General features: G+C 48.1%; 2 protein-coding genes across 2 annotated transcripts in view; both read left to right on the forward strand.

Moving 5' to 3' along the window:
• The window catches only part of OVOL1 (ovo like transcriptional repressor 1), a 9,826-nt gene extending 5,320 nt beyond the window's left edge, over positions 1-4,506 (forward strand). Inside the window, exons 2-4 of the mRNA XM_056853612.1 lie at positions 1,093-1,283; positions 2,488-2,674; positions 4,205-4,506. Of these exons, the coding sequence (XP_056709590.1) occupies positions 1,093-1,283; positions 2,488-2,674; positions 4,205-4,506 (680 nt within the window). The remainder of the gene's footprint in view (positions 1-1,092; positions 1,284-2,487; positions 2,675-4,204) is intronic.
• A 21,016-nt stretch (positions 4,507-25,522) lies between these two features.
• Positions 25,523-48,891, forward strand: LOC130480142 (solute carrier family 22 member 6-A-like). Its single transcript, XM_056852577.1, has 10 exons — positions 25,523-25,948; positions 32,024-32,127; positions 34,540-34,694; positions 36,538-36,706; positions 38,084-38,207; positions 41,979-42,094; positions 43,149-43,363; positions 45,794-45,902; positions 47,794-47,997; positions 48,804-48,891. Exons 1-10 carry the CDS (start codon positions 25,547-25,549, stop codon positions 48,889-48,891), a joined length of 1,686 nt encoding a protein of 561 aa, XP_056708555.1. The 5' UTR covers positions 25,523-25,546.
• Positions 48,892-51,592: the final 2,701 nt, after the last annotated feature.

Raw genomic sequence — 51,592 nt, forward strand, 5'->3', positions numbered from 1 at the left:
AAGTCCGAGCATCGGGGGGGGGGTACATAGGGAGGGGAGCTTCTCAATGATTCTATCCAGAGTCCCAGTCATGAGGACTAGCTTCTTAGTCAAAAGGATGGTAACTTTCTTGGGTACCACACCATCCTTAGAGGCTATTCTGCAGCTTAAGCTCAGCTCAAATCAAGCTTCATTTAGGCTTGCAGAGTTCTTTTGAAGGCTATTTTTTATTATTTAAGAGCTATAGCCCTGACTAGACTGATCTTGCCAGAGCTTGCTGGCTAAGCAGGGTCAGCCCTGGCCAGTATTTGGTTGGGAGACCACTAAGGAATACCATGGCCACTTCGCAGAGGCAGGCAATTTCAAACCACCTCTGCTCATCTCTTGCACCGAAACCCCTGTGGGGTCACCCTAAATCAGCTGCGACTTGTCACACGAACACATGAAGCTGCCTTATACTGAGTCAGACCCTTGATCCATCAAAGTCAGTATTGTCTACTCAGACCGGCAGCGGCTCTCCAGGGTCTCAGGCAGAGGTATTTCACATCACCTACTTGCCTAGTCCCTTTCACTGGAGATGCCGGGGATTGAACCTGGGACCTTCTGCATGCCAAGCATATGCTCTACCACTGAGCCACAGCCCCTCCCACAAATTCAGCGCACAAATTCTCCCAAGAGCGATTCCAAGTGGGTTATTGGGGAGGGTGGGTGGGAAGGCTGAAACCAAGTCACCACACAATACACGAAAGGACAGGAATCACTTATAAATGCCCAACAGTGATTCCATGATCAAGTAGCCAGCTTCACGTAATAAATATAATCCGGAAGATGGTTGTGTGGTGAAGTCTGTGGTGGTGACGAGGCTGTTAACAATTCCCCCAGCCGTTCAGCTTAACAGGTTTTTAAGATTGCTTTCTCTTATTCCAGACTAATTAGCCTGGGGTTACTACCAATCCCCACATGAGAACAGTTTAGAACTGTCAATCAAGACATTAAATTCCTTAACCACCTCTTTTGTTCACACATGCAGCGCATTGTTTTTAGGGAAGGGGTGACATCCCCCCCACCCCAATTTTTAGCAATATGTTGATATTTCCTGTCTTTCCCCTTTAGTCTCGCTGGGCGGGTATGCCCTGTGGAAAGATCTGGAGCCTTCCGTTGCGGAACCCCCTTCGTACTCAATGCCCCTGGACATGACAATACGAGACTCCAGCTACCTGGCAACGCAGCCCCATTGTATGGCCCAGGTCCCCAATGGAATACCCCAGGATGGAGAACCTGGATTCTTGCGCCCCAAGATCAAGGTAAGAACTGACACCATGAGGGGAGAAGTTCCATACTTCAATGTAGAACTTTGCACGAAGGAGATCCCAGAGTTCAACCTCGCGCTCCTCCAGTGTCCAAGGTGGGAAAGCTCCCCACATGAGGCTATGGAGAGCTGTTACTACAAATTGACAGTTCCAAGCTAGGGAACTGAATGGTCCGACTTGGTATCAGATTGCTTGATATGATATGGGAAGAGATGGTGATGATGGGTAATGTGGGAACCTTTATGGGCCTGCAGGACAGGAGCTGTGATGGGTTAACAATGATGGTGTGCATCATGCCACAGCATGCAGACAGTTCACGAAGTTTTCCTGCATTCCTCTCTGTTCTTGGTTCATTGATGGGGAAGGGACTGTGGGAGAGCATCTGCTTGGCATACAGAAGGTCCCAGGTCCATCTCTAGTTAAGGGGACTAGGCAAGTAGGTGATGTGAAAGACCTCTGCCTGAAACCCTGAAGAGCCGGTGCCAGTCTGAGTAGACAATGCTGACTTTGATGGACCAAAGGAATGAATCAGTATAAGGCAGGTTCATGTGTTCCTGCAGCCCTCTCCATCCCTGGAAAGACCACTCCCAGGGACAGGGGATACATACAGACTACGAGCCATATGGGTTGGGGAGGCTGGAGTAAGGAAGGACAAGGGGGTGAAATTGTCCCTTCCTTCCTCTTGAACACATGAAGTTGCCTTTTATGAATCACATCACTGGTCCATCTAAGTCAGCATTGTCAGACTGGCAGTGGCTCTCCAGGGTCTCAGGTGGAGGTCTTTCACAACATCACCTACTTGCCTAACCCCTTTAACTGGAGATGCCGGGGACTGAATGTGGGACCTTCCACATGGCAAGCAGATGCTCTACCACTGAGCCACAGCTCCCTCCTCTTCCTCAAGAACAGCGCTGCTGAGGAGTCTCTTTCATCCCGTTATCCTTCCCCACTCCAGTCCCCTGACCCATATGGCTTTTCTTCCATATGGATGCCATGATCCCAAGAATCATATTTCTGCAGGTTGGGAGGTATTACAGGAACAGAGAGGAATGCAGAGAAATTGCCTGTGGTTTTCACGGCACAGGACGTTTGTTCCACACCAGGGTCTTTATAAAGCAATGCGGACTTTGTCAAAAGCACCCAGCATGAGATATAAGGTATCTTCCTTTCTGACAGCAAGCCCTACCTTCTTTTGCAGGTGACCCAGGGCGAAGGGCCGGGTGAGCAGTTCTGTTGCCCCATTTGCCAGAAAGGATTCTCCTACCAGCGGATGTTGAACCGCCACCTGAAGTGCCACAGCCAGGTGAAGCGGCACCTCTGCCCCTATTGCAATAAAGGCTTCAATGACACCTTTGACCTCAAGCGCCACGTCCGGACGCATACGGGTGAGCTTCTCGGGAGTTTGTGGGTGCTGAGGAGGAGAGGAGGCGTGCCTCTCTGTAACTTTAGAACTTGGAGGAGGGTTGATTGGCAGCAGGCAGGCTCTGGACGGAGGATAAGAAGTACTTCCAGTTGACTTGTAGGACTCGCCACCACACGATGTGGAGATAGCTTTTAATAGATCAGACTAATTCAAGGAGAAGAGGCTTATCCGTGGCTTGTGGTTCTGTTAGCTGCCTGCTGACACACAGCTGATACCTCCTGGGCTCTTGTGAAACAAGAAACAAGTTAGCACCAGGAAACACATCAGTAGATGCCATGAGCACCACTTTTGGGATCACTGGATTGGACTGATAGGGAAGATTCGGGTTCAGTCTAGGGTTGCCAGCACTGCCTTGGCAAACGCTGGGAGATTTTGAGGGCAGTGCCTGGGGAGGGTGGATTCTGGGATTATGTGATGTCCCTTTAGGGCTGCTGAGCCCCTTGGTGGGGATCACCTGGCCTGAGCTTCTGTTGCCTGCTACCACACAAAGCCGCAGTGTGTGTGTGTGTGTGTGTGTGGGGGTAATTTTTTAAAAACTCACTGGTGGTGTGAGCATGATGATGTCACTTCTGGGGAAAACCTGAAGCAAGGGCAGTAAGTCTAGGAATCAATTAAAAACTCCATGGATTTCCCTGGAAGTGATGTCATCGAGCTTCTGACACCGCACCCCCACCATGTCCTGCCCCCAGCCCTCCTGCTTGTTGCCAGGCTCTTCCTGGCAACCCTATGTCACATCCAGGTGACCTCTAGGAATTTCCCCTAATCTCTGTAGTAAAGACCATAAGGATATGAGGAAATTCCTGGAGTATCAATACCGAGGACATTTTCCTGCAATTTTTTTCTCCTGTTCATCAGTTTCTCAAAAGTGGGGGATTGGGGCCAAGGGTAGGGTTTTACCTGTTGCAGGAAGGAAAACGACAAGCCTGTTTAAGTCCTTGGTCATGTACTGTAGCTGACGGAGTGACTTTTAGCCACTCACTCTCCAGCTTTGTTTTGAGGATCAAATGGAGAACTATCTAGGGCTGCCAAGCTCCCGGTTTCAGACAGGGGATCCCCCACTCCAAGTTCCCAATCCCCATTGCCACGTGGAGTCATCGTGGGGGAGAAACAAAAATAAATTAAAAAAAATTAATCACCTGTATTGTCCTTGTGATGACGTCCCTTCCAGGGAATACCCAGAAGCAACAATGCTCTAGGAATCACCTGAAACTCTATGGTAAAACCAATGCTACCATAGAGTTTCTGGCGATTCCTAGAACTACCACCATCGCTTCTGGGTATTCCCCAGAACTGGCACCATCACTGGAGGCACTGTCTGCCACCTTCCTGCCAGTTGGCCTGGCAACCCTATGCCATTCTGAGTTATCTGGAAGAAAAGAGGGATAAAAATGTGAATGGGTGTATAGATAGGAAGAGCTCTGTAACTATCTGCAGGAGCATACTTCTCCCCTTCAGACTGAAGCTAATCCCCTCTCCACCTTTCTTGGTGCAGGTGTGCGTCCCTACAAGTGTGAACTCTGTGACAAGGCCTTCACTCAACGCTGTTCCCTTGAGTCCCACCTGAAGAAGATCCATGGGGTGCAGCAAAGTTATGCCTACAAGGAGCGCCGCGCCAAGCTGTACGTGTGCGAGGATTGCGGATCGACTGCTGACAGCCAGGAGGGTCACATGCGCCATTTGCAGGAGCGCCATCCAGATAGTCCGCTGCTGCGCAAGGCTTCGCGCAAATCGTCTACCCTGCTCCACGGCACCACCCCGCCACCCTCTCTGCTGCAGGGCGACTCTTGCCTTTGACACTGCCCCTGAGTGGAGCATAGAAGGGGTCTGCCCTCCCCGGCAGTCTACTGGCATCTCCGAGCAAAGTCAACCCTTCTTTTCGCTCAGGGATTCTCAGACTTTTATCCAAGCAGAGGAGAGACAATATTTTTGAGATTGTATGTGGAGATATGGAAGACAAAGATACCACTGTTGATCCAGCTCTGAGGACAAGCTGAACCAAAACAGAGCCAAGTACTAGTGGTGAACTTTTAAAGTTAGATGCAGAAATTGGAGGTGACCAAGGGTAGGCGAGTAGGTTTGAGTGAGAAGCTGGGAGGTGTATTTCGTCTCGCCCCTGCTTTATTTCTTCTCCAGTTATTCTCACAGGGAGTGAACAAGACCTCAGTCCCTAGTTTAGGGCTGTTGTTGTTACAAGTGACATTACAAAGGCCCCCTTTCCATACTGGTTCTTAATGGGTATTTTAAAAAAAACAACAACAGTGGATATAGCTAATGTAGCAGGTGGCACAGGAGGGAGCCGTTTCTAATTTGAATGAAGGTCTTTTAGAAAAGTGGCTATTTAATTTTAGATGATCTGGTGGGGGCGTATTATCGTGTTTCTGTGAACAGGTAGTTTTCTAGCTCCCCAGCTGTGTATTTTGGATTTTTTAATTCATTTTGCTTTTGCCATACCCATCATGGGAGGAAACTCTTCTGCTTTTATATATGATTCACTACTGTGGCCTTGTTGCCTTCCAGTCAGTTTGGTGGGCAATATGTATCAGTTGGGACTAAACGGTTTAGCCACTTGCAATACAGAGGCGCAATGGAGTAAGCCATCCCAGTGCGAGGTTGTCTGTTACATCTCTGCACAGTTTGCTGCTCTTGGCTTGCCTTGCCCTGTGAGAAGACATGGCCAGAATGATGGCGCATGCAGAAGCTCAAGGAAGGGCCTTGATCTGAGGGATGATGAATTTTGTGCCTTACAAATGAACTTTTTAATTGTATGATGTGTCCCCCCCTTCCCATTTTAATGGAGAAAAATCATGTGCCTTAGTGAGAACCAGGGTGGTGTAGTGGGTAGAGTGCTGGATCAGAACCAGATTAGACAGACATTCATTTGAATCTGTACTCAGACATGGACTTCACTGGTGACCTTGGGCCAACCACTCTCTCTCAGCCTGACCTACCTCACAGGTAGGCTTCCTGGAAGAGAACCCCCCAGCCCCAATTTCCCACCCTTGAGAAATTGAGCAGTGCGAGAGAAAAAATGGCCTCCATAGTGACACTCTAGGAATTGCCTCTGTTCTCTATGGTCTTTACAATACGGATTGGGGAAATTCCTAGAGTCTTGATCTGAAGTGACATTACACCCTCCCCAAACTCTACCCTTTTACAGGGCTGAATCCCTTACCTCCCAGCATTTGTTTAGGCAGTGTTGGGAACCTTACTGACAGAACTTTTATGAGGATTCAGAGGTGAAGCTTGGGAAAAGGGTGGGACGAAAAGGGTTAGATAGACAGCCACCAGCATTTTGGGCACCCAGATGAGTAGCGTTGGTCAGTGGTATAACTCTGGCAGCCACAGATGTAAACTCTCTGGCTGTGGGTGCGGCCTCTCTCTTGTCAGGAAAAAAATATGGCTGTCAGTGGAGAGTGCAAGAATATTAATGTGAGAATATGAATGGTACGAGTTGGGATGTTGTTGCTGTGCGGGCGTAGTGACACAGAAACCAATTTTTGAATCTCTGGGACACAGGCCTAAGTCGACTATAAAGGTATGAATCTTGTTTACATATTGTTCTTCCGTCTTGGACTTTTCTGTGGAACAAGCCAAGCCTGTGAACTTTGATGTTATTATATTATTATTATTATTATTATTCATAACCAGTTATTTTTTTTCTGTTATTAAAATAAAGGAACTGATTACTTAATTGGTGTGAGTGGCTGTGGTTTTTGGATTCCAACAATGCCTTCTTGGAGTGGAGTAATGCTTGGCCATAATACTACTCTGTAGCCCTTATTCTGTAGCGCATTAGCTTAATGTGTGGAGGGTTGTCAACCCTCCACACGTGGGGTTGTCAACCTCCCGGTGGCACCTGGAACTCTCCTGCTATTACAATGGATCTCCAGACAACCAAAATCATTTCCCCTAGAGAAAAGGATGCTTTGGAGAGTGGGCTGTATGGCATGACACCCTGCTGAGTTCCCTTCCCAAACCCTCCCCTCCCCAGGTGCTACCCCCAAAATCTCCAGGTGTTGCCAACCTCCAGGCAGTGGCTGGAAATCTTCTGCTATTGATCTCCAGGTGACGGGGATCAATTCACCTGGAGATAGGGTTGCTAACCTCTAGGTAGTATTTGGAGATCTCCTGCTATTACAACTGATCTCCAGCCAATAGAAATCAGTTCACTTGGAGAAAATGGCCACTTTGGCAATTGAAATCTATGGCATTGAAGTCCCTCCCCGAACCTCGCCCTCCTCAGGCTCTGCCCCAAAAACCTCCTGCCAAGAGGGACCTGACAACCCTACCTGGAGAAAATAGCCGCTTTGGAATGTGGACTCTATGGCATTATACCCCAGTGAAGTCCTTCCCCTCCCCAAACCCCGCCCTCCACAGGCTCCACCCCCAAAATCTCCTGGTATTTCCCAACCTGGAGCTGGCAACCCTGCTGGCAACACTAGGTACACAACAAGCAGGAATGGCTAGCTGCCAGCCTGCATCAAGCTCCCAACGCTGGCTCTGGAGCTCGCCAAAACTTCAGCTGAGGTACATCACGAATGATTTGAATAGTTCTCTCCGTTTACTCATGACAAAGTCTGATTTTTATCTGAACAAACATTAGCATCAACAACTATATCAGTGAGGTATCATATCCAAGAGTCTTTCGTGGCACTTTGGAGAGCAAGCCACAAGTCAAACCAGAATTGGAACTCCTCTAGGCTCTAGCATACTAGTATAACTGGAAAACACAAAGTGGCCTCCTAACCATCACATCCTTCCTTTCCTTCTGCAAAACAGATCCTCCAACTTTCTTTAATCTAACATCCATCTAGGAAGCAAAGCTTTACTATGTAATCAGTTTCCGCAACCTCAAAATAGTCTTCAGAGGGTGATCCCAAAAGCATAAATGTATTTGTGTCACATTATGACAGACAATTACTCAGTGCCCCAATACTTAATTTGTGAAAATACTTAACAGCTATTTGCAAAGTCACACATCAAGGATTGAATTCACTGTAAGTGATGATACCAAACAAATATATGCAGAGTAGGGTTGCCGGATCCCTCTTCGCCACCAGCGGGCGTTTTTTTGGGCGGAGCCTGAGGGTGGGGTTTGGGAAGGGGAGGGACTTCAATGCCATGGAGTCCTATTGCCAAGGCGGCCATTTGCTCCAGGTGAACTGATCTATCAGCTGGAGGGCAGTTGTAACAGCAGATCTCCAGCTAGTACCTGGAGGTTGGCAACCATAATGCAGAGTCACATCCAAACTACAAAGAAGCATCCTGGTTCATATCCTTGGGTCGATAAATGTTACGTGTTATGTGTGTGTTGGTATTGGGGCACTGAGTAATTGTCTGTCATATTGTGACACAAATATATTTTTGTATTTCACTTTTCATAAATTCTATACACATTTTTTTGCAAAATTTATTTTCTTTGAGTTCTTGTTGACCTCTGGTACTGTGTATCTTTGTTTTTCTGACATTCTGAGGTCTTCCTTTCCCTGTTTTCTGTTTGAACCTAAAAGAATAACTCATCGTAAAATAGTCTTCTGAAGCTTCTTTGGCTCGTCTGCTATGAGTATCTGAGGATCTCCATCCTAGTTGAAGGAAGTTTGAAGTAGTTGAGAGAATGAAGCAGTCAGGTCTTCAGAAGCACAAGATGAACTTTTGTGAGGAAAGTCCCAAGTATTCTGTGATGTCCTCAGCGGGGTGTGACCATAATCTCCTGTACTTTTCGTCACCTTATAAGACTGACCTTGAACATGCAAGTGGTGCATACATTTATTTTATAAGCTCCTGCTGTCAATATTCTCTGGATAACTTCAGACTGATCTTGACTATGGATGTTAACAGAATTCTTGTTGTATGAAAGCCCTCGCATGTCCATTGGATCATTGTAGGGTTGCCAGGTCCTCCCCTGACCACTGGTGGAGGATGGGGGGAAAGGGTTGCCAGCTTCAGGTTGGGGAACTCCTGCAGATTTGGGGCTGGAGCCTAAGGAGGACAGGACCTCAATGGAGTACAATGTCATAGAGTCCACCCTCCAAAACATTTGTTTTCTCCAGGTCTGATCACTGTAGTCTGGAGATGAGTTGTAATCCCAGGGGATCCTCAGGACCTCACCTGGAGGCTGGCATCCCTAGATCATTGGCTCTCCTTACTTGTGCAGTTGAGCTGTGAAAAGGTGTTAAAACCTCTTATGAAAATTATTCACTCTGCATGGGGGGTCTTTCTAAGCTATTAGCCCTCTGCTTTAAAAGCCTTCATTGAATAATAATAGGGTTGCCAGCTGGGAGCATTTGGGAGTCTGTCTAAGGAAAATTACATCAAGGCTTTAGAGACACTCTAGGAATTCTTCCTATCTCTATTCAAATCAGGAATAATATAATGTGGCATGAATATGGGATAAGTGTTTGGGTTGGACATTGGAGAATGGGCCTGTAAGGCATGTATCTAAGGAATCCCTCTCTCCCCTTGCTCCTACTTCTTAGCACCTTGATGAAATGGAAACTTAAATACTGAGCAGGGAAACTGAAAACCATATAATTCCAGACATCATAACACTGCCAGGAAAACAACCAGATCTGGCCTAGTCAGTTTGGATATGCTAATCGGAGGAAGTTTCATTAGTTACCCTTCTGAGGTTAATAAACAGGTCATGTTCATGTCAGATTTTGATTAATTACATTTCAAAGGCACACCCATAGTGAACACCCCAACACAGGGGAAGCTAGAAGAGTAATCAATGAGAAGAAAAGGTGTGGCGGACAGGAAGTGATGGAAATCTACATGGAATTCCAGCCATGTATGGTGTAGTGGTTCAGAGTGGTGGACTCTAATCTGGAGAACCAGGTTCAATTCCCCACTTCTCTACATGAAGCCTGCTTGGGTGACCTTGGGCCAGTCACAGTTCTCTCTGAACTCTCTCAGCTAGGGATGCCAGTCTCCAGGTGGGACTTAGGGATTCCCCCAGAATTATACCTCATCTCCAGACTACAGGGACCAGTTCCCCTAGAGAAAACGAGTGCTTTGGAGGGTGAACTCTATGGCATTGTACCCAACTGAGGTCCCTGTCCTCCCCAGACTCCATCCCCAAATCTCCAGGAGTTTCCCAACCTGGATCTGGCAACCCTACCCCCCATCCCCCGCTGGTGGCCAGGGCAACCCTACATTTAGCTCACATGGAGGCAGACAATAGCAAACCACCTCCGAACATCTCTTGCCTTGAAAGCCATATGGGGTCACCATATGTATGCTGTGACGATGATACTTTCCACCACACGCAACGGCAAACCGTGATCATCTGTAGGAAAGTTACTGCTTGATCCAGCATCACTGGTTGATAAAGGAGACAGGAGTATTGTACACAGCACACTCTTTCTATGGATAAGAGTCAGACCTTTTCTCAGAGCAGCTGCTTGGTCTTTAACACTTTATGGTAGAGTTGCAAACCACCAGGTACTAGCTGGAGATCTCCTGCTATTACAACTGATCTCCAGCCAATAGAGATCAGTTCACCTGGAGAAAATGGCCGCTTCGGCAATTGGACTCTATGTCATGGAAGTCCATCCCCTCTCCAAACCCCACCCTCCTCAGGCTCCGCCCCAAAAACCTCCCATTGGTGGCAAAGAGGGATCTAGCAACCCTACTTTATGGGGCATCACAATCCTGATTACTCAGAGGAGCAAGTTTGTATTCATGACTGTCACTTTCTAGTAAGATGTTAAAGAAAGCTGTATAGAAAGTCATTAGCTGAAAAATTGTCAGGAGTGCAATGGAAAAGACTCCACCGGTCATTCTGAACAGTTGCAATTGCATGGATTTGCATCTATAGCTTCTTGAAATTGTTGTAATATGGTCTTGGGAACAGCGTGGGAGGGAGGAAAGGTGTGAACAAGTGGATGTCGTCTCAGCATGGCTGCAAATGAAATACTTTGTACAGTTGGTGGACACCTCATCTCTGAAAGGATACAACAGATCTGGAAAAGATGCCGAAAAAGACAACCCAAGTGATCAAGAGGGTCAGAGCCCCTCTGGGATTTTCAGTTTAGGGGGAAAGGATGTTGGATGGGGATGAGGTTTATAATATTATGTTGGGGAGAAAGTGGTTGGAGAGGACTTTTTCTCTCCTAAAATATTAAAATTCTGGGTCAGACAGTGTAGTTGACAGGCAATGGTGCCAGGTCAGATGTACACACACAAAGGATGAACACAGTGATAGCCTTTAGCTTTGAAAGCCAGTGGCGTGTAATTGTGAGCCAGCGTGGTGTAGTGGCTAAGAGCGGTGGTTTGGAGGGGTGGACTCTAATCTGGAGAACCGGGTTTGAATCCCCACTCCTCCACATGAGCGGCAGACACTAATCTGGTGAACTGGGTTGGTTTCCCCACTCCTACACATGAAGCCAGCTGGGTGACCTTGGGCTAGTCACAGCTCTCTTAGAGCTCTCTCAGCCCCACCTACCAAATAGGATGTCTGTTGTGGGATGAGGAAGGAAAAGGGATTGTAAACCGGTTTGATTCTTCCTTAAATGGTAGAAAAAGTCGGCAAATAAAAACCAACTCTTCTTCTTCTTGTTCCAGTGGAGGATCCAGGTCTAGGAGACCTGGATTCAAATTCCTACTTTGTCTTGAAGCTTGCTGGATGACCTGGGGCCTGACACACTCCTCAGCCTAACCCACCTCATAGGGTTGTTGCAAGGATACAATGGGACTGGAAGAACCAGGTTCGCTGCTCTGAGCTACTTTGAGGAATTTTCATGTAATTGTGCCATGTGTGGAGATCATCACAGATACAACTACAATTACTCATCTCTCTTTTACAACTAAAAGTGAGATAGAATAACATGAGCAGGCTTGTTGACATCCACTGCAATGATCTTTGCTTTTTTTCACCAACTGTAGCCCGCCACGATCGGCTCACACTCTAAGGATGGAATAGCATAAATTTCAAACATATTGGCATGAATAGAAATAGGCAACAAATAGAAGAACCAGATGAGCAAGAGGGGTTGGCAAGAATTTGGAACACTTTGTAGACGGGGAACGTCAGAGAAGAATGAATAAAACTCAACCTTTTTGTAGGAGCTAGAACTATTATATAAATTGTTGGAAGCATTCGTCAAAATGTGCATAGGGAGATCTTCTTAATCTGAAGAGAGGACTTAATTGTCTCATTACAAGCAAGGACTTTAAATTAATCCTGTCATTACAACACAGTATGCCCTGTGAGATTGTTTACATTTCCACTTGTACGTGCCTAGATGTCATTTCACAATTGTTACTGATCACAGATAATTGTTAGTTGCTGGTTCTTCATTCCAAACATCAGTCTGCCATTTCAATGCTAAATGTTGCAATTGGTAAATTGATTATTGTCATATATTGCCCTGCCAAATAGAGATGCCAGCCTCTAAGTGGGACCCTGGGCATCCCCTGGAATTACAGCTCATTTCCAGACTACAGAGATCACTTCCCCTGAAGAAAATGGACGTTTTTGAAGATGGACTCTATGGCATTGTACCCCACTGAAGTCTCTGTCCTCCCCAGGTTCCATCGCCAAATCGCCAGGAGTTTTCCCAACCTGGACCTGGCCACACTACCACTCCTACCCATCCCACCAGTGGCCAGGGGGGAATCTGGCAACCCTACTGCCCAAACCAGTCCTGCAGATTATATACTATTTATGTAAGAACATAAGAACTCCCTGCTGGAACACACCCATGGTCCATCTAGTCCAGTATCCTGGTTTCCTATAGTGACCATTGGGTTGCCTACAAATGGTGGCACAGGGGCCAAAACCTCTCCTGTATTTTCACCCCTCCCCCCAGCTATTGATATTTAGAGGTACATCAGCTCTAAGCAAGGTAATTCTAATTAGTCTTCATGGCGAATAGTCGTGGTCCTATCGTTCATGAATTGCTCTAATGCCATTTTAGAGCCCAAGGTGGAATATTTTTCTCCTGCTCTTCCACTCAGTGGCTCAGGGGAGCGTACTTCTTTCTCTCCCTCCCACCCCATTTTATTGGTTGGTGAAAGAATCAGTTTGCCACAGCTGCTACTTGCAAGGCTAAGAAGCATGATTTTATTTCATGCTACCATGCTCTGTTTTTGATACAATATTCTCCTCCCCCCCCCCCTCATTATTAATACATCGCTTGAACCTGTTCTGTGGTCTTAAAATATATTTTGGAATATGAAGAGATAAAGTCAGAAATAAAAATAACAGTTGTGGCCACTTTACTGTCACAACATGGGCTGTACATGATAGTTTTATCTAATTCCTAATTTTCTTTAAAACGGGTATGTCATTATGTTGGGTTCCTTTGTATAATATGGTATGCTTATTGATATACATTGTTTGGTACAACAGCGTCCTTGTTTTAGATTATTCTTTTTATTAATGTTACTGTTTCGTATGGAATTTTGTTGTAAATTGTGTTGATGTATGTCCATAGAAAGACAGGATATTATTTATTTGCAGGCAGTATTCAGAGTGCTGGCGTTTACCTTGAAAGGCCTAAACAGCTGGGGGGCTGGGGGTACCTGAAAGACTGTATCCTTCCAGCTCCACAATCTTCTCAAGCCCTGCTCTCTGTGCCCACAGAAGGGAGGGAGGCAGCAACTAGACATTAGGAAGAATTTTCTAACAGTTAGTTCCTCAGTGGCTTCCTCAGGAGGTGATGAGCTCTCCTTCCCTGGAGGTTTTTAAGAAGAGGTTAGATGGCCATCTGTCAGCAATGCTGATTCTATAAACTTAGGCAGATCATGAGAGGAGGGCATCTTGGCCATCTTCTGGGCATAGAGTAGGGGTCAGGGGGGAGGTAGTTGTGAATTTCCTGCATTGTGCAGGGGGTTGGACTAGATGACCCTGGTGGTCCCTTCCAACTCTATGATTCTAGAGACAGGGCTTTCCTAGTGGTGGTGCCCCACCTCTGGAATGCCCTGTTTCCTTTGATACTTATAATGAGAATTTTATTCCGTCTTCAAATTTTACAACCTCATTCTGGCCTGCTGACAACTATGCTTTTATGACCAGCTTCTACACCTGTGGCATTTTGATGGTTTTCAGTGCTAAAATGGGATGGTTTTATCGCGGCTGCATTACTTTTATGGATTGCTATTGTGTTGGATGTTTGAGTTGCTAAGATTTTTATTGTTAATCATCTCAGGCAGGTCTCTTGAGAGGCAGCTTACAAATGCACTAAATCAATTTCAAACAAGTTCCCGTGAGGCCGCTTTGTCAGACGTGAGCTCAGGAAAAGTGGTGCTGCAATAAATGTGTTCGGCTTTACAATGCCAAAGGATGACCTGTTTTGTTGCTGCAATAGACTGTCCCGTGCCGCCTTCGAAGCTGTATGATTACTAGGGTTGCCAGCTCCGAGTTGGGAAATACCTGGAAATTTGGGGGGCAGAGCCTGAGGAGGGCGGGGTTTGGGGAGGGGAGGGACTCCAATGCCATAGAGTCTAATTGCCAAAGTGGTCATTTTCTCCAGGAGAACTGATCTCTATCGGCTGGAGATCAGTTGTAATAGCGGGAGATCTTCAGCTACTACCTGGAGGTTAAGCAACCAAAATAAACACCTCTGTACTACTACCACAGGTAAGGAACTAAGTACAGGAAAGGCTGATGATATTCAATCAATCAATCACAAGTTTACAAAAACAAGGTGTTAAGTGCAGTGAATGACATACAACACACAAATCTATATACAATCCTATGTTAACAGTCCTAAAGGATACAAGTCTCGACCTGTACAGGGTACAAGTCTCACACCCCCTGTTTCCTGATTGTCTTGAGACGCCAGGGATTGAACCTGAGATCTCCTACTATTATAACTGATCTCCAGCCGATTTATGGAGACCTCATAGGGTTTCAAGGCAAGAGCCGTTTGGCATTGTCTGTCCCTGTGTAGTGACCCTGGACCTCCTCCGTGCTCTCCCATCAAAGTACTAACCAGGGCTGACCCTGCTTAGCTTCCGATCTGACCAGACTGGGCTAGCCTGAGCCATCCAGGTCAGGGCTCCCCCACCCCTGCCCCCCGGGTGGGTACTAAGGATAATTCCTCCTTTTGAACCTTGCAAATGAAACAATGGCTTTGGCCACCAGGAGGCGCTCGAGGATTGCTAAGAACATCTTTATGGGCCCATTTGAAAAAACGTGAAGTCGCTCTGCTCTTAAGGCTGCCTTAGTTATTCTTACTTGGACTATCTTTGGATACTTAGAAAACCCTTCTTCGACAGAGATTTCCTGTATTTATAGGACTATTTCCTCAAGGCCATTTGTCAAAACCTTTCCCCCTTCTTCTGGAAGTATAGCAAAAGTACTAAACAAAATTCAAGTGCAGTAACGCAAGGATATCCTGACCTGGATGACCCAGGATGGACTGATCTCATCAGCTCTGGGAAGCTGAGCAGGGTTGGCCCTGGTTAGTATGTGGATGCGAGACCTCCAAGGAAATCCAGGGTGGCTATGCAGAGCCAGGCAATGGCAAACCACCTCAGCTCATCTCTTGCATTGAAAACCCCATGGGATAAACATACATTGGCTGCAACTTGACAGTCCTGTCCACCTAGGGTTGCCAACCTCCAGGTACTAGCCGGAGATCTCCTGCTATTACAACGGATCTCCAGCCGATAGAAATCAGTTCACCTGGAGAAAATGGCCGCTTTGACAATTGGACTGTATGGCATTGGAGGCCCTCCCCTTCCCAAACCCCACCCTCCTCAGGCTCTGTCCCAAAAATCTCCAGGTATTTCCCAACCCAGAGCTGGCAACCCTGTGTCCAGCCCCACCACACCACAGGAATACAACCGAAGGCTAAGAATGTGAGCTGACATGACTACAGTTTGAATCTTGCCTCTGACTGCCACAAACTGTGCAATCCTAAGCACTTTCACCCTTCTACGTCTGAATTCAAGCTTCAAAACAGAGCCTCCCTTCAAAGTTCTTTTGCTGAAGAGCATAAAAGAGAGCATAAAACTAAGATCAACAGTCTTCCTTTGGCTTGTTGGCTTGAATCATCTGGAGGGATTTGTTATGACAGAACCTTTCCTCCAGGTAGAGTTGCCAGCTCCAGGCTGGGAAATGCCAAGAGATTATGGAGGGCACGGTTTGGGGAGGGGAGGGACTTCAATGGGGTTTAGTGCCACAGAGCCCACCTTCCAAAGCAGCCATTTTCTCCAGGAGAACTGATCTCTGTCGCCTGGAGATCAGTTGTAATTCCAGGACGTGTCCAGCCACCACCTGGAGGCTGGCAACCCTACCTCCGGGTCTTTGCTGGTGGGTAGGGTTGCCAGGTCCCTCTTCACCACCAGAAGGAGGTTTATGGGGTGAAGCCTAAGGAGGGTGGGGTTTAGGGAAGGGAGGGACTTCAATGCCATAGAGTCCAATTGCCAACGTGGCCATTTTCTCCAGGTGAACTGTTCTCTATCAGCCGGAGATAAATTGTAATAGCAGGAGATCTCCAGCTAGTACCTGGAGGTTGGCAACCCTACTGGTGGGTCTACCAGGATCATAATCAACAAAGCTCTACGGGTGCACCTGCAGAAGGAGACAAAATGGGAAAAAGATGTCCCTCAGGAAGCTGAAGTTGGTCCCCAGTTCCCAGTTCGTTCATTCAGATGCCAAATTCCTAGCCTGCCAAAGGCACAGACCCTACAGGTACAGCTTGAGTTTGGATACCAAGGGTGGCTGGATCTATGCATCCAATAGATGACTTTGTCTTTGGCAGGTGTTTGGGTATAGACTAGATGACCCCCAGCCTGTAGGATTGCCAGCTCCAATTTGAGAAATTTTGGGAGGTTTCAGGGTGGAGCCTGGGGAAGATGGGGTTCGGGGAGGACAGGGACCTCAGCAGGGTATAATGCCATAGAGTCCCCCCCTCGAAAGCAGCCATTTTCTCCAGGGGAACAGATCTCGGTAGTGTGGAGATCAGTTATAATCCCAGGAGTCCTCCGGGACCCACCAGGAGGTTGGTAAACTTATTTAGAGGATTCACGAGCGTGGGGGGTGGGGGAGGCAGCTTCTAGGTTCAGGATAGGAGCACCATCTATTTATTTCATTTATACCCCTCCTTTCTCTCCAATGAGAAAGTACTTATGTAAAGCACTTATGTAAAGTGCTTTACATAATTCTCCTTTCCGCCTCTATCTCATCCTCACAACAATCCTGTGAGGTAGGTTAGGATGAGTGTGACTGGCCCAAGGTCACCCAGTAAGCTTCCATGGTAAAGTGGGGAATCTGAACCTGGGTCTTTCACAAACTAGTCCAACACTCTAACCATTATACCCCACTGGCTCTCAATTATGGTAGGCAAAAGAGAGCCCCTTTACCCTCCCGTGTTTGAGTAAGCATGTACATCTCTGGCTAATTCTTTGGGGTTCCAGTCCACAGATCCAGTGCCTGCTGTCACAGGTTATCAATGGACAAATAATGATACTTGTGGTTAAGGGGAGACATGATAAAGGTCTATAAAATCATGCATGGTATGGAGAGAGTGGACAGAGAGAAGCTTTTCTCCCTCTCTCATAATACTAGAACGAGGGGTCATCTGCTGAAGCTGAAGGGATTCAAAACAGATAAAAGGAAGTATTTCTTCACACAACACATAGTTAAATTGTGGAACTCCCTGCCTTGGGATGTGGTGATGGCTGCCAACTTGGAAGGCTTTAAGAGGGGAGTGGACAAGTTCATGGAGGAGAGGGGTATTCATGGCTACCAGTCAAAATGGATACTTGTTGTGATGCATATCTATTCTCTCCAGGATCAGAGGAGCATGCCTATTATATTAGGTGCTGTGGAACACAGGCAGGACGGTGCTGCTGCAGTCCTCGTTTGTAGGCCTCCTGCAGGCACCTGGTTGGCCACTGTGTGAACAGACTGCTGGATTTGATGGACCTTGGTCTGGTCCAGCATGGCCTTTCTTATGTTCTTATGTTCTTGCCAAATAAGGCCACTGAGGATCCTTGCCAAAGGCACAAACCCATTTGCTTGAGAAACAAAGGAAACCTGCCTTGTTAATGGTGCTACATTGGATACAATAGCAGCCTTCTGGGTTTGATGTCTGATTTCTGTGAATGGGCTGGGTGGGAAATGACACGTTTGCCTTGAACAAAAGACTGTGAATGTTCCTTAATGGGCTCAAATTGGTAGGAGATGGTTCCCTGATAGCCCTGTTCAAGTATCCATCAGAGCTTGGAAGAGGGGATCCTTGGTGGAGGGAGCAAGGCTGCATATTGGATATTGCATTGGATATTGTACCATTTGTTGCATGGTGACAGTCATCAATTATCCTCAGTATTTGCGACTGAATTCACCAGTAATCCCTGGTGAATCCCTGCGGCCTCCCTGTCTGTCAGGTGGCTCCTGCCTGCCTCTGTTCAAAAGTGCCAAGTCACTTGCTGGCCTCAAGTGGGTGGGGTGGGGAAAGGGGGGGACTGAAGGACCAAAGAGGTACCCTTTGTACTGCTGTGGAATTTGGTGGCTCATCAGAAAGAGTGTCCAGCGGTGACTTATTGACCAAATCAGAATCAAGGTCTCCTGTCAAGGGAGGCTGTGGGCCAGGGGCGCATGCCAGGGAGCGGTTCAGTGGTCAGAATGTTAGTTTGGAAGGGCACCAGTGTTCAGGTCAGAGCTGAAACTCAATTTGGGGGACGGGGAAGGATTCCAGCAAGAGCTGCCAGCTCCAAGTGGTTTGCGGGATTCCAATTTACATTCTTCTAACGTTTTTTTCCCCACTCCTCCATGGGGTTGCCAAGTCTGGGTTGGGAAATTCCTGTAGATTTGGGGGTCAATCCTAGGGAGGGTGGAGTTTAGGGAGGAGAAGAACCTTGGTAGGATATAATGCCATTGAATCCACCCTCCAAAGCAGCCATTTTCTCCAGGGGAATTGATCTCTTTCATCAGTTGTAATTCTGGGAGATCTGCAGGCTGCACCTGAAGGTTGGCAACCCTGTTTATAGGATGCTGTTGAAAGATAAAGGCATCCGGTGTGAGAAACTGATCCAGTTCAAGCTGCTTTATGGATAGGGTTGCCAGGTCCCTCTTTACCACCTGCAGGAGGTTTTCGGGGCGGAGCCTGAGGAGGGCAGGGTTTGGGGAGAGGAGGGACTTCAACGCTATAAAGTCCAATTGCCAAAGCGGCCATTTTCTCCAGGTGAACTGATCTCTATCGGCTGGAGATCAGTTATAATAGCAGGAGCTCTCCAGCTGTTACTTGGAGGTTGGCAACCCTATTTATGTATATTATCAGAACTTGAAAATCAGTGTGACGAAGAGATGAGTTTGGACAGGGGAGACCCAATTTCAGATTCTATCCCCACTTCTATTTGTGTTCTTATCCCCTGCCCCCTAATTATAATGCCCAAATGGGCTTGGGGGACAACTTGGCATGACTTTCAGGGCCGTCTTAATGCATGGGGCACCCTGGGCACTTGCCCGGGCCCCCCACGAGCACAGGGCCCCCATGCTAATCTAAGTATGTTGCGACTTGCATATTTAGCATGTGTTTTACTAAAGATAATGAATAATGTTAATGTTAATTTGGGTTTGGATTAAGAATAAATACTGAAGTATAATGTAAGAAAGGACTTGTTCGTTATGGAAGCACCAATAAATATATCTTTAATTTTATCGACCATTTGCATTTTTATTCCTGTGAGTGGTTGGGTTAGGTAGGGGCCTCGGTGCACTGCTTTGCCCAGGGGCCTGTAATGCTGTTTAGACGGCCCTGATGACTTGGCCTAACCTACCTCTCAGGGTTGTTGTGAAAATAAATGGGAGAAAGCCCTTGTACACTGGCTCATTCCGAGGGCAGAAGGCAAACAGGGCAGATAATCCTTAGAATAACCAACTCCCACATTTCAAATGGGAGGCTTGGGAAGAATGTCTTTGTTGAATGCCACATTGTGAGACTATGGTTCATGTGAGATTTGAACCAGGTACTCCCTGATTCAGAGTCATGATTACGCAGAAGTCAGTCTCACCAGGGCCAGTTCTCAGGCCTAGCTACCCAAGTTAGGGTTGCCAGGTCCCTTTTTGCCACCAGCGGGAGGTTTTTGGGGCGGAGCCCGAGGAGGGCAGGGTTTGGGGAGGGGAAGGACTTTAATGTCATAGAGTCCAATTGCCAAAGCGGCCCTTTTCTCCAGGTGAACTGATCTATATCGGCTGGAGATCAGTTGTAATAGCAGGAGATCTCCAGCTAGAACTTGGAGGTTGGCAACCCTAACCCAAGTCTCTGCTTAGGGTGGCACAATGAGGAGCTGTCTCAGAGGTCTGGCTTCCTCCCAGCCATCAGCAGAGCAGGAAGTGGTTGCTTCACCTTTGGACCTGTGCCACTGCCAGCCTGGGCCAAGCTCCATTCCCTTGGCTCGAGCTGGCAGCAGCATGGGCATAGGACATACGGACTTGCTTGGGGCAACAAGATACAACCTAGGGTTGCCAGGTCTGGGTTGGGAAATACTTGGAGATTTTTGGGGCGGAGCCCGAGGAGGGCAGGGTTTGGGGAGGGGAGGGACTTCAATGCCATAGAGTCCAATTGCCAAAGTAGCCATTTTATCCAGGGGAACTGATCTCTATCAGCTGGAGATCAGTTGTAATAGCAGATCTCCAGCTACCACCTGGAGGTTGGCAACTCTAACTGAACCAGCCCGAAAGGCCAAGTCACATGATACAAAGACTTTGCGTTTCTCACATGGCTGCCTTAGATCCTGTCAACCAGACGTGCGCTTGGTATTCTGTGCTGCATATCCCCCCATTCAGAGCGAGACCACAGTACATGGGAAAAGAGGGCTGGAGCATCATCCCTGTGCCATTCTTCCGACTTGAAATGGCCCCAGGGAGCCACTATTCATTGCCTTGGGATAACTGATATGTACTGAATCTTCCTGAACCTATTAAGGTATCAAAAAGTAATTATTAGTTTGTCCTTGGCTCACTTGCTTGAAGTATCTGAGATGTGAGATGCTGAAGTATCAGCCGGTACTTTTGCAATTGTCCTTAAAGCATGTCACACTTTATTTTATTTTATTCAATTTATACTCTGCTCTACCCCCCCACCCTTTGACTTTTCACAAGCTGTCACTCTAGGGTTGCCCCATACTGAGCTCTTGTTCCATGCCATGGCAGCATTTTAAAATTTGGGCTTCCAAATGACATTTTTGTGCTTTTACTAGGGTTGCCAGGTCCCTCTTTGCCACCGGGGCGGAACCTGAGGAGGTTTGGGGAGGAGAGCGACTTCAATGCCATAGAGTCCAATGGCCAAAGCGGCCATTTTCTTCAGGTGAACTGATCTCTATCGACTGGAGATCAGCTGTAACAGCAGGAGATCTCCAGCTAGTACCTGAAGGTTGGAAACCCTAGTTTTTTCCCATCTGGTTTTCCTGTACCAGCTTTGGTATGACCTTTTCAGGGAGATCGTATCAAAAGTGGGTTTGGGGAAAGCGTGGACAAGAAGGTGTAGATTTCCACACATCCCTGCTCACATCCGGCACCCTATCCAGCGTCATTTCCCCTCATGCCTACCATTTTCTCATGCCTCACAGGCGGGCTTTTTGCCAGGTTGTAAAAATCATTAGTGGTGACCATATATATCTAGTGTAAGAAAGCTATAGTGATATACAAACTATAGATTTTTTTTTTAAACCGGCGAATGCTAGTTCTTTGCCTCCATTGATGGTTTTCGGTTTTCCAAGTGCAATCCTCAAAATTCATTTTTTAAAAATGGTGTTGTGGCCACAGAGGGGTATATGGTAAACCTCATTCTTTATCCAGAAATATGAGAGCTACCCCAGCTACAGAAAATCTAGCCACTTCGATGTGTCAAAAAATGTCTATGATGGTTTGATGTAAGACTGGCTGTTCTGGCTCAGCAGAGAAGAGCACTCTGCACATGCTCAGGGATACTATCCTCAACAGCCAGGTCTATAGATTTGGTACCGGGCTGGGGGGGAACCCTGACATCCCCAAATACCTGGTATGTTCTTGAACCAAAGTCTCATTATGGAATCTAACATGAGAAGGCTGTCAATCTAACTACAGAGTTTGGCTGAAGCTTGTTCATTTATTTTAATAGAATGCCTGCTCCTTCACCAGATATTAAAGTTTTTCAAATGAGGTAACAGTGCAGAGTCCAAACCTCAGTTGTAAACCGGAAGTGCGCCTGGCGCGTGGGGGTGCAGCGGGCGGCCCGCTCACCCCAGAGAGAGCGAGGGAAGGTTCCCGGCTGCGCCGTGGGGGTGCAGTGGGCGGCCCGCTCGCCCCGGGGAGGTAGAGGAGAGGCTTCCCGGGTGGCCTGCAGAGGGTGGCCCACTCGCCCCAGGGAGGGCGAGGGGAGGTTCCCGCTGGCACGCGGGCTGCAGCGGGCGGCCCGCTCGCCAGGGAGGGAGAGGAGAGGCTTCCCGGCTGGCGCGGGGGCTTGCGTGCGCTTGCACGATTGCCCGTTGACCCTCAGCTGGTCGGCGGGCAGAGGGGCACTTTACCGGGGGTTTGCCCGCCACCAGCGGGCACCTGGCAACCCTAGTGATTTGGGGGGGGGGAACCCCAGTAGCCAATGGGAGCATACAGTTCAGGAGCCTTGGGGAACTACAAGCTGCCCAGGGTTTCGCCTCATGCAATTACGAGGAGCTTCAGTCCCTTGATTAAATCACACACACACACACACACATGCATACGTAACACCGGGTTTCCCAGGTCCTAGTCCAACACCTTAGCCACTACACCATGCTGGCTCCTACTGGCCTACCTTACAGGATCCTTATAAGGAATGCAACCAAGTAATATATCTGAAACACTCTGCATGCTTGCAAAAGCTGTATTATACTGAAGGAAGCATGAAACAACTGTTTCCTAAATAAACATAATCATACTCCTGGTTGCTAGAAAGAAAGGCTGCCTTTACTCTTTTCTTTTGCATTTCTAGGACCAAAATAAGCTTTAAAATAAAACATGGGAGCTAAAATTGCAGTCCCGCCAATAAAACCGATCCCCACGAATTAACTGTCTACACTTTTAATAATTAAAGTTGCACCTCCAGTTGTGATATTATCTTGCTTATATTCATGAATGAGACTCGGAGCTCTTGCAAGGTATTCTGGTCTGGTGTTACTGGCCAGTTCCACCCCCTCAGCCCCCTTAAACAACTCTGTCCTTTCTCCCTTCCCACCCCTTAGGCTTTAGGCCTGCAGCTGATGCACAGAATCACTTGTTTTCAAATCTCTCCTGAAAACCTGAATCATAAAATCAGAGTTGGAAGGGGCCATACAGGCCATCTAGTCCAACCCCCTGCTTAATGCAGGATCGGCCTAGGGCATCCCTGACAAGTGCTTGTCCAGCCTCTGCTTAAAGACTGCCAGTGAGGGGGAGCTCACCACCTCCCTAGGGAGCTGAGTCCACTGTTGAACAACTCTTACTGTAAAATATTCCAGCTGGTACCTTTCCGCCCGCAATTTAAACCCATTATTGCGAGTCCTATCCTCTGCTGCCAACAGGAACAGTCAGTGCCCTCCTCTAAGTGACAGATGTTCAAATGCTTAAAGAGAGCAATCATGTCCTCCCTCAGCCTCCTCCTCTCCATACTGAACATTCCCAACGTCCTCAGCCTTTCCTCCTAGGGCTTGGTCTCCAGGACCCTGGCCATCTTTGTCGCTCATGAAGTCTTTCATCAACCCAGGGCCCTTCTTCACACATTACAGAGTACACAGATTGAGTCTGGGTCCCCAGCCTGTGTCAGACATTGGTACAATCACACGTGGAGGAGCAGGGAATCAAACCCAGTTCTCCTGATTAGAGTCCACCGCTCTTAACCACTACACCGCGCTGGTTCCCCTCAGGTCACCTGGCAACCCCTATGGTCTCAGGTGAGGGGACTGGAATAGATGACTACTCGCCAGCCAATGAAGCTGGGTCAGCTGCTAAGATTGGTTCCAAAATGGTGGTGCTGACCTCATAGGGTTTTCAAGGCAAGAGCCGTTCAGAGGTGGTTTGCCATTGCCTGCCTCCACATCACGCCCCTGGTATTCCTTGGAGGACTCCCATCCAAATACTTGCCAGGACCGACCCTGCTTAACTTCCGAGATCTGATGAGATCGGGCTAGCCTGAGCTGTCAAGCTTGTGTGTGCCGTAAAGTCAGAGATGATTTATGGCGACCCTGTAGGGTTTTCAAGGCAAGAGACGTTCAGAGGTGGTTTGCCATTGCCTGCCTCAGAGTGGGCTGAGAGAGTTCTGGGAGAACTGTGACTAGCCCAAGATCACCCAGCAGGCTTCATGTGGAGGGGTGGGGAAGCGAACCCAGTTCTCAGATTAGAGTCTACTGCTCTTAACCACTACACCACTGGGGTTGCCAGGTGCCCGCTGGTGGCGGGCAACCCCCCGGCAATTTACCCCTCCGCCTGCCGACCACCTGAGGGTCGGCGGGCAAACATGCACGCATGCACCGGAAGTGCTGTTTTGCGAGGGGCCTTGTATCACTCAAACTCTGCTTTACCATTCAAACTAAGAGGTATAAGGCCCCTTGCGAGGCGGCACTTCCGGTTCTAAACCAGAAGTGATGTGCGTGCGTCGGCGCACGCATGCACGCACATTCCTGATAGCAGCCGAATATCCTCCCGCCGGAGGAGAGGGGGGACCTGGCAACCCTATACACCGCACTGGCTCCGGTTCCCCAATACAGAGGCCAAAAGAGACTTGACCAGGGTCAGAGCATACCAGAGGCACAGCACATTCCCTACGTCTTCCAATTGACTGCCCTGCCATTCCCTCCGCATAAACTTGTATGCCCCCTAATTGCTGCTCCCAGTGACGCCATGTGCCAGAGGAGTGAGGCGTGGGCAATGAGACAGCACTTATGATGGTGAACTTCGTGCACCGGGACTAAATCCTTAATAGTGCAGAGTGTCACCTTATTCTTAAACAGGCCCCACTTAAGAACATCCTCACTGGCCGTCACCAGCTAAAGGTTGGCTTCCCTTGGGGGAGAAGGGGGGTAGATGAGAGGGGCATCTTAAGCCCTAAAGGAAACAAAACTGGAGACTGCAAATCTTTCCCTCCCTGCCCCTGGCTCTCACTGCCCTTTCTTCCACATCCCCCAATTCCTCCCTAATTCCCCTTTCTTTAGTTAATCCCTTAAAACTAAAGTGAAACTTTAACCAAATTAGCCGCTTACTGTTTTACATAAATAATCCGTCCAAAGACCCAGAAAATACAGGACACTTTTGCTGGTAGGGAACAGGGGGAGTAAATAAGATTTTATGCCTTGGAGAATTTGGGTATAGAGGATTCCCCCTCCCTCCACGCCGTTGACTAGGAGCTGCTTGCAAACGTTCCTGCTTTCACTGTAGGGTGGACTGCTCTTGAAGAACTCAGAGGAAACTCTAAGAGATCCCCCCACCCCCAAGAGGCTCAGTTAGCATAAGGCAGGAGGGTGAGAAGAAAGACCCTCAGACTTCTGGCAGACATACAGCATGGTCCCCAGATTGGCAGAAAACACACAGTTTCCTGCGTGGACCGTTTGATCCACTTTTGACCCAAGGCGATCCTGCCGTCTAACCGCAAGCAGTTTATTAGGTAAATTAGGACACTCCCTTTGGCTAAGCAATTTGTTCATCTCCTTCAGGAAGTCACAAGCAAGAGATCCACTGTATCCAAAGGTCCTCTGGTTCTACACTGCATTGCAATCCAGCTCCTACAAGCAAAATATTTCCATTTCCCGCAGGCTGAGGTTAATTAGTTTTGTTTTCCCTTCCTTCACACAGCTCTTTATGAAAAGGGAATTTATCTTTTTTGGATTAGGAAGGAGCCAAGAAGGATTTTTTTTTTTACCCTCCTGATTTCTTCTTGGGGACTTGAGAGACACAATGACTTTCGCTGAATTCTTGGAGCAAGTTGGCGGCATGGGCCGCTTCCAGTTTATCCACACGGCGCTACTCGTTATCCCTATCCTTTTGATGGCCAGCCACAACCTTCTCCAGAACTTCACAGCTGCCATCCCAGGACACCACTGTCGGGTCCACATCACCGCCAATGGCAGTGGGTATCCGAACACCACTCATTTGCTAGGAGCCAGCGACCTTCTCAAGGCCGGCATCCCCATGGACAGCAACCAGCAACTGGAAAGATGTCAGCGCTTCGTGGACACCCAGTGGCATCTTCTCAACCCCAACAGTACAGAGGCAAATAAGACCAAGATGACTACCGAGCCTTGTGGTGATGGATGGGTATATGACCAGACCCTGTATTCTTCCACAATCATCATTGAGGTGAGATGCAATAGGCTGAAATGTGTTTCCAGGAAATGTCAGTTGGAAGGGGTTGGAGGCTGGGCATGTTGTATCATTGTAGGCAAGTGATTTCCAATGCCAGTGTAGTGCTTAGCATTTCTGACTAGGTCCTAGTAGATTAGCTCACAATGCATCAACTTGGAGTCAGTAACTCTCTCCCAGCCTGAGCTAACTCACTGGGCCTTTGTGAGGATGATAGCTGGAGAGAGAACCATGTATGTCTCTTGACATCCTTGGAGGAAGGGTGGGATTTAACATGCATAGACAGAAATGCCAGGATTCAGCTCCCAACATGTTTTTCTGAGCATATGCAGAGAGCCTTCTCTTCCATTTTCTCACGTTACCAGCAACTGCCTACTTGATATCAAATACATATCCACTGCAGGGGTATACTTTTTGTTTATTCTCTGAACATACAGCAAATAAACAAATGAATTGGTCAGTTCTTGTAGGTTATCTGGGCTGTGTGACCGTGGTCTAAGTATTTTCTTTCCTGACGTTTCGCCAGCAGCTGTGGCAGGCATCTTCAGAGGAGTAACACTGAAGGACAGTGTCTCTCTCGACAAAAAAATGAATTGGTGTTTTGCAAGTTTCCCCCACCCTTGAAGGGCTTTATTTTTCAGCCATACCAAGCTCTCAGGGCAACGTACAAAGCATAAAAACAACCATTAATTTATTTATCTGCAGCATTGTATGTCATTTTCCCAATGGAGTTATGGCCTCTTAACCATCAACTAGAATATGCTAAAAGCAAAATAAATTGCAGCATTATCAGAACAAAAACCGAGAAGCTACCAGTCTTGCCTGCTCTCCTTTTCTTTTTGACTGTTTTTTTTTTATTACAAAGCTGGAATGTACCCCCATATCCTGTAACAGTGAAGACATGGAGAGGCAGCATTTCACAGTGGTTAGACCATCAGACTAGGACTGTGGGAGACATGGCTTCAAATCATCACTCATCCATGCAGCTCTGTGGGAGATCTTCAGCCACTCATTGCAGCCTGACCTTTTCTCAGGGCTGTTGTGAGAATACAGTGGAGGAAGGGAATCATGTATGGTTGCCAACCTCCAGGTGCCCCCTGGGGATCTCCCACTATTACAGTTGATCTCCAGACAACCAAGATCAGTTCGTCTGGAGAAAGTGGCTGCTTTGGAGGACGGATTCTATGGCATTATATCCTGCTGATGTCCCTCTACTCCCCAAACCCCATCCTCCCCTGGCATTACCCCCAAAATCTCTAGGTATTTCCCAACCCACAACTGGCAACCCTAGAACCATGCAACTTGCAGGGAAGGGCAGGATAAAAATATAATAGATCTGTATCCAGTAATCCAGAGCCTCCAATCTTGTATAAGAAGAGCCTTGTTGGATCAAATCCACCTAAACAACTAGTATACTTCACAACATGGATCCCCAACCTTTTTGAGCCTGCAGGCACCTTTAAAATTCTGACACAGGGTGATGGGTACAACTGCAACATGGCTGCTGCAGGAGATGGAGCCAACCACAAAATGTCAAGAAGTGAGTGTGTACATAAATGTAACAGTAACTCTTGAGCATCTCAGTCAGAAGCTATGCTTAACAGGATGCCTTTTGAAATGAATGTATTGTTTGAAAGTATTTTCTTGCTTACATGTAGCTTACTTTCATTCACACAGTGAAGATTCTTCTGCTGTGGTGTAGGGTTGCCAGCTCCAGGTTAGGAAATACCTGGGAATTTGGGGGGCAGAGCCTGAGGAGGGTGGGGTTTGGGGAGGGGAGGGACCAATGCCATAGACTCCAATTGCCGAAGTGGCCATTTTCTCCAGGTAAACTGCTCTCTATCAGCTGGAGATCAGCTGTAATAGCGGGAGATCTCCAGCCACCACCTGGAGGTTGGCAACCCTACTTTGGTGGCAGCTGCTGCTGAAAGCAATGTTTTTTTGGAATCTGAATAGCCAATCAGAAAACCTGCTGGGCAAAAGCCCACCTGGCCCCTCCCTCTTTCTAAAAGCATTTGGCAGCGCCATGGGTGCCAGGTTGAGGGCCTCTGCTTTGCAAGAATCTAGGTGGTTCACCAGCAGATCGGCCTTCAAAAGGGGACTGCGGCATGACTGCAGCAGAGGTCCTCAGGTTAAATCCCTAGAAGTTTCACGTCTTGATCAGTAGCAGGTATTCGTAAAGACCCCTTTCTGCCTGAGGCCCTGGAAAGCTGCTGCCAGCCACCAACCAGGCTGTACAGTACTGTGCAAGATGAACTCAGAGTAAGGCAGCTTCATCTATTCATAGACCTTCTGCTCACGCTTGGTCCTGACAAACAGGTTTCCTGTGTGCCTTTATATAAAGCATACAGTACTTTGCAACAGGCTTGAACGTTGTGATCTTATGGTTTTAATCACTGAGCTTCTTTGCAGACACCTTTGGGACCGGCTGTAAACATTGCTGCACTTTTAAAGGCCTTTTAATGCCTTCACACTGTGGCCCTACGGTCACAATTTTGCTTGTAGATCTTCTTCCCTTCTCGATGCTTGACAAAAACTATGGATGGCCCATTATCATTCTGTTATGGGGGGGGGGGGTCAATACTTAAATGAGATGTATTCCAATTTTGCAACACAGGGATGGGAGACAGAACGCAGGTGAGCAATCTTAGCATGTTTGTAGCTGGGAGTGGGTGGGCAGGATTTGGATCTAGAGCCAGCATCCTGGCTCGCATCCTATCACTCCTCTCAACAAAGTTGGAAGCCTTCCTACAGCGTAAGGACAGTTCTATCAGAGGAAGGCTCCTTACACTGGAAGGCAGGCTTCAGACTTTACTGAGCAGAGTGGCAGGGATACTACCAGACTACAGAGATCAGTTCCCCTTGTTGCGGCAAAACGGGGGTTTGTGGAGGAGAGAGACCCGAGACAGTTAGTCGAGAAAACAGTTTTATTGCAGCTGTGGCTCAGCCGCCTTAACAAGCATAAAGACTGAGCCACGATTGTACTGGGGAATGAACTTTTATCCTAGTTCCATGCTAAGACATGACACTTTAACATTTAGTGCTTATCTGGTAGTTTCACATAGTCAGGAGCACAGGAGTACATTGGTTCCATCCAGTCCCCTTTATCATTCACCATGACTTTTCCCCCACTGACTCAACACACAGTCTTGTACTGTAGCAAACTTTTCCCTTGCTGTCCCACCCTGGAGAAAGTGGATGCTTTGGCGGGTGAATTCTATGGCATTGTACCCCACTGAGGTCCCTGTCCTCCCCAGGCTCCATCCCCAAATCAGGAGTTTTTCAACCTGGATCAGGCAGCCCTACCACCCCCTTCCCCTGCCAGTGGCCAGAGAGGACCTGGCAACCCTAGCAGCAGGATGCAAGCTGCTCTCCCCAGACCACATCGACGATTGCAATAGACAAGAACCCCTTTGCTGGCTCCATGTAGACCAGCACTCTGCTTCCAGCCACATGCCTCTGCGAAACCCACAAGCAGGGCAAGGAGGCTGTGGCTGCCCCCTCCATACAACATTGTTCCCAGGCTCTGGTATTCGGCAGCCCTTGGTACGTGCAAAAATGGTAAGCAGCTATGTCAGCTCATTGCGGGGGAAATCGCAGACCACCAGCTGTGTAATCCCCATTACTTGGACTAACTCGCACACCACAAATGCAGCAAGCAACCTTTTTGAGCTCCACTGAACTCTTCATCAGGCTAGGGTTGCCATATCCCCCACCCGGCCACCATCAGGGGATGGGGGGGTAGGGTTGTCAGATCCAGGTTGGGAAACGCCTGAAGATTTGGGGATGGAGCCAGGGAAAGGCAGGGACCTCAGTAGGGTACAATGCCATAGACTCCCCCCTCCAAAGCATCCATTTTCTCCAGGCGAACCGATCTCTGTAGTCTGGAGATGAGCTGTAATTCCGGGGGATCCCCGGGTCCCGCTTAGGGGCTGGCATCCCTACATCAGGCTCAATCTTAAACTGGGAGAGAGCAGAGAAAGGGAAGGGGAGAAAAACAGTCTTCATTTTTAGCAGTCATAGCTCACAGGTGTCACCAGTCCCATCCCTCTCTTCTGTGTCCAATCCAATTAGAAACTGGCATGAAGAAGTCTTGTGGGGTGCAGCTTCCTGGTTCCCCCACCCGATCATTTGCAGGGGCTGCTCTTTTGCCAAGCGCAGAAGAGAGAGGGGAAGAGATGGCGGCTACAGCGTAAAGGAATTTCCAGCAAACAAGTGGGTTAAAGAGTCCAGAACAGTCGGGGGTGTTTGCATTTGGTGGGTAAACAGGCAGTAATTGACTAGCCCCCCTCCATCACGCCCACCCCTCACCCATGGTCTCCAAAGGATCTTGCTGGGAACAGAAGATTTCCAAACCAGTGGGAGATGTTGCTGGCAAAGATCCCGAGGGCAGGAGCAGCTCAGTTTTTTGCTGAGAGCAAAAATGTTGTTCTGTGTTCTCCCCACCCCCCCGGCCCAGTCTTGTGCATGATGGGTGTAGCACCAGACTCCGCTGTAAATCAGGTGTTTCGCTTATGCCATGAATTCATCAGGTGACCTTAGGAGAGCCCCTCTCTCTCGGCCTCCCTCTCCACCTGCCAAATGGGAGGGTAACATTGGACTGCCTTGCAGGGTTGTTGTAAAGGTTACAACAAGGTAATGTATAGGTAACACCTTGAGCTTTTGAAAACCTTAAAATAAGGCTACTGTCATTATTATGACTGGCCACTAGGACTGCAGTACTGATACTGGAGGCATTAAACTCCTGAGGCCATTTCTAAAATGTAGAATTAATTTACTTATAACATTTTAATGCTGCCTTTCCTCTCAGGTCCCCAAGGAGGCCAACAATCCAAACCATTAAAACAGCTTCTAAACATACATATTATAAAACCAATTAAAACCAACAATTAAACAAAACACACAGACAATTAAAACACCTTAGACCAACGAGCCCCATTCTCCAACATATTCTTCCCGAATCAGTCTCTCCTTCGCTGTCTTCCTGTGAAAATAGGGTTGCCAGCCTCCAGGTAGTAGCTGGAGGTCTCCTGCTATCACAACTGATCTCCAGCCGATAGAGATCTGTTCACCTGGAGAAGATGGCCACTTTGGCAACTGGACTCTATGACATTGAAGTCTCCTCTCCAAACCCCGCCCTCCTCAGGCCCCACCCCAAAAACCTCCCGCTAGTGGCAACCCTATGTGAAAAAGTGATGGAGTACTCCAAGACATACATTCATTTTAAAAGGAATGGAGGAAAGTGCAGTAATCTTACAGCACAAAACTGTTAAGAGAGGCTTAGGAGAAACTCCAAGATCCATTTAAACAATCACCAAATGCTGCTGGGCTTGATCTGCTCAGTACCACGTGTGCTTCCCTTGAACATCCATCCCTTGAACATCCTGGTTCCAGACTGAATGAGGCATGGCAAACCTGTATTAAGCATAGGTGCTTGATACAGAAATACTGCAATTCCAACTAATCTGAATGATACGGCCAGAAAACCCTGCCTGCTAATCCCTAGATTTGGAGAAGGAATGGCCAGGGCCATTCAGTGATCAGGGAAAGGCACTGACTCTCCATACCAGTACCAGTGGGCACCCTCCAAGTGTTTTTAGAAAGTGGGTATGGCCAAGTGGGTTTTTTTTTGTCCAGTAGAGCTTCTGATTGGCCATTGGGGACCTCACTGGCTGTGCAGATTTTGTAAAAATTGCTTCAGCAGCAGCCACTACCATAGCAAAAGGATCTTACCGTCAAGTCATGCATTGAAGCTGTGTATGCAATACTTTTTAAATGGTATATTCATTTTAAAAGGCATCCTGTTAAACAGAGCTTCTGCCTGAAATGCTGAAGAGTTGACATTAGAATTACGCTCAACCTCACGCCTTGATATTTTGTGGTCGGCTCCGCCTCTTGAGGAAGCCGTTTTGTGATTGCGCCCACCACCCTGGGTCAGAATTCCAAAGGTGCTCACACTCAAAAAAAGTTGTGGACCCCTACTCTACACATCAGTGGGCTTAGGAAGGTGCCTAGGATTGCACCGTCAGCCGAAAATTATCACGCTGATCCACTATCCTTCTCCCACCACAGTGGGATCTTGTCTGTGACTCACGGAAGCTTCGAGAGATGGCCCAGTCTATCTACATGGCTGGTGTGCTGGTTGGAGCACTGGTTCTTGGCAGGCTGGCTGACAGGTAAGTCAGAGAGTGTGGCAGCCTACGGTGGCATCACCTAGCCTGCGGGCAGTGGGAGTATGGATCTGGATGAGGCGTGTGGCCAGTGCCGGGATGGAGTTCATGCAAACCCAAACAAAGTTGTTCTTATTCTTTATGCAGGACCATCAGCATTATAGAGAAAGAAGTGAAAAGGATAAGTCCCCGCCCCAAGGAGCTTACTTGCCAAACGTAGACAATAGAGGGAGACAACAGAGAAGAAGAGGAAATGTTTCAGAGTGAAGACTGGAACTCTTAGGCAGCAGAGATAGGAGTGTTCCCTTTTCATTTCTGGAAAGGTTCCTGTGTCATTAACAGGCAGAAGCCCAACAGGGAAAGCAATCATCGCCACCATCACTCTAATCACTGTGTTCCCATGCATGGGTGGAAAGCCACACCTGTTGATTTTCTGGATGTTACCTGGTTGTTAAAAGGACGGAACTCCTGCTGGGGTAAAAAGAGCCCTACCAATAAGCTGCATGAACTATTACACAGGAGATTCGACTGGACCGATCCTGGCCAGTTTGGGGCCATCACTTAGGATATTACCAGGAGAAGGGAAGGGTATCCCAAAGAAAACTATGGTATGTCCAGCTTCCACCATGAAGGACTTTTTTTAAAGTCTAGAATTTATAGCAAGGGAGGAGAGACTGTTAACTCACCAAAAGACAGGGGCACAGAAGATGAATGTGACAACATTTAAAATTAAAAGTCTGGTCACCTGGGCAGGAGGAGGAAAAGAAGTATTTGGATACTGTGGAACAGGGAAGACTAAAGTGGGCGTGGCTGCATGCATGCACTGAATGCCATTTTCTGTGCCAACCCTGTGGCTCAGTGGTAGAGCATCTGCTTTGCATGCGGCAGGTCCCAGGTCCAGTCCCTGGCATCTCCAGTTATAAAAAGCTTAGGTAATAAGTGATATGAAAGTCATCTTGCCTGAGACCCCAGAGAGCTTCAGTTAGTCAGAGGACAGGATATAATACCAACCATGATAAACCAATGGGATGGCATATATCAGCTTCCTATCTGGATATGGGGTGAGGGAGACACGGCTTATTAGGCAGCGCAAAGGGTTCTAAGTCACTCTAGAGCAGTGATGGCGAACGTTTTAGAGACCGAGTGCCCAAACTGCAACCCAAAACCCACTTATTTATCGCAAAGTGCCACCACGGCAATGTAACCTGAATACTGAGGTTTCCTCCCAGCTCGGCAAGGGGGGCGCGCACGGGGAGTCCAGGGAAGGGGGGGCGGCTTTGAAGGGCTCCGCACTGCCTGTCCTTCAAAGCCAGGCGGCGGGGAGTCCAGGGAAGGCTCCAAGCTCCCTTCAAAGCCCCAGCTGCCCCCGCGTGTGCTAACAGAGAGGGCTCGGCGTGCCGGACTTGGCACGCGTGCCATAGGTTCACCAACACGGCTCTAGAGGCCCACGGAATGTGATTTGTTTTCCTCTGATGGGGTGGCATGAGGGGAAGGGTCGGAGAGAACCTGAACCTGGAGGCCTGTGGTGGCAGCAGCCCTGGACTTAAGGCCAAACTAGTGATAATGATGGTAGCCACATTTATGGTGTCTACTTGAAAAGAGGCACAAACAGGTGAGGGGAAATTAATCCTTCCCCTCCACACAATCCATTGCCCCGGACCCTTTCATCCCAGCCCTACTCGCTTTTGGTACTGGGGGGAGGGAAGGGGTTGGAATGACTGACCGTGGGGAAATAAACGTGTGTGTGTGTGTGTGTGTGTGTGTGTGTGTGTGTGTGTGTGTGTGGAAAGGCAAACAGAAAAAGCCCCTCCCCAAGAGCTTTGATTTGGTTCTGGAAAGGGGGTGAAGCCTCTAGACATTAGGAAGAATTTTCTAACAGTTAGAGGGGTTCCTCGGTGGAACAGGCTTCCTCGGGAGGTGGTAGGCTCTCCTTCCCTGGAGGTTTTTAAGCAGAGGCTAGATGGCCATCTGTCAGCAATGCTGATTCTATGACCTTAGGCAGATCATGAGAGGGAGGGCATCTTGGCCATCTTCTGGCATGGAGTAGGGGTCACTTGGGTATGGGGGGGTAGTTGTGTATTTCCTGCATTGTGCAGGGGGTTGGACTGGATGTCCCTGGTGGTCCCTTTCAACTCTATGATTCTATGATCACTAGGGTTGCCAAGTCCCTCTTCACCATCGGCGGGAGGTTTTTGGGGTGGAGCCTGAGGAGGGTGGGGTTTGGGGAGGGGAGGGACTTCAGTGCCATAGAGTCCAATTGCCAAAGCGGCCATTTTCTCCAGGTGAACTGATATCTATCGGCTGAAGATCAGTTGTAATAGTGGGAGATCTCTAGCTACTACCTGGAGGTTGGCAACCCTAATGATCACTGATGCCTTCCCCAGGCCTTTTTCAGCTGTTTTTGCTCGCCTGTTGCAGGTTTGGCCGCAAAGCCCTCCTCATTTGGTCCTTCCTGCAAATGGCAGTCACGGGGACCTGTGCAGCCTTCTCGCCCAACTTTGTGTCCTACTGCATCTTCCGGTTCCTGAGCGGCATGTCGCTCTCTGGCTTCGGCCTCAGCATCGCCTGCTTGGGTAAGAGGCTTCTTAAGGGGAACCTGAAGCAAAATGATGTACGCTTTGGGAATCCAGCAGTTTTGGAAACTGACATTAAGAAATTCTTAATTTTGCATGTTGGTTTAAAATTTTCATTTTTTTTTCATGGAACAGATAACTAGTTCATACAATTCATTGTCACAATGTGTATTCACACTCATGGCTTTTTAAAAGCCACACTGACAGAGGATAATTCCAGATGGATCAACCATGGGAGTCTGTAGCTGCAAAATTAAACAGCAGCCCAGTTATTTTGTTAATCTTCAAAGTGCCACTGGACTCCTGTTTTGTTAATGGAAGATATGCCCATCCAAAGCACAGATCATGGCCAGTTTTATTGTGAGGATTATAATTCTATTTATTATTAAGACAGTTCCTTCAAGATACTTAGTATTTTACAGAAAAACATACGCAAGAAACAAAGGCAGGTCCCTTAGAATCAATGGCCTTTTATGCAGGGATGATGCCCCTCGGTCACCACCGCCGACTGCTTCGGGGCTTCCATATGATTATGCATGCCTTTCCCACCTGTCAGAGGTAGCCTCGCTCTCCCCCGCATTTTGCCTGTGTTTTCCAGATGTTGTTTTAGCCAGAATTTGGAAAATGCAGGCAAAATGCGCAGGGAGAGCGTGGTGACCTCTGATAGGTGGAAAAGGCATGCATAATCAAAAGGAAGCCCCAAAGCAGTCGGTGGGGGTGACGGTGGAGGGACATCCCTGCATAAACGGCCTAAATTTCAACTGTGGGAGAGAAGCCATAGCTCAATAGCAGAACGTATGTGTTGCATGCAGAAAGCCCCAGGTTCAATGGAGTAAAGATGGCACCTTCAGGTAAAGCTCAGGTAGTAGAGAATGGGATATACTTGTCTTTACTCCAGACACTGTTGGGTTGCTAACTCTAGCTTGGGAAATTCATGGATATTTGTGCCATACAGTCTGCTCTCCAAAGTTGTCATTTCATCCCGGGGGAATTTATTTAGTTGTAATTTCAGGAGAATTGCAGATTGGCAACCCTGGGTGCTAGAGAGTCACTGCCAGTCAGAGTAGATAATATTAAACTAGGGCTGCTTCAAAATGGCAATTATTCTCTGTGTAGTTCTCACTGCTGCTGCAATGGAGCGTCCATATGGCAGTTTCCCACGCACTTCCTTTGGCCCCCACAGCTACCACCTCCCCACCCATCATGAGAGGGCTTAAAAAAAAAAAATCAACAGTTGCTAAATCATTACAATGCTATAATGTTATAATTGTCTATTGCCATGATCTACTAGTGCCTCTGATACCCCAGCTTTCATTTTTTTAAAAGTACATGTCTAACCCTTGATGCAGAGATATAAAGGAGCACACTTTCCCCTTATACCCTTGCAATGAAAATGGCTAGTCTTTTTAAATGCAAAGCTAGGAATTCAGACCAACTAGCAGATCATTTTATTTACTTCATTTTTACGCCATGTTTCTTCCCCAACGGGGACCCAAAGTGGCTTACATTGCATTCTTCTCCATTTTATCCTCACAACAACCCTGTGAGATAGACTATGTAACTGTCCCATGATCACCCAGCAAGCTTCCATTTAGGTGATGCTGCAAAGCAGTCTGCTCCGGTCTGGATGCCAAACCAGAGCAAAACCTCCACGTGGAAACAGCCCGGCTGCTGTTCTGCCTCAATACAAGGCAACTTCATAATGTCAACAAAGATCGGAAACGGCGGGGAAAAGACATTTAAACCCAATGCTCAGCTGAAGACACAACAGGGCATCAACTCCAGACTAAAAAAGGAGGGCCAGTGTGAAATCTAAAAGGGGTTTCTTTCCTTTCCTTTCCAGTTGTGGAGTGGATTCCCACCAAGTACCGGACCATCACCATAGCGTGCACTGGCTTTGCGTACACGGCGGGTCAGATCCTCCTGGCTGGCTTGGCCTATGCAATCCCAGACTGGCGTTGGCTACAGTTGGCCGTGTCTGTGCCCTTCTTCTTCTTCCTCCTTTACTCATGGTATGTGCTGCTAGGGTGCAACCCCTCACTCTCAGGGTGCTGCAGGTCCTCATGGGGGAGGGAAGCATTGCAAGATGGTTGACAGAGGACCCAGCAGGGAAGGAGCTAGGAAGCTGTATGTGTTCTGTGTTTCCTTGATGTGGGACACATTCTGTTGACAATTAAAACTCCCCCTTTCCTGAAACACTGCCTTAGTATCTCCTAGTATTGAATGACTTTTGAACAGCTGCTATTACCTGTTATAGAACTAGAATGGGTAGTTTAGGACCCTTGATTCAAACTCTACCCTCAAAAAAGGGGGAAGGAATCTGGGCACCCTTCTGGGTGGGAAGACACCTACTCCCCCTCGCCTGCCTGCCTTTGTTAGGAGCTGGTAACATTTATTTAAAAGAGTTTTAGCCCACTTTTCTCCCCAAATTGGACCCAAAGCAGTAAAACTGGTCCTGAAGATGAAAGGAAAATGTGCAAATTTCAGTTTTGGATTCTAACGTTTGTGAATTCTGAGCGTGTTGCTAGTGAAATATGACTTTGAGAGAAAGTTAAGAACACTTAACAAGTCCTGGTGAAGAATTATAAATTCATATTCCATAGACTTAAACTTGGCCAATTTCCTAAATTCCTTGAATCCCACCAGGAACTGTGACTGGACTTGGAGGTGGGGGAGGGAAAATCAGAAGAACGTTAACAAAAATAGTTATTATTCGTACATATTATGTACGAATTATGTCACCTTGTCTATGATTTGGGGAGTGTGGGTGTACCCCCGCTCCTTTCAAGAGTTATACAATATATAAAGTAAAGAAAGCTGATAGGAAGAAAGCAGATTCCTTTGAAATGTGGTGTTGAAGAAGAGTGTTATGGATACTGTGGACTGTAAGAAAAAAACCAAATCAGTAGGTTATAGATCAAATCAAGCCTGAACTGACCCTAGAAGCTAAAGACTAAACTGAGGCTAACGTACTTTGGTCACATTATGAGAAGGCAAGAGTCGCTGAAAAAGGTAATAATGCTAGGAAACTTTGAAGGCAGCAGGAAAAGAGGAAGACCCAGCAAGAGATAGATTGACTCTATACAGGAAGCCACGGCCCTCAGTTTGCAAGACCTGAACAAGGCTGTCAAAGACAGGACGTTTTGGAGGACTTTGATTTAAAGTGTCGCCATGAGTCGGAAGTGACTTGACTGCACTTAACACACACAAGGAGGCTTGAAATATCACCGAGAACAAATGTAGACTTAAAATAGCAACATCAACTTTTGACAAGTCAATTCAGGTTAAGTAACATTGCTAAAGATTTGGGGGGAGGGTCGGCTTCACTTATTCACCTGTGTTTTGTGGCCTGTTGGTTCAGAGGATGTCACTTGGCTTCTTTCGCTCAGGTGGTTTGCTGAATCGGCTCGCTGGCTACTTTTGGCTGGGAAATCTGGCACGGCTGTCCAAGTCCTCCAGAGGGTCGCCAGGGTCAATGGGAAGCAGCAGGCTGGATCTGAGATCACCACTGAAGTAAGGAGGAAGACATGGCAGAAAATTTGGCGTCCAGAATGATGGACCCAGCTGGATGAAGAAGCTTCAGGTGGCATCAACCTTGCTTGGGACTTCAATGCCATAGAGTCCAATTGCCAAAACGTCCATTTTCTCCAGGGGAACTGATCTCTGTCATCTGGAGATCAGTTGTAATAGCGGGAGATCTCCAGCCACCACCTGGAGGTTGGCAGGCCTAAAACTGCAGCAGGGTTTGTTTGCTTTTTTGCTTTGGGGGTGGGGAGGATAGGCATACATATGATGCTGTACCCTGCTCATTCACTTTGCAGGTATTCCACTGCTTTGATGCAATCTTTCCCAAGCCTAGTTTGATATCTTTTTGGAAAGATCGCAGTCAAATCACCTTTGCACGCCATGTGAATGGAAAGGTGAACATTTTTGTAGGTTCTGCCCACATTGGCGTCACTTTCTTTATCTAGCCCAAAGCAGTTGTCATTCCCCCGCCCCTACATGCACACTAGGGGGCTTTTAAAGGCTTTCCCCCCTAGAATCACTACAAAAATAGATACTACTGTCTTTTTCTCCTGGAGTGATAAGCTGCAGTACTGCAATCCAAGCTCTGATCACAACCTGAGTTCGATCCCGATGGAAGTCTGTTTCAGGTAGCCGGCTCAAGATTGACTCAGCCTTCCATCCTTCCGAAGTCGATAAAATGAGTATCCAGCTTGCTGGGGGTAAACTGTAGATGACTGGGAAGGCAATGGCAAACCACCCCATAAACATAGTCTGCCTGGTAAACGTTGTGATGTGATGTCACCCCATGGGTCAGTAATGACCTGGTGCTTGCGCGGGAGACTACCTTTACCTTTTAAATGAAAGCTGGGAATTCAGAAGAACTGGTAGACCATGCCAATAAATGGACACACTTTTTTCCTCCTCAAAAGTGGGGAAATGTCTGTGAGTCTTATGGAGTGAATGTGCGTCTTATGGACCCTAGCCCGGTCCATCCGGGACTCCCAGAGCCGGGCGGAGGGACCCCCTCCCCTCCCGCCAGCCGGCTGGGCTCGCCGGAACGACCCAAGCCGGCTTTCCCTGCCCCGACGGCCAGCTGGGAGGTGGGCGGGGTGCACAGAGCCAGCTGGGCGCGCTGGAACGACGCGAGCCGGCGTTCCCCGCCCCGACGGCCAGCTGGGAGGCGGGCGGGGCGCACAGAGCTTGGCGCATCGGAACGGCACGCTGGGAGGCGGGTGGGGCGCACAGAGCTGGGTGCGTTGGGAGTGCGCGAGCCGGCGTTCCCCGCTCCGACGGCCAGCTGGGAGGCGGGCGGGCCCGCACAGAGCCCTCTGGGCACATTGGGATGGCGCGAGCCAGCGTTCCCCGATCCGACGGCCAGTTTGGGGGGGGTGTCTTATGGTTAGGTACGTCTTATGGAGCGAAAAATACGGTAATTGGTAGGGTTGCCAACATCCAGGTACTAGCTAGCTGGAGATCCCCAGCTATTACAACTGATCTCCAGCCGATAGAGATCAGCTCACCTGGTAAGGTTGCCAACTTCCAGATAGTAGCTGGAGATCTCCTGCTATTACAACTGATCTCCAGTCGATATAGATCAGTTCACCTGGAGAAAAATGGCCGCTTTGACAATTGGACTCTATGGCATTGAAATCCCTCCCTAAACCCTGCCGTCCTCAGGCTCCGCCCCAAAAATCTCCTGGTATTTCCCAACCCAGAGCTGGCAACCCTAGTAATTGGGCTATAACCACTGAGCAACGGGGCTGACTTTACAAAAGCTCCCCTAAGCCATCCAGTGGCCTGAAATGGAAATGGCAGCTGTGGGGGGTTGAGGCAAGGAGCAAGCATGGAAAAGAGGACAGGTGGGTGTTCCCTTGCTGTCGCAAAGGCCTCTGCATAAAGAGCTGGCTTACCTTCCCCCCCCCCCTTTTAACCTGGAGATTTCGGCAGAGCCTGGGGAGAGACAGGAGTGAGCTTAGCAGAGGTGTGATACTATAGAGTCCACACACCAAAGCCGCCATATTTCTCCAGGGGAACGGATCTTTGTAGCCTGAAGATCAGTTGTAATTCCAGGAGAACTCCAGGCCCCACCTGGAGGTTGGCAACCCTACCCTGGAATCTCAGTTCTCAAGCACACAGGGCCCCAGTTTGGATCAGAACACCACCACAAGAGGAGAATAGGGTCTGGCTTTCCCCCTCCCTGAGACATTTTCCTGACTCAAAACAACAAATGGGGGTGCTTTTTGGCTTCTTGGCAGGCACATGTACACATGTGTGAAGCCACAAGTATGTGTGAAGCCACCAGCAGGGCAAATATTGTTCCTGAGAGCCATTTTGAGTCAGAAGAATGATGTGGGGGAGGGAGCAGGAGCCCCTTCTCCCCACACCATGTCCGCATCTGAATTAGGGTCCCACATGCCTAAGAACTGGGTTCAAAGGGAGAACCCATCTTACAGTAAGTCTCTGTGGTGGTCATATGTCATATGTAACGTGTAGTTTGTCCCGAAACGGCCCATGGAGCTTCCCACTGGTTGGGAAACAATATTTTTTCTCAGGAAAACTGCATATCTCCCCTGGAAGGCAAGCAACCATCCCTCATCCGTCATTGCATGTTGCTCTGGGGGGGGGGCTGCTGCCACTGAAGGGCATAAATGGCAATGTTTCTCTGTATTTGGACTCCCCTCCATTCTTACCAGGGCTGGCCTGTTCGTTAGGTGCACCTAAGTGATTGCCTAGGGCACCGGAGGCAGAGAGGCAAAACCTGCCCTGCTGCCACCCCACCTGTAGTGTTGGGGGCTGCCAACCTGGACCCAGTGGGCAGCCTGTGATAAGCCTGCTCCTTCCTGCCCTCTGTTGGGGGCAAGGGGCTGTGACTCAGTGGTAGAGCCTCTGCTTGGCATGCAGAAGGTCCCAGGTTCAATCCCCAGCATCTCCAGTTAAAGGTTCTAGGCAAGTAGGTAGGGTTGCCAGGTCCCTCTTCGCAACCAGCGGGAGATTTTAGGGGTGGAGCCTGAAGAGGGCGGGGTTTGGGGAGGAGAGGGACTTCAATGCCCTAGAGTTCAATTGCCAAAGTGGCCATTTTTCTCCAGGTGATCTGATCTCTATCGGCTGGAGATCAGTTGAATTAGCAGGACATCTCCTGCTACTACCTGGCGGTTGACAACCCTACAAGTAGGTGATGTGAAAGACCTCCGCCTGAGACCCTGGAGAGCCGCTACCGGTCTGAGTAGACAACACTGACTTTGATAGACCCAGGGTCTGATTCAGTATAAGGCAGCTTCATGTGTTCAAGGCAAGCCCTCTTCCTCCTTCCCTTGTCCATTCCTTGGGCTGGGGCTATGGACATGCTGGGCTGTGTGGTCTTTTCCCCAAGTGGACCCTCTTGGGAGGTAGGCATTACAGCAAGCCTCAGCCGCAGCCAGGGCAGTGTGAGTGGTGGCTACCTCCCTGCAGTGAGGGAGGGTGGCAGCTTCCCCTTTGTGCCAGGTCCCTCTTCACCACCGGTGGGAGGTTTTGGGGGCAGAGCCTGAGGAGGGAGGAGTTGGGGGAGGGGAGGGGCTTCAATGCCATAGAGTCCAATTGCCAAAGTGGCCATTTTCTCCAGGTGAACTGATCTCGATCGGCTGGGAGGAGAGGGTGGCAGCAGCTCCCTCCGGGTGTGGAGATGAGAAAGAGGGCAGGCAATGGCTTCCCTGCAATGCAGGGAGGAGGCGAAGTCATTCACCTAGGGCCTTGGCCTGCCCTGATTCTTACATCCTCTCCCTTGTTGGTTTTTGGCAGGTGCTGCTTTCCAACATGGAGAAGGAACTATCTTCCACTAAGTCCTCTTATAACTTGTCTGACTTGGTGCGCACGCCAGCCATCCGACGCATTACAGGCTGCCTCTGCTTGCTGTGGTAAGAGGATCAGCCCAGTATGAGCAGCTCAAGGAAGGAAGGAGAAGCTCCTTCTGAAAACCCAAGGAGGGAGGTTCAGGCATTCTGAAAACCTCATTCTTTACTCAACAAGTGAATCCATTACCAGAGCACAATAATATTCATTGCTGCTTTAAAAGCAAATTAAAATGCATCATATTGCGTACTTCTGAACAGTACAGTTGATGTACATCTGTATGGTCCTACTTTGTTTGCAAGGCTTTGAGCCAGGCAATTTTTGCAAGGTCTACTTGCAAGACCTTAGACATGAACTATACAATAGCTCCGATCAAGCAATATTTAAGTCAATTAAAACTGCTAAATACCCGTAGTCTTGTAAAGAAACTGAGGTCCTGCAAGGATTGAGCAACATGACAAACAGTTGTGTGGCAGAGTGCAAGCAAATTATCTTGCAACTGTTCTGGGGTGTGTGGCAAAGTGTTTCATAGAATCATAGTTGGAAGGGGCCATACAGGCCATCTAGCCCAACCCCCTGCTTAATGCAGTATCAGCCTAGAGCATCCCTGACAAGTGCTTGTCCAGCCTCTGTTTAAAGACTGCCTGTGAGGGAGAGCTCACCACCTCCCTAGGGAGCTGATTCCACTGTAGAACAACTCTTACTGTAAAAATTTTCCCTAATATCCAGCCAGTACCTTTCAGCCCACAATTTAAACACATTATTGCAAGTCCTGTCGTCTGCTGCCAACAGGAACAGCTCCCTGCCCTCCTCTAAGTGACAGCCCTTCAAATACTTAAAGAGAGCTGTCATGTCCCCCCTCAATCTCCTTTTCTCCAGACTAAACCACCTCAGCCATTGTAGATAGATGCTTCTCTGCCCATCAACACTGCCTGGGAATTGTTCATGACAATGAAACTGACCAGGCGAAAATTTGCAAGGCATGTTTTCAAACCATAAAGACTGAACAGTCTCAAGTGCCTGTCCACCCAAAGACAGCAGGAAATAATTGCCCAGCCTGGTCTTTCACATGTGTCTTTTGTTCTGTTGACCATTACTGTTTCTCCATCTTCATGATAGGTTTTCCGTCAGTTTCTCATACTACGGGTTGGCCATGGACCTCCAGAATTTTGGTGTTAGCATCTATCTTATCCAGGTGATCTTTGGAGCGGTTGACTTCCCAGCCAAGGTGATTGTGACCATCACCATGAGTTACATTGGACGAAGGTTCAGTGTCATGGCCTTCCTCATCCTGGCCGGCCTCATCATCATCGCTAACATCTTTGTGCCCCCAGGTGAGTTTCTCATCTGTCACCACCTTGCAAGGGTTTGCAACTGATGAAGTTGGCTTTGACCCATGAAAGGTGATGCTACTATAAACTTTAACTTCATGGTGCCACAAAGCTCTTTGTTGTTTCAATAAAACTTAAGCAGTGTTTAAGTAGTAAAAGTGAGGCTGAGATATTCAGTTGGCTAATCAGTTATATGATTGAACCTGGGATTGTCTGCATGCCAAGCAGATGCTCTACCACTGAGCCATGGCCCCTCCCCAACTTTACCTGGAAGTAAGCCCCACTTCAGTGAGCCCCGTGGCGCAGAGTGGTAAGCTGCAGTACTGCAGTCCAAGCTCTGCTCACGACCTGAGTTCGATCCCAACGGAAGTCAGTTTCAGGTAGCCGGCTCAAGGTTGACTCAGCCTTCCATCCTTCCGAGGTCAGTAAAATGAGGACCCAGCTTGCTGGGGGTAAAGGGAAGACGACTGGGGAAGGCACTGGCAAACCACCCTGTAAACAAACATGTCTGCCTAGTAAACGTCAGGATGTGATGTCACCTCTTGGGTCAGGAATGACCCGGTGCTTGCACAGGGGACCTTTACCTTTACCTTTTTTTAAGCCCCACTTGCTTCTGAGTAAGCAAATTTAGGCTGTAAAATGTATATGATTAATCAGCTTGTTTAACTGGGTGGTTGCTCTCCATCAGAGAGACACCATATGTAAAGTTCTAACAGGAATTGCTGTCTGTGACTATTTAGGGAAGGATAAAAAGAACTCTGTTCATGCTCAGAGGCACCTCCATCTTTCTCACTGGCATATATGTTTCAGGCCTGAACCTTGGTACTTGGCAAGCCTTTATTCTCTCAAACACACCACACAACTGGAAGCATGTTCATCATTTCGGTGTCTCGTTGCCTAATTAGTTATCTCCCGGGCTAGTACAAATGCTGCAAAACGAGGCAGTAGAATTGCTGAGGCAGTATGGTGGACTGTACCACTTTAGACTGCAGGGGTGAAAGCCAATTGTGAATGTTTCTTTCCGCATGACAAAAAGGAACTGGCACAGCAGGGGGAGAGGTTCGAGCCAAGCCTGCTCTTTAACTGTACTAGTTAGGGTTACCAACTTCCAGGTATTAGCTGAAGATCTCCTGCTATTACAACTGAACTCCAGCTGATAGAGATCAGTTCCCCTGGAGAAACTGGCCGCTTTGGCAATTAGACTCTATGGCATTGAAGTCCCTTCCCTCCCCAAACCCCGCCCTCCTCAGGCTTCTTCCCAAAAATCTCCTGCCAGTGGCGAAGAGGGACCTGGCAACCCTAGTACTAGTTCTCTATTGGCAGGAAGTTTTTTATTTTTTTTAAGTTACATGAGCTATCAAAAGTATACCTTGTCTCATCCCCCACCCCCAGTCAGAACTAGTACAGTCAATAGCATGTCGGGACTGTATCACTTAATTCTGCAGCATATGTAGATCAGACCTCAAATGGATGTGAAACTTCTCCATCAAACCATTAGTCAGTCAAAGCCATTATTGTCTACTGTGAAAGGCAGCAGATCTACAGAGCCTCAGGCAGAGAAGGGCCTTTCCAATACCTGCTGCCTGGTCTTATTAAATTGAAGATTTTAGGGACTGAACCTGGCAGCTTCTGTGTGCACAGCTGTGCTCTAAACCACAACCCCAAGGAATCTGTGAGTGGTTTGAACTGTAAAGCATTAAGGTTAGGGTTGCCAACTCCGGGTTGGGAAATACCTGGAGATTTGGGGGGTGAAGAAAGATACACAGAGTGTTTGGAAGATATGTTATTTATGAAGACCGGCAAGCTGATGAAGCGGACGAAACATGTACATATCTAGACAGACACGTACTTGTTGGCTTTGTCTCCTGCACCGATTTGTTACCTGCTGACTTCACTGTTTGCACGGGTCAGCGTTTTTTCGGCTCATTTACAGATGGAAGAGAGTTCCTTTGGATCACGTTCTATTGTACTTCCCAGTTCATTTGGACCGGTGACTGATTCTGTGAGTGGTTTACTATCACTTGTTGTGGTCTGTGGAATATTGGTTTGCTGAGACTCTTGGACTCGGTTTGACACCTCTGGACTGTTCTTTTGAGTTGATTATTTGTGTATTACAGTCACATAGTGCATTCTATAGTTTGTAGTAGTATATTGCTTATTGGAATTGTTTTTGTATTTTGATGAATTGAGTAAATGTATGAATAGCAATAGTAGAGCCTTCGTGCTGTTCTTTGGTTATTAACCACCTGGAGGTTGGCAACCCTAATTATGTTGGTATGACCTTCTCTCTCTCTCTCTGGTGCTTTGGTCTGTGATGGTTGATTCACATAGAGAAATCTTTGAGTCAGTGCTATGGGACAGGGGAAGAAGCCTCAGTTAGGCTCTGTGTTCAATTTCTGACATCTTTGCGTCTTCCCTTTTCCTTCCCTTAAGAGTTTCAGACCGTTCGGACATCATTGGCAGTCATTGGGAAAGGGGGACTTGCAGCAGCCTTCAACTGTGTCTTCCTCTTCACTACAGAACTCTACCCCACACCCATCAGGTGAGGAGCCAGTTTTAAAACTGGCTACCCTTGGCTATGGATGAAGAGAAGATGTGGAAATTTTAATGCTCAGTGGCTTAAATCACACTGTAGCTATGCTGGCTGCCAGGCTGAAACAATGGCACAGTGTGTCTCTCCCGTCCAGAAGTGAGGGACCATTCTGGATGGTAGGAGGTGTCCACCAAGAACAACCCCCCCCCCCAGAAGCAGCAAAATGGGAAAGAGTAGAACACATATACACACAAACACAGGCACACAAAGCTCAAGGAGGCACCCTGTGGAATTCATGACGATGCTGACTCCTGGAGAATTGGTTCTCTAATTCAGAGTATATGTCGGGGAGTGTTGAGCAACCACAAAGCTTGAGGATAGGAACAAGAGCCCCCCCCCCCCAACTTCCTGAGGGTAACTCTGGCAGTGCTGTGATGATCCTAGGCTGTTTCTTATAGTGGTTAAGGATGATAAGAGGCAGATGCAATTGCTTCCAGAGCTGGAGGTTGGAGGGAAAGGGGATGCAATGCCCTGCATCCACCCCACCCTAAAAAAGCCTAACAAGATGACTGGCCTAGGCAGTTTGGGGTACTGAGGCTATCTGAGTCTTTAAGGCTAGCTCAGGAATCCCTCGGCAGTGGCGACCCCCAGGGCCCTATAGAGCTATAGAAGTCACTTGATTGTCTTTCTCTTGGGTCAACATAGCTGGGAATTGCGTGAATAAGCTAGCAAGGGTGTGTGTGTGTGCTTAAAAAACAAAGCTGTATGGGAATGTGATTTGGATTGGGACCCCTGCATGCCATTTACTTACTTACTTTAGACTTCTGTCCCGCCCTCCCCGGCTGAAGTTGGGCTCAGGGTGGGTAACAACATTAAAACTATAATACAAAAACCATGATACATATACACTTAACACCAATAAATATCAGTCCATATTAAACAGCATAAATTAATATTAAAACAACAGATGGCGCTCAATAGAGTATAATAACTGCTGAGAAGCTCAGTAGTCAGACGGTCCCCCCACCCCCTAAGTTCACAATGAACAAGATAGAAAAAAGGAGGGTTGGGGGGCCAGCACAGACGACACCTGTGGCTGTCCTCAGTTATAGGCCTGGTGGAATAACTCTGTCTTACAGGCCCTGCAGAACTCTTTAAGGTCCCGCAGGGCCCTGATGTTTAGGGTTGCCAACCTCCAGGTACTAACTGGAAATCTCCTGCTATTACAAATGATCTCCAGCCGATAGAGATCAGTTCACCTGGAGAAAAATGGCCGCTTTGGCAATTGGACTCTATGGCATTGAAGTCCCTCCCCAAACCCTGCCCTCCTCAGGCTCCACCTCAAAAGCCTCCTGCCGCTGGTGAAGAGGGCCCTGGCAACCCTACTGATATTACCAGGAAGGGAGTTCCACCTGACCAGGGCTGAGAAGGCCCTGGCTCTTGTTGAGGACAGCCACACACTCCTAGGTCTGGGGACCACCAACAAGTTATTTCAGTTTGGGAAATGGTGTCAGGCAGATTCCAAACTGCATTGATGTCCCATGAATAGGGTTGCCAGCTCCAGGTTGGGAAATACCTGGAGATTTTTGGGGTGGAGCCTGAGGAGGGCAGGGTTTGGAGAGGGGAGGGACTTCAGTGCCAAAGAGTCCAGTTGCCAAAGCGGCCATTTTCTCCAGGGGAACTGATCTCTATCGGCGGGAGATCAGTTGTAATAACAGGGTATTTCCAGCTAGTACCTGGTAGTTGGCCAACCCTTCCCACATCCATGAGCCTGTTTTTTAAAAGGGAAAACAAAAATGGTTTGGGAGTTCATTCATGGCACTCTCAGTTTGACTTGAGATATCTTTATTTGAAATACTTTAATTCTATTCTCTAAAGCAAAACATTTATCTCATCCCAGGCAGACTGGGCTCGGTTTTGGTAGCACCATGGCCCGGGTGGGAGGCATCGTTGCCCCGCTGGCTAAGATGATGGAGGACTACTTTTCCCTCCTGCCACCAATTGTGTACGGAGCAGCTCCCATCATTTCTGGCATCGTTGCTAGCTTTCTGCCGGAGACGCTTAACATCCCTCTACCAGATACCATTGAAGAAGTGGAGGAAAGGTCTGTGACTTCGTAAAAAGCATCTCTTGATGGAGTGGGTGTGGGAAGGGGGTGGGGCTTTAGCAGTCTACCCCTTACAAAGTCCTTGCACTGTTGAGCGATGACTCTAGGACTTTGCATCAGACTTTAATGGGAGTTTGGGGGGGTCCCCAACTAACATGTGACCTTTTCTTGTCAGAGAGCCAGCATGGTGTAGTAGTTAAGAGCGCTGGTTTGGAACGGTGGACTCTGATCTGGAGAACCGGGTTTGATTCCCCACTCCTCCACATGAGCGGCAGAGGCTAATCTGGTGAACTGGATTTGTTTCCCCACTCCTACACATGAAGCCAGCTGGGTGACCTTGGGCTAGTCACACTCTCTCAGCCCCACCTACCTCACAGGGTGTCTGTTGTGGGGAGGGGAAGGCAAGAGGATTGTAAACCAGTCTGATTCTTCCTTAAGTGGTAGAGAAAGTCGGCATATAAAAACCAACTCTTCTTCTAGTTAGTCCCTCAGCCATAAGCACACTGGTGGATGTTGGACCGGTCTGACTGTCTCAGCCCAGCCTACTTAACCAGGTTGCTGTAATAATAAAACAGAAGGAAGAACCATGTGAGCTATTCTGAGTCAGTCGGAATCAGAAAACAGGGACTTTCCCTGGAAAAAAGGCCAGATTAGAGTATGCTGCTCTTAACTACTACATTATGCTGAATAGGAAAGCATTGGCTGGTTGTAGCAACACTAGGAACATGTGGGTTTTACTCTAAAAGGTTTGCCAGCATGGTGGGAATTCCTGCAGCTGACCATTCTCTGATCTTTCCCAAAAGATCCAGGAAGAAGAACCGAGAAGTAGCCACACATGAGAAGATTCTGCTCCAGAGCCAGGAGAAGCCCCTGTTCAAAGAGGCCTGCTGATCAGTGCAGGGGCCCTGGTTGTGTCTGGAAACAACGTCCTTTAAAATATTCTGCTGTCGGTTCTTTTGTACTCATCCAAATAATTCCTTACAAAGGAAATATGTGGTGAAAGCTGGAGAAGACGGTGTAAAACCTCTGTATATTCTGAACTTTTTGTTTTAAAAAGAGAGCGCCTTGTTACTTGTCGTTGGTTTTTTCCTGTTATCAAGTGATGGTCCTGGGGGCAGTGAGCGGGCATGGGAATGAGCAGAACTTTATTTGAGTTTCTTCCTGGCTTCCAGAAAGACTGAGTGCAGTAATAATAAAGGCAACCTCTGAGCATGTGCAGGGCATATTTCCTCATAGACGAGGAGCCTCAGCTTACTCCCCACAGAACTCAGACAGTGCCTGCACATACAAAAAAGCAGTGGGAAGGGAACAGGCAGGGATAGCATCTACACACAGCCCATTCTCAGGCTGTTCCCTGCTGGTACCACTCCTCATCCTCCACTCCTCCCTCTCTCTCCCATCATAACTGTGCAAAAGTACATACATCACAGTGATTTCACTGAGGCCCCCCACGCACACACACACAGCTCCCAGCGTGGTGTAGTGGTTAAGAGTGGTGGTTTGGAGCGGTGGACTCTGATCTGGAGAACAGGTTTGATTCCCCACTCCTCCACATGAGCAGCGGAGGCTAATCTGGTGAACTGGATTTGTTTCCCCACTCCTACACATGAAGCCAGCAGGGTGACCTTGGGCTAGTCACACTCTCTCAGCCCCCCCCCCCACCTCACAGGGTGTCTGTTGTGGGGTGGGGAAGGGAAGATGATTGTAAGCCGGTCTGATTCTTCCTTAAGTGGTAGAGAAAGTTGGCATATAAAAACCAACTCTTCTTCTTTCTCTAATTTTCCCTTTCCCTAGTGATCTGTACTGTAATGTTACAGTTTGGCTATTGTCAGGGGAAAGGAAAAAAGCCCCTTAAAGTACTTAAACGGGAGGTGTGGAACTTATTTACATGCCCCCCCTAGTCTCCCCAAGGAAGTTGCTACAGGGGAGCAGTTATATGGATGCTCCCCTTGCTGCTGCCCCACAATTTCCCCTTTATTTAGGAAGGGAAGGTGATTTATAATTTCTGTGGATTAAAGGGGGGAATGGGAGCCGGAGGAATTGTCCGCAGCCTGGGCATGATGCCCACTGCCCTTTACTATGGGGGTATCCTCCTGTCCATGCAGGGAAAAAATCCACATATGGAAGCGGCCAAAGGTACCTTCAAATACTTCCAATGGAGTAAAAGTTTCTGGAAGACCCAAAAGGGACAACTGTCCAGGCCCATGGGAAGGGGGCCACGTAAAACTCTTCTAGGAGACAGGCTAGTAGTGAAACCGATTCTTAGGTTTTGTTTGAATGAGATGTTTTTTTTCTTCTTTCAGTGCCCAATTTCAGCCTGCAATAAAGATTGCGCTAAGTTCACACTATATCCAGGGTACATGGTGTTCTCAGGAGTTTTGTCTGACTATAAACTCAAGAAGTCAGGATAGGCAAAGAACAGACCACTTTGTTTTCCCGCCTCAGGTCTCAACTTGCTGCCCCCTCCCTGAAATGAGAGCTAGGGGGATGTAGCATTTCCATGTGTGCAGGGAAGGGTGGGGGGCGGGGGCTCTCACTTGTTTTGCAATGGTCCCAGGAAACTGCTGTTTGCCACTGGGCAAACTTATGTGGACTAATGGGTCGAGTAAGTGTGCAGTGAAGCAGAGCCAATTAATGAAATACAATAATTTATTTAGGAACTAGCTGGTGGGAGGTAGAGAGAAGGCCAAAGTGGGAGAAGTGAGAAGAAGTGTAATGGTCAGAGTATCAGATTAGGATTTGGGAAACCCAGATTCAAACCCCCACTCTACCATGAAAGCTTGCTGGGTGCTCTTGAGGAAGTCAAGCTCTCTCATCCTAACCTTTGCATGGTTAGCGTGAGCATAAAGTGGAAGAAGGGAGAACGATGTCTGTCCCCCATCCCAGTTCCTTCAAGGAAGGGCAGGATATTATTTTGGGAGATCATTTGGGGGAGGGGTTTTAGCAGTACTTTCCAGCTATGTAACCCACAGGAGCTAAACTGGTATGCTTGATTATTACAGAGTGCACTATAGATTTTGTATCTGTAACCCCTTTAGCCTTAAAAGGGCCAGGTTAGTGGTCACAGAATTGTGGATGCCCCATTCAAAACCTGACAAAGAACGTTGATTGAAAGGTGAGGGAAACAGTAGGTTCAGACTGGGAGCTTTAACAAACAGTATGCATAGCAATTACAACGAGCAGTCCCAAACTTAGGGCAAAAAGAGAAGAAAGGCTTTAGCCACTTTTCCTTACAGTCGCGGAGAAACCATACTCTTTCAGGATCGAAGGCTCACTCCAGAAGACGGCCACTTCTCCGCCAACTGCCTTTCTCCATCTCCACAGTCTTTTCTCCTCAAGGACTTTGTAAGAACATAAGAACATAAGAAAGGCCCTGCTGGATCAGACCAAGGCCCATCAAGTCCACCAGTCTGCTCACACAGTGGCCAACCAGGTGCCTCTAGGAAGCCACAAACAAGACAAGTGCAGCAGCACCATCCTGCCTGTGTTCCACCGCACCCAAAATAAGAGGCATGCTCCTCTGATACTAGAGAGAATAGGTATGCAGCATGACTAGTAACCATTCTAACTAATAGCCATGAATACCCCTTTC

The sequence above is a fragment of the Euleptes europaea genome, chromosome 7 (assembly GCF_029931775.1).
Source record: "Euleptes europaea isolate rEulEur1 chromosome 7, rEulEur1.hap1, whole genome shotgun sequence".
Classification (NCBI taxonomy): domain Eukaryota; kingdom Metazoa; phylum Chordata; class Lepidosauria; order Squamata; family Sphaerodactylidae; genus Euleptes; species Euleptes europaea.

What these genes read in the sequence shown, in the direction of transcription:
- LOC130480142 (XM_056852577.1), top strand. Translation starts at nt 25,547, where the DNA reads ATGACTTTCGCTGAATTCTTGGAGCAAGTTGGCGGCATGGGCCGCTTC. An exon ending in TAACATCTTTGTGCCCCCAG is followed by an intron (nt 43,364 to 45,793) that starts GTGAGTTTCTCA and finishes CCTTCCCTTAAG; the next exon opens with AGTTTCAGACCGTTCGGACA. An exon ending in ATTGAAGAAGTGGAGGAAAG is followed by an intron (nt 47,998 to 48,803) that starts GTCTGTGACTTC and finishes CTTTCCCAAAAG; the next exon opens with ATCCAGGAAGAAGAACCGAG.